Source organism: Coturnix japonica, chromosome 1 (genome assembly GCF_001577835.2).
Source record: "Coturnix japonica isolate 7356 chromosome 1, Coturnix japonica 2.1, whole genome shotgun sequence".
NCBI lineage: Eukaryota > Metazoa > Chordata > Aves > Galliformes > Phasianidae > Coturnix > Coturnix japonica.
In genome coordinates this window covers 31677261-31749349 of record NC_029516.1, presented here as the reverse complement: position 1 = coordinate 31749349, position 72089 = coordinate 31677261, and the positions used below count along the sequence as shown (strand labels likewise).

The window sequence follows — 72089 nt, the reverse complement described above, 5'->3', positions numbered from 1 at the left end:
TACCTTATAAAATTAATGTCTGGCAAATAATGCTAACGTTTTCTTCATTCTCTCTCATGTAACAAGAAGGATCACTGAATAATTTATCTATATCTCCCCTGCCTTTTCCTAAACTGCGTTTCAATGATGAACCAAAAGACACGATCCCTGACCTAGCATCACTGCAAACCTTTCTCTCACTGACCTTTGCTGCCCTGTGTTCTGAACTCCAGTTTATGTCCAACTTTGTTCGACCCTTCCCTATTTGCTTATTATTTAGGTATGACCTGTTTTGCCTCTATTTGCATTTACACAGGTGGTGATGCACACAATATAACAAACCTTGCTGGCTGTGAGTTCCATTTCTCTACCTTAATCCTTTGTACTGATGCCATGTAAACAATTACATGATTGCACATGGGCAACTGTTGAGTTAGAACAATATATTTCTTAACTACAACTGTAAGTGAAATTCTCAAAGTTGGCCACAGTTATTTTTTATTGTGATTGGTTGAAAAACACAGCTTACTTTTAAGGGAGAGACCAAAACTGTGAGGGTTTATAGCAAGGCTTTGATCAGATGTGGGTTTAAGCATGAATTACATTCATGTTTTTTGCTGGATCTGTTCTTCCTGCCGGGAACAGGTGTCCAGCATTCACTTCTGCCTTCACCTACAGTTTGTGTTTATTATTCAAATAGAGCTTTGCTGAATTTTTCGAAAGCACTTCACACCTCCCTCGGATGCACCTGCTGAGCCCTCCCCATTCTCTAAACTAGTGCTGGTAGCAGCATTCAGCCTGAAATGTGAGTAAATAACTACAGGGGAGTGATGCTGTCGGGCACTGGGAAGGACCCAGAAGCCAGGTGCTCTCTGGCAACTTCACAGCAGTGCCAAGCTGAGGCATGCGTCCAGAGCAGCCATCCAGCCAGGTGTCTCTATGTATTTCAGACTGTGGTGATGTTGCACATAAAACAATAGAGAACACTTGTGTTTAAAGGCCATTTTCCTGGCTGGGTGATACTCTGTGCTCAGAGCTCATACCCACTCTGCGGGGCAAAGCTGTGTGGAGATGGATACGGGCAGTGGATGGACGGCACAGAAAAATCATAGAGTCATTAAGGTTGGAAAACCACTAAGATCATCACAGGTCTGGGGAGAGAACGAATAAAGATTCATGGACTCAGACTCAGTAAAACTAAGATATAACATTGGTAGCATTAAAAGCTGATATGGCCTTCAGCACTGCTGGCTTCCAGAGTGCTTTTGCTGGGTGTATAAGCACCAGCACTGAGCATTCTGAGATATTAAACTGCTGATGAGCAAAATACCAGCACAAGATTTATTCCATTTTTTTGTTTCTGCCTCCAATGTAACCACACCATATGTTTATAAAGCTCCTTCCCACATAGGTTTATCTCTAGCAGCAGCTAAAAGCTCTTCATGGCTTCTACCAACTTTCATCTTCATCAATAGTCCAGCCCATTGAAAATGTGTATTATTCAGCCAGGTTATTCTTCATCTTTTATTTCTTCAAATCACAGGGCCACAGAGCAATTATCCTGGACTTATGGCATTTCTAACCTGGTAAATACTGGGAAAGCGAAGGCCATAGATCTGATTTCTATCATAAAACCATTTTTGATTCAGGAGAACTGCAGAGTAACAGCCTGGCAATGCCATTTCTCTTGTAAAGGCTCCACCTGTAATCTGAAGGCAACATTTGTTTGCTCGGCTGCAGCAGAGCTACAGGACAAAAACAGCTGCAGAGAAGACATGGTATATAGTCCTCACCTTGAAAATAGAGGGGTAGTGCAATGGTCCTGCATTAGAAGTGCTGTTGAGATAACAGCACACTCAGCACTGGCAACCATGCAGGGTATATGCCATTAGGACAGGCAGCTGCAGACCATGCCAGAAGGATGTACCAATGCCACAGCTTGCTCATCCCCTCTACTGGGGTCCATGTTGTATGGTGGCATGAGGGACACCATCCTGCACTGCACCCTCCCTGTGGCAGCAGTGCCAGCAGCTCTCCTGATGCCTGTCTCCAGCCATCAAGAGGAAGAGGAGGCAGTGCAGACAGCTCCTGTAAATTGACCTAAGTACAGACCGATCCTGTAACTGGACCCTGAGAAATAAATCCATTTTGAAAGTACTGATTTCCACCAGCAGTTGGGAAATGAACAGTTATTTAGCGGGCAGAATGGGCCACTCAAGGCAGCCAACACATCCAGCCCCATGGGCGTTTGTAACCAGGCTGTATTTTTCTTTTATATTGCAGTCAGTGAAGAAGGAAAATAAAAAGCAATTATATTTTTCTGCAGGTGATGTATGCAATTTTTTTCTCAGTGCAATGAGAAGAGTAATGTGCCACCTGTGGCCATTCACAGCTGTGGGGCACTAATTAACCCCGATGATTAACTGGTTCACTTTGACACCTAGGCTGCTTTTCTTCACCACAGTCAATCAGCATAACGCATGACATCTGTAATGTCTGCTTAGAAATGCACCCTTTTTTATATGCTTAAAAGAGAGGAGGATGCTTTCAGACGCATCACCAAAAACACCGTTTTCTGAGACTTTCCTCTGGAGCACCAGCAGCGTCAGACCTCTCTATTTCATTTGCTGCTGCATTAACTGGCTATTTCTTCTCAATTAGGGAGAAGAAATCAGCTGGCATAGTCTGTTCCTTGTGCAACAGACTGAAAAATATCACATTATTTATTTTGGATTAACTGAATGAGGCTGGAAAGATTCATTTCTTCTCAGCCCGCTTTGACAATGTAATTCTTCACATGGTGTTTAATTCTCCAAGCTGGAATTAAGCTAAGTAAATGTAGGAAATTTGACAATGTCTGCAAGGAAGGTCAGTGCCTGAGGGAGTGGCCCCATGCTGGCTCCATGCATGTCACCAGAGGCCACCCCTGCAGCCCAAGGCAGCTCACCTCTGCACAAAACTTTGCTGGTACCTGCTCATTTGGCTTTGTGCTTCTTATAGAATTGCTTCCTCCCCATCATTGCTCTGATTTATCACGCTTACACTGAAGGCTGGGACTTTGGAGGAAAGTGCTCACAGCCCCTCCTGGCCATACGCCAGCTGGTCATTCACACACCTTCTCAGGCTTGTAGCATCTCAGTTATTATAGAAAATACCGACCTGCCCTGGTTCTTGGACAGACCTTTGAATCCTCATCTGTTACACTCTTCTGGCTGGATACTAAACCTCTGATAATTATTTCTTGAGTGCAGGCTGGGCAACCAACCTTACAGTGGCTCCAAGAACATGTTACTGTAGTCTGCTTTTAAAAATACCAGGGGAAATGTGGGGTCAAAACCCCTACTATTCTTACTGTATCTGACATCTTTTGCTTTTCTGCTTTTCCATCAGGCTATTGACATGATCTGGGAAGAAAATAAGGCCAGTCTGACATGTTTTGTTCTTTAGAAATCCATACTGATTGTGGCTTTTGGTGTTTATAGATAGCTTGTTTCCCCAGAAATTAAATTTGGGCTGATAGACCTATGGCTTCCTCAGCTTTCCTTTCCTCTGTTAAAATGTATAAAGTAAATGTTTTGTTTTCCAGCGTCAACAATCTATTCTGTCCACCTCAACTTTTCAGTGGTACCTGTTAGTGGTGCTGAACCAGCTTAAACATCACCACATTGGTTTGGGCTAGCAATAGCATAAGGAATTCCTGCCTCTCCATCCTATGGTGTCTCCTGCCTCCCTCTCTCTCTCCACACTGTTTCTTTCCCACTTTTTTCTGCCCTCAAGTCACATTTAGGACCCTCCAATTTGTGCACATACAGTTATTGCTGAGACCAGCCTGTAAACTGAGTCAATGCAATTCTGCCAGTTAAAAAATAGCCCTCTGCCTTTTCACTTGTGAAGGGTTATTTAAACCCAAGGTATATCAACCATCTCATGAAGAAGAAATGAGCAGCTAAGAGATTCTGCCACTGAGCAGTTTCAACACTCCAGCTTCCTGCAGCCCCCAGGTGCTCAGGGGAGAACATCGCCAGTCACAGACCATCTGAAAACAGCTAATTTAGCTAAGATTATTCTTTAATGGTTATATTTGCATATTTCTTCTTTTCTCTGACCTTGGTTTTATCGGTTCTCAGAACACAATTAGTGAAGACTTGGATGTTTAATTGCTTGCTTAATTCAGGTTGGATATGGGAGAAATTTCTTCTCAGAAGAAGTGGTGAGGCATTGGCACAGGTTGCCTGGGGAGATGGTGAAGTCACCATCCCTGGAAATGTCCGAGAAACATGGAGATTATACTGATGGATGTAGTTTAGTGGGCATGGTGAGGATGGGCTGATGGATGGACCTGATTAACTCTTCCAAGCTTAATCATTCTGTGATTCTGTGATTCTCAGTACTCTCTGTTGCAAACTTCAGCTCCTTGCTGAGTATTAGAATCATACAATCACTGAGTCACTGAGTTGGAAGGGACATTTAAAGGTCATCTAGTCCAACTCCCCTTCAGTGCACAGGGACACCTACATCTAGACCAGGTTCCTCAGAGCCCCCACCCAGCCTTACCTTGAATGTCTGCCAGGACAGGTCTTCCACCACCTCTCTGAGTAAACTGCTCCTGTTCTTCACTACAGAACTGGAAATGGGGCCAAAACTACTAATGAACCTGCATCCAAGTTTGCAACTCTACCTGCAGTTATAGCTAAAAGCATTTTTGAATGGAGTTACCAGCAAAGAATCTACTAAAAGTAGTCTAGAAAGGAGCAGGTTGCCTGTTGGACAGAAACCTGGATTAGGTGCTAGGAGAAAAACTTCTGTAGAAGAGAAAGAAGCTGTCTATTCCCATGCCCAAGTGAGCTCTGGGGTGACTTGTTTCTCTAGGTGCAAACACACATTCCTAGTTCCCACTGCACACACCTGGGCTATGTGCAGGAAGGAGCTGCAACTAGTGTGGAGCTCACAGAGCCAAAGCTGAGCTATGGTGAATCAGCTCTTCCATACACAGGCTGATGCCCTGCTAAGCCAGTTGCCAGAGCACACTGGGATTACTGCGCAGACATCCTGTCTGCCACTGCCAGGAGCTGTTTTCAAGTGGCTGAGGGCACTAATCTGGGCTAACATGCTTCCAGATAAGCCAGATAGCAAACTGATCAGGCAAAGAGCTGGTGGATCTGTATCTGGTGTAACTGTCTCATTGGGAATTGATTGCAGGCTGCATTGGTTTTGTGCAAAGCGTAAATATTAGCTTGTTTGTTTCAATTGCATTTTGCTTCAAGATGATCTTCTGATCCTTAAGTCAGAAATCTATTTTAAAAAGGGAATGAATAATGCATATTTTGCATTTATGGAACACATTCCATTGGGAATCTGAAAGTATTTTGGGAACACTGAAGGGTAGAAGCCTTCCAGTAGATCTCAGATGGAGGTAAAACTGCATCACAGGCATCTTACACATGACAAAACAGACCAGTTGACCCAGGACCCACAGGAGAAACTGCACAAAGCAGAAAACAGCACACAACTCTTCCCAGGTTCTTGACATTTTCTGCCTTGATTCACATCAGCACTTTGCTCCTCTGACATATTTAGATTGCCATATACTGCTTTGTATATTTCCAGATGATAAAATCTAATTCTCACCCAAACAAAATACTTTTCAATCTTTATAAATGAGGAAGCAGGCAGCACTTCCTTCAGATGCCATGCAGCAGTTATCCTGTTTGGATTTGTAAGGGTGTAATCCCATTGGGGTGTGGAAGTAGCTCCAGAATCAGGCCTGATTATAAATACCCAGCTGACTGCCAGGGATGCATTTCAAGGCAGCTTATGCTGGGGACTTGTATGCTGATAGAAATAGTTGTAAGCAAGAGTCAAATAGTGGAACATATATATGACAGATCTGCATTTGTGAAGCTAAACTGTGCAGCTTTAAGCCCATTTTCTGGCCTGAAGAGTGCTACTTGCTGCTAGAGCAGCTCCTCATGTGCACTCAGAATGGGGAATGATGTTAATTCACAGAGCTCATCCATATTTGCAGACTGTCAGCTTTAAGCTTGGGATGTTGCTGTACCAGGAGCATGTTTTAATCATTATGAGATGTATAGCCATAAATTCTTCTGTATACCCACAAAAAGCACAAACCCACCCCAAAGATGGAGCTACTCTGTTAAAATCTGCACCAGAGCCTTCACGTTCCCTCTGGTGACTCAAGATCCATCTTTAAGCTCCGTGTTGCATTTCTACCCTTGTTTAACACAAGACAAAGAGCAGGAAATGTTGACTGGAACATTTTCTTGTGTTACCTCTGAAAACCTCACACATTATATAGCAACCTGCTTCTTACAGAGAGACACCTGAAAGGATTTTTGCACAGAAAACAAAGTCATTGAGGATATCAGCAGCTGAAAAATGAGGCAGATTCCTATTCAGCAAGCCAGCCTGGAGACACTGAAGCTGATGTGTGACTTCTCCCCTGAGCGGAGCTCTGCTTTCCTGAGCGTGCTCTGAGCACAAATCCTGCCAGGTCCTTCCCACAAGTTGGCATGCAGCTGATGGAGAACCCCCTGGCCAGCCACTGAGGAGTGCAGCCTGCAGAGGAGTAAATCTATTGTAGGATGCTCTGTCCTGGGAAGCAGCTCTCTGTGCACAGCTACAAAACCTATTGGTTGCATTTGGAAACCTGGCGTGAGAGAGCAGTACACTATGAGGGCAGCTCCAAAAGTAATGCATCCTATTATATTGGTGACATAGCAGTAGACACTGAACCTTCCCACCAGTATCCCATTACATTTTGTTGCTGTGTGACAGATGGCAGCAGAGGGGCAGCCTGATGGAATGGTGTCTGACATGGACGTTCAAATGGACCAAAGGTGTGAAACTGAATTCCTCCATGAGGAAAAAATGGCCCCCACTAATAAACTAACATTCATTGACTCTTGTTGAATGTTTATAGAAACCAGACAGTGGATGTGAGCACAGTAAAGTGGAAGGTGGTGCATTTCAGCAGTGGCAACAGCAACAGTGGCTCACATCCACTGGTGCAGATGTTTACAAGCACGGTGTGCAGGCTCTTGTTCATTGCTGGTGAAAATGCAGAGCTAATGGTGGTGACTATGCTGAGAAATACTGTTTTGTAGCTGCAAATGTTCTCTCCCAAATAGTGTTGTTGTGCTCTTTGTATCTGTTGTAGTTTCCATGGAAATAAACAGGAGGCATTACTTTCAGAGCAATCAGTGTACGCTGGAAAACATAACAAGTAGTGCATGAGGGAGGAGTGGAGACAGAAGTATGAATAAAACAGATTGCTATTTAGAAATACATGCTTACACACTTTACTTGAATTTACTTTTCAAGGGATTTTATTTGTTTTTGGGTTTTTTTGTTTTGTTTTGTTGTTTTTTTTCTATATCTCCCATATTACCACAGAATCAAATATATCAGAAAAAACTGCTGACTCTGAGGAGTTACGAGATGGGTGGGGGTGGTACCTCTTTAACCTCAGCTTCCAGTAAATCAGCACCCTGTCTACTCTCAAAATACTATATTCCTGATGATCATCACTCATGGAAATTGGCCCAGCCATCACAGTATGTAGTCATACTCACTCATTCGTAGCCATTTGTCTGGAGAGCCAGCGTCTGAATTGTTGGCAGCTATTTCAAAAAACTGCTTTGGTTCAGTCCTCCCTCTCAAAAAACAGTGTTATTTCTGTTTCATCACTCGTGGAGGTGAGAGGCAGGGGCAGTCTTCACATCTGACAGCAAGGCCTTGGGCTGAGTTATTCCAGGGCCAGGCGCATCGATCCAAAATATTCCATCGTGGAGGTGAGAGAAGTATTTTTAATCCATTAGGATGCTAGTTATGATTACTGCATGAAACAACTAATCTCTTCTGACAGAGCTTCAGTGTGCCACGCAGCCCAGGCGTTGGAGTCAGTAAAGCTGAATGCATTTCTGCATGGAAATAGGCCTTGTTTCTCTTCTGGTGAAACTCCTCACATTCTTATCTCAAACCCTTCTCAGAAACATAATCTCTCAATCATTCTCTCAAGTTCAGTGTTGTTCCCAGGTTCCTTAGCTGAAGCACATAGCAGCTGTGCCAGGAGTGTTCCCTCTCTTGCCTCCACATCAGGAGGATTGTAATGCATTGACGGTATCCAACATGGGCTTCCCCACAGAGCTAAGCAAGTTTCCAAGGGCTTCAATGGAAAGTGGCCCTGATCCAAACCTAAGGGCACTTTTTTGAAAATGCAAGTTGTGTAAAACTTGAACATCACTTTGATGAACCTGGTCAAGATGTGTTGTGCTTTGAGGTTAGATCTGTATCTCTCAGCAGCTCTGAACTTCAGCATCCTTCTGCTTTGCTTGAGCAGGCTTTTGGCAAAGAAGAGCAGAACCTGCAGCACAGGTTCCATGCACACAGCTGAAGAGCAGACCAGCTGTGACATGAGCTGTGTGGGTAAGGAAAGTAGAGGACAACCCTGCAGCTTGCTGCAAGATGTTTGGGCTCACCATCAAGGGTGATGAAGGCAACAGGGAATGGGAAGAACCTCCCCACAACATGCAATAAGCAGTAGCACCTCAGCATGCAGGTGCAGCACAGCATCTTGTTTTGGTTTTGCTTGCTTTACACCTCCTAACTTTGTTTGCCAGCTGCTGTCAGCTTTTGTACAGCTCCAAAACCTCACACTGTCACCTCTCTGAGCCTACTGACTGTAAAAGGGCTCAGGTCAAAACTATGTGAAAGTACTGAGCTTTCTCATGTCCCTCCAAACAACAAAAAGCCATAAACAAAACTTCTAACTCACAGTGAAACAGAGTTTCACCCAAGATTATTCAGTTTTCTATATGACCTTGAAACCAGGTGGCTTTTGTGGGGATGCATTCACAACTGTCTGTAGAACACCAATTACTTGTAGCTCTTCTGTAAAGCACAGCTCTATACTCTGCGTTTCTCCTCTGCCAAGTGAAGGATATGCGAAATGAAGAAATGCTATTAGGGCTTTAGTGTTTAAAACATCTTTTCAGAAATTCAGCAGGCGTTGTGTGTTTCCAGACAAGTAGGCTAATGCAGTCCAGCTGCAGTGAAGAGGCAGCCATCAGCTGCCGGCGGAGGGGATGGAGAGCTGGCATGGGCATGAAGGAAAGTCAGGGCCAAGGGTGAAGGGCTGAGTTCACCCAGAGAAGAGAAGAAGAAAACAAAAATCTTGGCTGCTGCCCCACAGCAGGAAAGTTAGAATGGTTCTTCATCTAGAGCAAAAGAAAAACTGCAGGGGCAGGGGGAAGCTGCTGCAGAGATGGAAGAGGATAAAGAGCAGTTTCACCACAGAAAGCACATCGCTGTGTGTATTTTTCTGAGCCCTGCAGCCTACCACAGGCCCTGCATTGCTTTTCCATGGCCTCTCACCTGGCTGCAGATGTTTGCCTTGGTGGCACCCCTGGGCCTGCTGGCCAGCTGTCAGGATTAAGGCGTTGACTTGGAAATCAGCCCTTTTCTGGCTCACAGGGTGCGGGATCAGCACCTCTTTCTTCACGCATACACACCAAGCATGATTTCACTTGGAAATCTGTGCCTTGCTAGCCAGCACTGCTCCAATGGGGCTGTGCCAAGCACTCCTCCGTGCAGCCTCAAGGGAAGGCAGAAGGCAGAAGGAAATCTCTGAGGATGGGCACAGAAATCCAGTTGCTTTTTATGGCTCTACTGCAGCACTGGCTGTCAGAGGCAGTTGGGCAGCATCGTGCTGGGCTGTGCAAAAAGCCAGGTGTTGGGCAAAGTACTGCAGCTCTGCAGGTGGGGTAAAGGCAAAGCCCGGCGTCTTTATCAGCCCTATGCCCACAGTAGCAGCCAGCACCTACTACTACAGGGCTGGGTCGGTTGCTCTGTCAGAGCTTTTGAGCACAGCCAAGCTTGTTGGATGCAAGGCTTGGGATGCTGATTTATGCCATTCTGACCAAGGCACAGCAGCTCCTCAGCTTCAGCAAATGTGCAGGACTTCTGCAGACAGATTTCCCTGACCACTATGGTCAGCTTTGATGCACTCCTTTCTCTGTCCCACTGCACAAGCACTGTCCACATGCATTTGCAGTAAAGGAGAGTCATTTGGGAGGTAACTTGTTCAGTCTTCATATGTTTCAGCTGTTCCAAAAATAGAAGCTTTCTTGACTAAGCTGCTGCCTGAGCATGACTGGCCACGCATGGGCCCTTTTAACTTCTTAGCACTGAGCCGATTATGTGCTGAACGATGTGCATTAGCCTCATAAGCCAGCACTGAAAATCACCAATTTCCACATCGAAACATTGAAGCTTTATGGTCTGTAATTGATGAGTGGGAGTTTGCGAAGGATGTCAAGTGTTATCTTTGTTTTACTGTGAGTCACTACCAATGTTGGCAAGCTTAATGAAAGCAGAGGAATGCATTAGGGGCCAAATATTGTACTTGTTGCAGCAAAAGATACTCATCATAGGGATAGAGATGTTGTACAGCCTGATGTCCTTGCAATCTGATCACTTCCCAGCTAAGTGCTGTATCTCAAAGCTTGGCATGTCTGTGTATGGTTCACTTGGTCACATAGACTTTGGGGCAATTTTTAGTGTTACAAGTAGTGCAATCATGCTGAGCTTTCCACTTACTTCTAGATGAAGACAGCCAAGACATATACACACGTTTTGAAGTATGTATATATTCATATGTACCTTCCTACCCCATCTCTACAGTGAGCAAACAGCAGTGTTTTTCTTACTGCAGCGTCCAAAGGACTGACTTCTCAAAGATATATTACACAGCTCAGTCTGAGCCCCACTTTACAGCACTGGCTTAGCCTGTGGTGTACCACATGGGAGGTCTCTGTATGGGCAGGCTGAAGGGACACATCTGCAGCATGCCCCTCTCTCACCCGAATCCAGTGTGATTCCTGCCATGCTTGGCTGAGCTGGCAAAACTCCTGCATCTGCAAGAACGGGCTCATCAGCTGCCCTAATGATTAGGGTGGCTAGATCCCCATAACTATGGGCATTATTTCCTACAAATCTCAATTGTTCTTTTTTTCCCTCCAGTCCTTTTTTTTCCCCCAGAGAGATGAAATTTTGTCAGACCTCTATTGACTCCCATGGGAGACTTAGATGATGGACTCCTCTACATTCCCCTGCAAATCTTACTAACAGTGAATATTCTTCTGCCATAAAATCTGTCTCAGTTCTGTCCCTGTGAACAACCAAAGCTCACATAACAGAACTAATCACCGATTCTGTGGGTGCCTTCTACCAAATGTCAAATGTCCTGAGCAGCTTATTGAGTTCTGTCTCTAATAAATGCTTTGCTCACCTACAGAGAGCCCAATAAGTAACAAAGAACTAAACATAAATCCTCTTCAGCCAAAGCATCAATATTTAAGTATATCAATTTTTAATGCTGTCGTTTTAATTTCATTATATGCATTGATTTATTTCAGTATGCAGGAACAAAATCAGAAACTAATTTAGCTAATGAGTTCAGTTAAGCTTTTCTTTTAAAAAGGCAATGGAAATTTGCGTAGGTCTGGTGCTCTGAAACAGTTCATTTTCAAAGGAGGAGGAAGTTGTGCTCCGAAGAAGAGGCATCTTGATCAAATCACAGCCACATGTCAGGGCATTTAGGGACATTCACCAGAGTCTAATTTTTGTTTTTACCATAAGCTACAAAGATTTGACATGACTGAATGAATTGATTAGAATCCTCACAGTCTCTTTGCAAACAGTGGTGTTGAGTTGCTAGTACAGCGATAATACTTAATCCCCAATTGTATCTATTTTAAAAGTCAATTTTAAACATATGTTCAGCACTGATATATTTCTCTGTAGGTGGCTTTCTTGTAGCACAGTTTGTAGTTTACAGCATTTCAGCTGATTCCCCTCTGGGATATCAGTTTTCAAGCTTTCTGTCTTGGCAAGGAAGTTAAAACTCCTCAGATGAACAGGTCAGCATTCAGAAATCGAGTCTGGATCATTCAGTATAACTCAAGTCCATGCAGAAGCAGGAGCTAAACAAGGAAAGACAAGAGGCAGTCACATCCTATCTTGTTATAAGCACTAGAAAAAATTACTTCTGTCCCAAAGAAGTGCAAAGAACCACGTCTGTTAGATATATAGCAGAAACCACTTTTTTGCCTGTCTGTGTCTATCTATGCCCCTTGCGCTAGTGAATCTCTGGAGACAGGTAGCACCTACCTGGAAAAGGAAGGCAGCTGTCAGCCAGCTGGTCTTTGACCCTCTCCCCATCTTCCCTATCCACCAAAACCCAGAAGTTTTGGCATTTGGAGTCTGGAGGAGTCCAGGAGCCTGTCAGTGGGATGCATGCGCTCACGAAAGGGTGCACAGAGGGAAAATACTAACACACATTGGGAGAGCACTCCCTGAGAACCACAGCCTGTGGATTCTGCCCATGAATGAGAGCCATTGATGCCCTGAAGAAGCATTCAGGCCTAAATATACTGGGCCTGTTTGTTCTGGGAATATACCGAGATGGTGATGAGTAGAGCATTAAGCAAGTTCTTGAGTCTCATATGAATCAAGACACAATCGTTACTCCATATCTACCACTGTGGGGTATTTCTAATGGATGTTTCAGCTTCTACCATATATCTTCATTTTTACAATTTGACAGTTTGTTGCTTCATTTAGAACAAGAGTTTCAGGCTGCTGCTGACTTTTTGATTAAGTTTTCATATGCATTATGCTTTCCACATGCAAGGAAACTGTGATTTTAACTCCCATATAAATAAGTGAAACTAAAAGTTAGGGGAATAAAACAGACTTCATCTGCACTTGATGACTTATGAATGATATGTTTTCTCAGCTGTGCTCTTCAAGAAAACCATCACAGAGGCTTTCCAAACCACTGTCTTTTTTCAGGAGAATGTATTGAAAAGAAGTAACCAGATCTCCCATGAAAATATGTTCATAATTTCCCCTGAAAAAGACCTGCCATGGATGTGGTCTCGAGCAAACCTGTCCCTGCCTACTATAGCTTCATTGCCAACATCACTCTGTCTTATGCACTTACACTTGAAGTCCTTGGATCTGGACTTCTCTATGCCATTTTCATGCACACAGTGCAGTACACAGCAAGTCAGTGAGCACCTATACTTCTGCTTTGGTTCAGCAGAGTATCTCTGCATGTCAAAATCTAGCATCAAGGTATAAATTTGCTGCCAAAATTAAGCAATATATTATGTTCATCTTGAAGTTCTTCTCCCTGCCTATTCCTTTCTACTTTCCTCAGCAGTAAAAACAGCTGTATTACCAGAGCTTCTCTAAGCCACTTTTATTGTTAGAGCCAACATTAACTTTCATATGTGATCATAGGGCTTCTTCCTGGTGGTGGACATGGTTAGTGGGCATGGTGGTGATGGGCTGATGGTTGGACTAGATGTCCTTAGTGCACTTTTCCAACCCTAACGTCTCTATGAGTCTGTGATGTGAATATAGTCAAGCAGTTTATCAGGATGCTGTGAAAAACCTACATTAGTGCTAAACACACTGTACTTTTGTAGGGATGGAGTCAGGGGAGCCAGATCCCAGCAAATATTCATAGAATATGTTTTATTAATACTTCTATGGAGGGATTCTGAGCCATGCACCCCAGCATGTCCTGTTGACCTTGGGCTGGGTGCACCGAGTTGCTCTGTTCTCACAGGTTCAGGAGGAGCACCAGTGTCCAAGGAGTTCGCAGGATGCTGTCATACCCCTTCAGCACACACCTTTCCTCTCTTCAGCTCGCTGTTTTCTGGTGGCTGTTTCTCCATTCACATCCATAGGCATCCACAAGTGCCCACCACACAGAAAAGGTTTTCACAATGCTTTATTGCTCAGCACTGTTCCACATCACACCCCTGTTCAATACTCTGAGGACCCCTAAAATGAGGTGATGTGCATTTTTACTTGAAGAAACACTTCTCATTATGAACTCATTTTCTATAAGCATAACATGTCCTGAGGTGGAATTTTTACATATTCATGATGATATCTTTGTTTTTACATCCTCTGGGGAGAGAGGCTTTGCCTGCAATGGAAAGAGGGAGAAAAAAGAGCAACTCCTTTGCCATAGGAAAAAAAATAAAATGAAAGAGATACGATTTTTCCAGTTTCTTTTCAAAAAAGACACAATGAAATTTATATGCAATAGAGAATGTGTTGATTTCAACTCTTTGAAAAGGTAGATCAACTTTTTGAAAGGGTAGATAACAGCAGGACAAGGGGAAATGGTTTTAAGTTGGAGGAGGGAAGATTTAGGTTGGATGTCAGGGCTTTGTTCTTTACTATGAGAGTGGTGAGGTGCTGGCACAGCCTGCCCAGGGAGGCTGTGGATGTCCCATCCCTGGAGGTGTTCAAGGCCAGGCTGGATGGGGCCCTGGCCAATCTGATGTAGTGCTTGGTCTAGGAGCTGGCAAGATGAACACTGAGGTCCCCTCCAATTGAAGACATTTTATGAGGGTTCTGTGATTCTATGAGAAGGGTGCCCACTTTCCACCTGGCAGTCACTTTGCACTGGGGAGAATGCACTTGAGGAGATGAGAAGGAAAAATGACCCATAGCTCATCACATACAGTAGCTGAAAGCTTAGGCCAAGTCAGGAAGCTTTACTGAAAAAAAATGGAGGTAATCTGATCCTTAGTTAATTGAAGCAATTAAGGCAATGCCAAGCTGAAAAGCAGGTTTGGTTTCTTTCATTATTCAGCCTCAACTTTTACTTTCAATGCATCCAGTTTCTGAATACAGTGGCAATCACAGGCTGAGGAAAAGTATTCTCTGTGTAAATGAAAGGTATTTGATTTTGGACCAACCTACTGGTTTATTACCCGTGAATGAACTCCGAACTTCCTTGAGCCATATCTGTAGCTTATCTGCCCCTGCCCACTCTCTTCCCAGTCTGCACCACCTGTGCAGGAGGCTCTGATCTCTGCCCTGAGTCCTGGCTGCTCTTGGAAGGGAACTTCTGCTTTAGGAAACTGCCACAGCACACATCTTTCCTGAAGGACAGGTGAGTCTGCAAAGTTGAAGAAATATACAAGCTTGGAGCCCAGAGCCAGTAACAGCAGTATAAACTCTCCACACACAACCAACCACTTAGGGCTAGAAGAAAGGAAACCCTTGCTGTCCCAGCATTGTGAGGGACCACCCCATCACCAGTTAGTCACCAAGCCTTCTGGCCAAGCTTTGCCCTCCTCTCTTTTTGATTCTCCTGTGGTGGCCCTTCTCAGAGCAGCTGCTGGGACGCAGACTGAAGAAGCAGCTGGTAAGGCCCATATTCCACTTCTGCTCCTACAGAAGGTTTGAGTGCTGCCACCCCAAAACCACAAGAACCGGAGTGCACCAGATTGTTGTACAGAGAAGAGACAAAGTGTAGGTTTAGTCTTACACATTCATCCCTGGAGACATTTGTGGCCAGGTGGGAAGGGGCCATGGGCACCCTGATCCAGTGGGTGACATCCCTGCCCATGGTGTGGGGTTGGAACTGGGTGGTCTTTAGCATCCCTTCCAATCCAACCCATTATGTGATTCTATGCAACATAATTCTTTGATGTAAAAGAAAGAGGAAGTTCCTTTGGGATACCAAAACATCAGCCATTCCGACTCTTACATTTCAAGATGGAACATGACTATTCCGTGTCACACGAGAGTGACTGCAAGAGGATCAAAAAGAAACAGACATAAATGGACTGTTTTTGTGGCAGTGACTTCACAATGGACTTTTTTTTCCCCATTCAAACTTGATCATGTGGAAAAGTGGTACTCATGGATGACAGTAATGAGGAATTTATTTGTATCATATTAATTTATGAGATCGTTAGTGACTTGAAAGTGTGACTCATGCTGATGGCCAGGAACCATTGCAAGAGCAGAATACCAGCATATTCAAAGATGTTCTAAAATACAGTCAATGAACAATCTCTGCTGGGCCTTCACATCTGCAATTTTGAACATTTCTTCCAAACAAATGAAGGAAAAGAATTTATGAAGGGGGTAGAGAGAGGGAGGGGAAGTAGAGACAGGGAGTGAGAGAGTTACAGTGAAAGGAAGAACACTACCCAGACTCTGCTAAGAGTAGAATGGAACTGTACATTAGATCTGGTGTTGAGTGGCAATAGTAAGATTCACAAGTCTGTCAAATTAGCAATAATTAATCCAGCCACAGACCCTGGTTTATCAAAACTCTTGTTTTCTTGTTTGATAGCTAAAGATTATGTAAAGAAAGCATGCATAAAGAAAATACAGAAAACAAACACAAAAAATCTACTGGAAATACTGAAATGTTTGGGGGGCTTTTTAATAACAGCAAGGGTTGGGCTGAAGTAGGTTATGCGTTTGCCTAAAGTTAAGCATATGTCTAAGTAATTTGCCAAGTGGAGTCCTAAATACTCTTGATTCAATATGATCTGAAGCTTAATAACTGCAGTCTACGAGGCACACATTCCTGCATTCTTCTTTCTCCTATTTCCCTTTTTGTACCTACAGTATTGGCCTCAGCAAGCCCTGTGGCTGAAGATCCACCAATTGACCGCAGTTAACAGGCCGATGCAGATCATTAGGTCTCTGCAAGTTTTTATTCATTCTCAGGAAGAAATGTGCACTTCTGTTGCTATTGTTAAGTAATCACCAGGCTCACGGATAGGTGAGCACTGCAAAGTGTTACAGTAGATAACATTACTAGGACCTATTATTTCCTTTTTAATAGCTTGGTCAGTATTTTATGACAATGAAAAGGTTCACTACTCAGCAATAATAAGCTATAACTAACTCTTGCATGTAGTGGAGACTGTAAATATTGTGTGGCATCCATACGTTTCTAGACGACAAGCAGATTTAGAGATTTGAGCAGGGTGAAATACTGTTTCTATCTGTGATAGCAATAGCTTAAAGCCCTGCAAGATATATTCCAGATGTTCTGTGCTAATAGGATTATTTTATAAAACTATGGACAGAATTTAGGAGCAACACCCTTGTTAAGCGCTTTGCAATCCCCATGTAGCTTTTATTTATTTATTTATTTCCATCTGAATTAATGGTTCTTTGGACTCGTGTTAGCTTCACCCAGTTGCCATAAATCACAAGAGAACCATCATTTGCTGCCAAGTGGTCACTTCCTCATTTAGATTTCCAGGTTTCGTTATATATTCATTGTGATTCAAAGGAAGTGCACTAAATTCTTTAGGTAGAGTCTCACTAGACTGAATGATGGTTATTTATAAGTTACTGTAACAAAAGTGATCAGTGCAGTTTGCAAATACTCTCAATTTTTACACATGCATGAAGACATACACACATAGAGTGTGTATTTTATGAATCTGTTATTTCTGTTGGTGTGCATACACAGAAACAACTATGATTCACGCGTCACTATCAATGCTGAAGAATTATGCTGAAGAATGTAAAGGCTGACATTTCTTATTTATATTTAATTTTGAAGATGATGGCTGGATGAGCATGAATTTTTCTTTTAGTTTGTATTTATCCCCAAAGCATATTAAAAAGACAGTTTGCCTTCATTTCTACTTTGAATGTGTCTGGTGCTCTCAAGTGAAACCACTGACTCATGCTCCTTCAAAAGCCTCTGGGGATCTTTAATTTAGGAAACTCAATTCAAGAGCAAATACTTGGCTTTGCTGTCTTGGAGTAAGTTAAAATCAAAATCTTTGGCCATAGGACTGTCTTCTCATAACACATTCCAAGGGCTGTCTTTCTTTTTATTGGTCGGCTTGTAACATTTCGTAGCCAAGTATTTTTCCTTACATCTATTTTGTGGAATTAGAACAAAGCAGCTATATCTTACATGTCAAACACACCTTTGCTGCTGCAAAGCACTTCTGCAGGAAAGTCAGACAGACTATGTCTTCCAAGTCGTACTCGATCTCTTTGATTTCCATCACTCTTCTCCCAGATCTGTGCCAGCACTGGAAAACTGAAATATGCCTTTCACATAATCGACAAGAGCTGAAAATATGCATTATTAACTTTAACACAATGAAACTAATTTATTCTTTTCCCATAAAAAATAAATACTAGTTGCAATTGCACAGTGGTTCAAGTGTCGCAGTGGCTATTACAGTGTCCAGTGGTTTTCAGCTTGTTCTATTCTCCAAGAAAAAAATAAATTATAAGAACAAAGAAGTTCAATTATTTTGCCTATCCTTTTCACAGAAGTCTCGTAGTCTCAAATTATTAAAACTAGGACAAGAAGCTTTCCCCTGTAAAACTTACAGTGCCACCTACTTCCTGGCGGCAGCAGCAACTTTACCTCCCCTACTTAGGCCAGCAATACAAAGGTGGTGATTAAGGATTTCCCTCCTAAGAGTAAAATGACCTGAATATCTCATCTCATGTGCGACCTCGTGAAATTGTGTTAAAAACAAACAAATAAATAAATAAATAATGTTATATATATTTGTTTTGTTTTGTTTTGTTTTGTTTTTTTCTTTTTCCCTATGAGATTTCTTTAAATGCATTTCTTGAACCTCAGCAGCTATGCACATGTGGATTGATGCTTTAGGGAGAGCTGGTAGAAAACAGTATTTCAGCTCATTATTTTAACTCAATTAATAGAAACCAGGCTTGAATCATCCCTCCTGCCTTTTGTCGTGGAGACAAGTATATTAAACAGAGACAGATCATTATATATTCTCTATGCATACATCAGAATGCTTAAAAATAGATTCAGCATAGAAACATCACTTTATAACCTTATTTCTTCCAGGCTATGTTTGTTTACTGGATAACAAACCTCTCTGTTGAGTAGCTTGCTGAAATAAAATACAAACGTTCCATAAGCCCTAAAAGAAGACCAATATAAATGAACTGCTGTTGGTTCTGTCAGTGTATAACACAGCAGGATGCAGCACATGACTCTAAACCTTACACCTTAAACACCCTTGGGACAGTGTATACAGAGAGAGTGTAAATAGAATAATCAGCACGATTATGACAAAGATGTTAATTACAATTTTTCATGCTTTTTTATTTTTTATTTTTTTAACTCAAATAACAAGCATGGTTTTCCTCCCTTTCTTTCCTCAGTCATAATTTACCCAAAGTTATCCATTAAAACACTGCATGAGTGGGGGATTATGTTTCCTAACTTCAGACACTGATAATCAAGATGTTGACAGTTGACCTAGTCATCCCAGCTCCCTTCATGCTCAATGGAAAGAAATAAGGCATGCTCTAGGGGGCAATTCATTAGCTTTATTTTAAGCATTTGCTTTGGGGTAGGTGAATTGAACACTTGCATGGGTGAAAGTTTTTTCTCCAAAGGGAACCTTGATGACTAATTTAGATAAGGATACTTACTCTGATTTTGGTAATTTCTTTCTCTAGGCCTCTGCAGCTGTGGAAAGCCACAGTTCAGGGTTGGGGTCCCTTTGGACTGACACAGGATGTGCATTCCTGTGTTTTGGATGGCTCCTGGGGATGGGCTCATCACAGAGACACAGCTCAAAAAACATGATGGTTGGTCATTTTCTGCTGGCTGATGATTTAGACTGGGAGTATTGGCTGGAAAAAAAAATAGAGGTAAGGAGGCTGAGGGGAACAGTGGAGAAGAACTGTTGCTAGCGTTTTCCTTATTTCTTCCCTTAGAAATTCAGACCTGTTGTGTTTGTCTCCATAGGCACAAATGCCTCGAGTTTTGGGGAAAAGATTATAGGATAAACAACAGAACAACTGGAACCATCCATGAAACAGCTGCAGAGACAATGAGGGAAAAGGACTGCTGGGGACACACTGAGGAAAACATGGCACTGCACAGCTAAATCTAAGAGAATATTTCTGTGAGGCTGAAGCCATGATAACTCACCCCAGTCGCATAATTACATCCTTCCCTTTGCTTACTCTTATTACACAGATTTGATTATTCTGTCAGCAAATACCCTACATCCTTGAAATGGATGACGTGTTTGGAAGTATGGAAAATGCCAGTAGGTTAAACATAATTCACATAAAGCTAATAAAAAGAACAAAAATAATTTACATATTAAGCATACAATTCTCATCTGCCAGAAGACAGCACGGAAATTGATCACTCACCAATATAGACTGAGGAAATAGGCTGAAGAAGGAACTGAGCTCAAAAAGAGGACATAGCATGACTTTATCAAAAGCAGCCTGAATTTAAAAGGTATGAAACTGGTAGGAAGAAATCCATTAGCCACAATGCATCAGCACTTGTCCAGTACATGAGGATTCCATAGCTGCTCTGAAGAAATTTGTACTGATCAGGGCAAATTGCTGCTTATACGCTGCTATCCATGAGAAATCCCAAATAACCTCAACAAGACAGGCACACGCTATGGTCAATTTAAAAATGCCTAGATAAATTATACCGTGAGAAGTTGAAGGGCAGTTGAGAAAGATTAGCTTTTCTTGTTCCTGAATTTAATGGTTATTGTATCCTTAACTAGAAATGCTCTCAAAAGAATTGTCAAGTGTTGTGTGCATGAACTCAGACATGTGGTTCTGCAAGCTTCACACTGTGTTTGCCTATGTATGTGTACATTCACTGGAAAAAGGATGAACTGAAATGAATGACTTTGCTTCTGGAATTAAGATTCCCAGGGAGGGTAATTACAGCATACTATTGCTAGCAAGCAGGTATAGCACGTGGGAGTATACATAGAAATGGTGCTCAAGTACCAATATTTCTTCAGATTATCTAGTCCTCATTGCACAGAGATTCTGCTAATAGCAGAATAGGAATTATACCATCATTTTAGAAAGAAAAAAGGAATCTTTTACTCACAAAAGGCAAAACAAGTGAAGTTGGCCATGGATATCACACCCTCCACCACTGCCAACAATCTCCAACCATTCATATGTTGAAGTCTTACCTATTTCAACAGTTCCTGCCCTTGAAAACTCATTACGGTAGCATCAAAGCAATTGCTTTTGCTAGTTTATGATGCTTGTCTGAGCTTTTAGCTGAAGTTTTCCATATGGGTTCAGTGTGTCAGACTACATGGTCACTTATTTTGTAAGCTTTGCTGAGAACGGCTTGTCTGCTTCTGAGAGAGGGGTGGATAAAATGGGGATATTTGCTTATTGCAGAGGAGAAAAAAGATTATGGCGACCTCTTCAAAGCAGTCCCATGCCCTGTAAGAGACGGAAATTTACCAAGGTGACATTTCCTCCCTAATTTTAAGAATATCTATGTAATTTTAAGGGTTTTTTTTTTTTTTTTTTCTTTCTATACTGTTAACACTACCTTTTTTGACAGAACTATGGTTCCAGCCTATCTATCTCTGAAATGGAAGCATCTAAACAAAAGAAACTAACAGTCAGCCAAGGGGCAACACTTCTACCTTCATTTTCCTTCACTTAAGCACAAACCGCAGGGTAGGGACAGCCAATACACAGAGAAGAAGAGAATATGCTGAAAAGTGACAAACCCCACAGCAAATCCTATATCCTTAGTATTAATTAAATAGACCCTTGAATATAAACAATTTACAAAGGTAAAAAGTAGAGCTTTTACTTTACACTGAGTAACGTAATTAGAGCCCAAGCCCACTGAGCTGGCCTTTTCAGTGAATGCCAGTCATTCATGTTCATGACCTATGATGCATGCGATATGCATTTTAATTTCAAGCAAACTTTTGAAGCACATCTAGCATCACCCCAGGCCCTGTCACAGAAACACACAGACATCTGAGAATAGTTTTAAAAGACAACACTGATGACTCCTTTCCTGTTACTGCTTCCTCTGATCAGACAACAAGGGAGGGAGGAAGGCAGTCTGGAAGGTTGCTTTTCAATTGCTTCATGCAGGAGTAGGCTGGGACCAAACACGTAATGAAAATGGATTTTAGAAGATGTGCAGACATTGTCATGTTATGGCTAGGGGTTAGAAAATAGGATGTATTTCTTTTGTTGCCTGAAGAATGTGCAAGTAAATGTACTGGCAGAGGTCAAAGGAGACAACTTCAGATCCACATACTTTGTAATGGCATATAGTTTACAGGAAGGGACTAACTTAAAGACCTCCAAGTTTATTAAGGACTCTTCATGTTGAAAGGTGCCACACTTAGATTTCCTCCTTTCTCCCTCCATGGCTTGTAATCTAGACCTATGATTCAAGATAGGCCAGGTTGCTTCAGCAGCTGCCATAATGAGAATAGCTGTTGCTTCAGGCACTAATGACGTAGATTACTGTGGGTCAGGATGTGCTTTATTTAGTCAAATTAGGTTCACCTTATGCTGTATAAAAACCCATTGACACAATGTAAGTCAGGTTAATGATTAAGCTAAATGTGTGCAAGAAGATAATAGCGGAAAAGTACCAAATCCATGAAACTCAGATGTTGTATCTAGGACTGGTAGTTAGTGGATGCTTAGAAAAGAGTTTACATTATGCTTGGCCAGGGTGGCATTTTCCCACAGTGTCCTCCAGCCTAAGCAGTCAGATACTTGTTGAACCAATATGAAAAGTGCCAAAGCAAAGCCTGCGGCTTTGTGCTGCACTTCAGGGATTGGGGTTCCCATAGTATTTTATACTACTCCCAAACTAAGTCACTGAAGTAGATTATAGTATCACTCAGAGTAATTAGAAAGTCATTTTCATATACTTCCCAAATCTGTGGGCTTCAGTTTCTCAGAGGGTTTGAGAGTGGGGAGAGGAAAGTATGGTTGAACCCAGGAAATGTGTTATCTCCCACAGTTTAGGGAAAGAGTTTGTGCAAGTGTTGACATACATAGCCTAGAAATGGATGAGGACTGTCTTTGGGAGCCCTGGAGCCTTGGCTTGAGTAGACCATGAAGCTTCTTAACATCAAAGGGGCAGATGGACCATCTCTCTTGGAGATGGTTTGATTTTCACCCATTTCCATGTCTAAGCACTGCAAACCTGACCCTCTTTTAGTGTGGCTGTCAAGGAAAAAAAAACCACAGTGCCTTTTGCCGGGTCTCAGCTTTCCCAGGGAAAGGAAAGGCCATTTTAATGGTAGCAGGCTCGGTAGTGTCCATGTCACTGAGTGTCTGTGTAGGAACTGAATTCAGAGCTTATAGCTAATCTTGTATTGTTTTATGCACTGTCTGAGACAAAATGAGTATTCTGGATGCAGCATGTGGCATGTCAATCAGTGCAGCCCTTGGCTGGGATCAGCCAAGGCAGATTCTGTTTCTGGAAGGGGGGGAAAGGCATGCTCTGTCTCTCCAAAGGTTTCCCTACAGCTGTCATTCAAGGCAGAGGGAAGGAGCCAGGCTGCACCAGGCAATGCACATTTCTTAAATAGTTTCTGTACTGTCAACAGCTGGTGGCTTCATTTCACAGCCAACAGGCTGCTGGAGATGGTCTATTTTGGGGCCGTGTTTGCTCCTCAGTTTGATTCTCATGGACTTGCAGTCAAGGGCTCAGCTCTACCCTCAAGCTGTAGAGTCAGGAGAAACCTGTTTCCAAACTCTCTGTGAAATGCAGTATGTACTCAAACAGAATATGCTCCCTTATGTGCACGTCACCTCCACAGAAAACCACTGCCTTGTACTTCCCTTCCCAAGAGCCAGCCATCTCGGAGCACTGCCCAGTTGTGGTTTTGGGCCCTTGTTCAGAGCTGGTTCATTCTTGCAAAGTTCAACTGAGCTGAAGTCTTCTAAATTTCACCCTACTGACTAAAACAGCAACTGAACATTTGACTGAACTTTCCCCTTCCTTTCCACTCAGGTCTGAAGGCAAAGGTTATTCTCTTCCTATATTTGCATGTGGACTTTAGCTGACAGTAATGACCCTGAGCAGACTCAGAGAAGAAGTGTGAATGAAGTAGCACAGGAGCACACCCTGCATTATAAAACAATGAGGTTTCCTATTATGGTTACTGTGCCTGTGAGAAAAGCTTAAAGCCCTTCCCTAGCCTATCTCAGTCATACACCTAGATCAATTTTTCAAGAACAATAAACTTTCCAGTTTGGCACACCTGGAAGCATACATCATACAGAAGACATATGTCTTACTACCGAGCCACATGCTGCCATATAACAAGGAAGTAGGGCTGGTGCTCAGTCCTACAAAGCCAGCAACGATTCAGGCATGTATGAAGAAGACAAAGCATCTTTCTGATGTAATTTGGAGATTTTGCTATTTGAAGCATAGCCTCACTCTAGCTCTGCATGTCCCCAGACTCTTGCATTCCTAGTAAGCCCTTGCACGTGCAGAACTGCAGTCAAGCCCACAGTTTTCATGGAACTGCAGAGCAGAAAACTATAGTTTGATTTGGCTGAATGGAGGCCTTAAAAATCTCTGTGGGAAATATGAGACGCAACAGACATGGCTGTTCCACCATAAACTGGGATGATTCATTTCCACACAGGGCTGTTTAGAGCAGAATAGATTTGATTTGATTTGACAAGGCTCTTTCCAGTGCAAGTTGGTTTGTCTTGCTAAACTTAACAGAATGAGACTTACAAAGCATTTCCCTTGAAGTGCAGTTTTCTGAGAACATCTGGGTCTTTATTTGGATAATGCTTCCTTGCTGAACAAGAAACTTTGCTCTGCAAACAGAAACATAGTAAACACAGGAGCCAAGGAGATAGCAGCTGGGGAGCAGTCAGAGCTCAGCCCTGTGTGTTGGAGCCGTGGAGGAGCCAGGTTTTGGCTCCAGCCATCAGCTGGGAATTTCATGCATGCCAGCAGCATCCATCACACGGGGGCTGCAGGAAACACAGACCATAGCCACAATGGGGCTCTGTCTGCAGACCTTAGAGCTATCTGTGAGGATCAGCTCCTTCCTTTCTTGTTCCTGCAGGTCTTAGCCACTGGCAGATGCTGGGCTTTGTCCACATGTACTGGCATGCATGACATGATATGACCAAGTGTTTTACAAAAGGCAGTTTAGGTTCTGTGGGAACCTTTTCGCCAACAACAACACTTCCCATTTTTTACTCTCTATTTGGTCAACACAGTGTCACCTAGAGTTTGCATGGGGTGGGAGGTTAAGGGGCATCATGTTTCACATCTGCTTTATGTTCCTGAGCTGAGCAACTTTCTCTCTGACCCAAACATCTCAAAATGGATATGGTTATGACAGCACTGGTGCAGTGACCCAGCTCCTACCCCCAGAGATGACAAGAAGTCAAGAGATACACATGTTGAGGCGATGACAAAGGGGCAGTTATCTGCTTACTCTGCTCTATCTATCTCCCTTTTGCTCAGAGAGCACTGAATCTGCTTGTTTGTTACTTCACAGTATTCATTGGCTATCAGCACCAAGGCACATAAAACACCAATTTGGGTCCTCCGGGGAAGAGCACAACAGATGGGACTTTCAGAAATGCAGGTGAACTTTGCTGTTAAGGTTTCTAATGCACTCCTACATGATAAGACTGAGAATATAGCATTTGACCGTACCACAGAGGCAACGAGACACTTTTGTTCTTGTGATTGCAGGCAGCCCCCTGCTAGCAGCCTGGCCAGGCCTCACAAGCAAGCAGCCACATCCTCACACCAGATCCCTCCAGTTTGTGGAGATGGAAATGGGACTGCCATTTTTTGATAGCAAATTTCCTTACAAAACAATATCAAGAAAATTTTGGTGTATCGTCTGAAAAACTTGCCTGAGTCTCACCTGGTACTTCAAGGCAGTGTATACAAGCACCTTTCCCTGTTTATAGGCATAGATATTCCTGCTGGGACGGGTCCCATCAGTGGGTAATGGCACTGATTGTGTCCATGTCCTCTCGGCATGGTGACAGTTTGGATGGGCAGACAGCCACCTCCTCATGTGTTGCTAAGGGAACACGAGGAGACGAGCTATAATTACACTGATAAGCTGTGCGAGACAGACTGAGAGAGAGTAGAATAGGCATCTGTGACAGTTCCACTTAAAAAAAAATAAATAAATTATCCTATTTATTGCTTTAAAAATCACCAACAAGAAGACATCCAAAACATTTCATGCACCAGCAGATGTCTGAAACGTAAGTGGGGTCTTTTGTGTGGAACTATCAGTGGCTTCTTAAGGACAATGGAATGAGAGAAGTGGTAAATCATGCAATCTATCCCAGTCACCAGCAACTCCTTAGAAATAAATGCACAGAATTGGAGCATTTAAAGGAAAAGATGGGGAGGGAAGTGTCAGTTGGTAGAATACAACATTATTAGGGCTATATGGCATTTGGTCTGTAGAGTGGCTTGAGAAAGGAAAGTCTCCTCCTCCAACACAAGCTTTTGGTGCTTTGCCAGGGGGATCCCACTGTGTTGTCATGTCTTTGCAAGGGGGAAGCCTCTCAGGACAGCAGAGAACCCTGAAAGTGCTGTTGTGCTGCACTCCCACCTGTGAGCTCCCACTGGCTGGTGCAGGCCACCCAGCCCCATGGCTTCATCAGCATTGGATAAACAATTAATTAGTTACTAATCATTATTCAGCAGTCTTCACAGCAGCGTGCTTGTCCTTTGATCTAAAACATACCCTTTCAGGATGAATCCAGTCTGTTTCTGTAACACCTACACTTCTGCACCATACAATGCAAGTTACAGGGAGGCTCTTGATCTGGGAGAAACTGAGTGACTCGCTGGTAAGTGCCTGGATTAGTAGCATTGTAGCAAAGAATGAGCTAATAGGGAGGGGAAAAGGAAAGTGAGAAAGGTTAGAAGGCAATTAAAAATACTTAACAATAAGCAAATTCAATGGGAGCTTCTTACTCCAAAGGGACTGCACCTCACAGAAGAGGTGGTACAATCCTCACCTTGAGAGGAACAAAAGATAAATCTTCCCCAGACGCTAATATTTGAGTATTTGGTCAGATCAAATGAGAGCTCCAGAGATACAGGCCTGCTGAATTTACCATCATGGTAGATGACCTTCCAATGCTATGTTCTCAGTGCATGCATATGTCTGTCATTGCAACAGAAAACAATGAAAAAAAAAAAAGGCAAATTGAGCCCTGCTGTACCTCTGCCAGACCAAGCAGCAGCACAGCAAGGAGTGTGGCCCAGCATGGCTACACCCTGCTGGGAGCCAGTGTGCTTCTCTTGCTGTCAAGCACATGTATTCATGTGCACACATTACTTAATTACGGACCCTAATGAAACATGTCAGTACAATGCAGTTCTTCCAAATTCCTTTTAACTTACCCATGCTAAGTGCTCAGGGTGAAGCTATTCCGAACAGTTCACATAATTCTGTATGTGCCGTTCCCAAGAAACGCTGTGTTTTAAACAGTATGAACTGGACCTGAGCTAATGAAGTTAAATGGGGCTGGCAAATGATTGTGAACTAGACGTGATTTAGTAAACGTGTCCTGAAAGAACAATATTTATGAAGGCAGAAATCTGGCTTTGTGCACTTTGGGGAAGCTTTCTGCAAACAGATGACTCTGGCTCCCAGGATTTCAGCTATCACTCATGCCTCTCACACAAGGTCCTTCCTCCCTGAATCATCTGTCTATACCTGAAACCCAAAACTTTCCCTCCTCAACATAGAGGGAATTAATGACTGCTGGTGAAATCCAAAGCAGCTTCACAGGAAATAACAAATTTCTTTAGCCTCATTTGTCACTTTTGAGACTGAGCGGTTCACATCCACTCGAACCCACATGACATCACTTTTTCTTTCTGGTCAGCTCTGCTTCTCTCTCCCTTGTTCCCACTGACACATTTCTTACAGCTGGTTAGTTTGTGGAAGCCCTTAGTTCTGTCAAGGAGTTCAGATCCCACCTGAGTATATGTTGGTTTGACATTTCCATACTCGTTTGATTTCCACCTGGGGCTCAAAGCAAGACAAGCAGCTGATGGCTGAAGCACATTAAATTTCAACCTAGAGTTTGACCAGGTCCCTGACTGAGACATTTCTTTCTAGCACTTAGAGAAAACCTTTACATTCATTGGTTTTTTTTTCCATGTGAGATCCGTGTAAGTGGAAATAATTTAGGCAGAGGCTGCCTCACTGAAATGATGCCCCAGAACAGCTGCAAGGGCATCATTAAACAAAAAAAAATTAAAAAAAATCTATGTAGGAAAGCACATACAGGTGTGTTTAGTATTTTGTCTAGACATATAGGCTTCTTACGCCCACCAAAGTAAAGAGCAGATGGGTTCATTGGCTTCACGCTTTTTATGACTGATTGTTTGAAGCATCATTTATCAGCAAAACAAGGGATGATAAATCTAGAGTGCCCTCTTAGCTGGTAATGGTAGGTGTGGGAAGTGGATTGTTCTGTCTTGCTCCCCAGATCAGTTCTGGATATAGTGGGATTAAAAAAAACAAACACATTTTCAAGCGTGATGCTTTTAACTACAATTGAAGGCCACTGGAAATAATGCAGTCTTTCTCTTGATTTCTTTCTAAGATAGGTGGACAAAAATAATATCTCAAAGACCTACATTTTCTCAGCAAGTATTTCTATTATCCCTCCTATCAATTACAAAAATTCAGTGTGCTAAACAAAGACTATTTTTAGGCACCCTGGACCACTCTGAGCAAAGCAAAGCTAACACTGATTGACAAAGGCCTCCGAGGAGAGCAGATCAGTAATGTGCTGTTCTTCCAGAGCTGAGAAACCTCTCAAATCCCTGCCTGAACTGGAAACAAGTGTTGCCCATGATGGCCCTTTTAACAGCTCTTCCAGTGGCAGTGATCAAATAAGGGGAGAAATTTCAGATTTTATTTCCTTGGTAGAGAAATGGAAGTTGAGATTGCATTTGTTCGTTCACTTATCTGCAGGGGGAATAGCAATGCAAGTGACATGGAAACCCAGACAGACACAGACAGAGATCAAAGAGAGTAGCAGCTGGATACCTGACACAAGCCAACACTTCTGAGCAGGGCAGTTTCTGATCTTCTGAGTCAGTACGCCAAGGGAAATGAGAGCTGAACAGTGACAAAGGAAGGAACTTCTCTAACCTCCCTGAAACATCCCTCCCTCATCTCTCATTCATATCTCACTGATCAAGGCCTCTGAACCATAAATCACTGTGCACCAGACAAAAGGTTTTCCTGCTCAGGAAATGCTGATGTCTCTGTTGAGCCTTGTAGATCAAAACACTGTTCTTGAAAGACAGCTTGGCATACCTGGCTGCTACAAAGTGTTCATCATTGAATGACTTTGTGTTTCCAGGTGCAGAGCAAGAAAAACAACAGGGTAAGCTAAAGGGCACTAGTTGCGCTAGAGCAAGTACATACTAAGATGTGTGCATACATATATCTTCAAAATACATGTTTATATATCATTATATGTGTCCTAGCTATGTCTAGTGAGAAGCTGACCAGCACTGGAAGAAAAACAAGAATTATTTGCCTTGAGCTGCATCAAGTTCTCTTGCCTGTGCTGTGCACATTACACATGGAACTGGAGAATGAAGCCATGGACAAGACCACTATAACATGCTGCTAATAGGCGTAACAACTGGCTTGGGCATTCCAGACACAGAAAAGAAACACAGTAATGAACAGACCCTCCTTTTTCCCAGTTCAGGGAAAAAATAAAATAAACATCGCCTCGTCTGCAGGTCATTAGTGCTAAATTTCTGCCTGCCTCCCCTTGATGTGCTGAGGCAATCAATCTTCACCAGGGGATTTCAGCCAAATTTCTCTCCTCAGATATCCTTGCAGTGATTCTGCCCCATGTGCTCTCCCTAGAGATTGTACCACTGAGTTGACTGGTGGATGAGGGGAACGAGGGGAATCCTAGATCCCAGTTTAGCTCCTGAGTCAGAACTATGTATTGCAGGAGTCACTTGACCTTTGGAGAGAGATCACAACCGAGGTGGAAAATGGGGAATGAAAAACACAGGACACTGGTGTTCAGAGCACAGAAAACCTGCTCTTCTGGATCAAGAACAGATGTATATTTCTGTTAAAATAAGCTGTGCTGACCAGATGAATTTAGCTGCTACTACACACTTTATTATTAATCATTTAGGATGCTTTTTCTTGTTTAATAGTCACTCAGTGTAAGGGGGATTGTTGGTTTATAGACAGGAAAATACCTGTGTTAATTGCAAGAGAAAGGCCAGCAGCTCCTAACAGTGCATGTTCACTTTTGTATTTGGGCTTTTAAAGCACAAGGTGAGTCCTTCTCTCATCTTCAAATAACACTTCATGGAAATAAAACAAAACAAAAAACAGCAGAGCTGTTGTTTTTCGTATTATAATGGCTGCCATAATTGCATTTAAATGAAATGCACTCTTGCTGATTAGTTTGCCTTCGATTTAAACAAGAGGGTAAATAAACACATAACAAGAGCTTCATTTTCCTGTGCTGTAATTGCAGATCATCTGAATTATTATGGTGAAGGTGTATGTCAGCTAAATTACTTTTAGTTTTATCGCAAAAAATAGGAAAATGCAATTAATTTCCATACAGGACCCATTGAAAGTGGCATGCAGTCAGAGCTCCCATAAAAGCTAAGTAGATTCAGACAGGTCTCTATGCTCCAGCACCCCTCAAATGAAGCTGCTATTCCCATGTGCCCACTGCTAAATATAGCAGCCTGCAGCAGGCTGGCAGAAAGAGCTTCTGCTGCTGCTCCTCGCTCAGTGCACTCCTAATATGGCCGAGCACCACAGCTGGGTGTGCGCTCAGAGAGGAGCTGGGTGGGTGAGGGGGGTTCATCCCCACATCCCTGACAACATCATGGGAAACGTAGCAGCCGCAGTGAAGCTGTGCTGTAACCTCTTGGTGCCTTGGCTGTGGACCAGCTGTCAATGAAGCCAGCAGGCTTCTCACGAAAGCACACAAGTGTGCGATACCAAGTGACACCAATGTCCAGTTGACACTTGTGTCAAATGTTCCCACTTGTTCCCTGTCTCTCACAGCCGCAAACGGCACAGAAACATCTGGTTTGGGACAAGAAGGGATAAAGAGCTGGCAGTGTTTGCTGTGGATGCGTTATAGGCTCATAAATGGAAATGTAAAGCAACATGGAGGTCACGACAGTCACCCTCCCATCCCAGTTTTATGAGCAGGACAAACCCTGAGCACAGTGCTGGCTCATGTATCTCTGCAGGGTGCTGAGCTGTGGGGGTCATGGAGGCAGAGCCTGGGAGATTATTCCAGAGAGCAACAGTTGATTTCATCTGTAACTATCTGCCAATGTTTTTATTACTAATTTTAAAATCTTTCCTTCATGACTGTATTAGTTTAGCAGGAGTCCCCAATGTGACAAATCCTGGAACACCATCAACAGAGATGCAGGGAGGAAATCGGACTCTGTGTGAGTTTGCATGCAAAAAGCTTTAAATTTGGCACAGTCCTTCTGCTGGCCCTCTCCCATTCACTGTGCATTTTTGCTCCAAGGCCTACTCTCCAAAGTGCCAAGCACCTCCAGCTCCTTATACATCTCTGCTACCTCTGACATTGACCTGCAGACACAAGGAGCTCTGAAGTGTGTGTGCTGGACTTTAAGCCCCAGCGCAGTGGTTACTCAAACAATAAAGTAGCCCTTTGGGCATGCAGAAGCACTCATTTACACACTTCCAGATCTTTGGAGCTTCACAGGGAAATATATTTTATAAGGCTGTAATGCACAAAGGCCAATCTAAGCAGAATTCATTATGGGAAAAAACATGGAGAGAGAAAATTTGACAAAGTTGCAAAGTGTAACGTTATTAGCACAAAAGTGGGGAGGAAAAGGAGAAAGAACTTGTTTGGCAAAACATATACTGTTTAGAAATGAGTCATTTATAGCATATTGTAACCACTCATTCCTTTCTATTGATGTAGGGGAAGAACCAACAATGCACAGAAAACCAAAGTCATTTATTCAGATTGCAGTAGAGGAGGTGGAACATCCCGGATTCTAAAATCCTTGGACCAATGACATCTCCAGTAGGATCTAATATACAGGAAGGAATTAACATCTCAAAAACAGTTCTGTCTGTGTTGTGTTGTGGGTGGATAAACTCCTGCACCAATGTGAGGTAAAGGTGGATGGGAACTTCCCACAGGAACATCTCACAGCATGTTAGAGCTCTGTTGAATCTGATGGCAGAGCTCTCATCTTTTTTTGATGTGTTTCATTTCCACTATTAGTGATGCATGAAGCAAGCTAAAAATGCTGATAATCACAGGTTTCCTGTTGCTCAGGTTCCCTCAGTCAGTACTGTCAGTGACAAATGCACGTTATTTATAGTCAGAATAAGCCTGTAGTTACTGTGCATGTTTCCATCACTGCAAACTGAATAAATACATTGCCCTGCATTGCCTTGTAAAGGCCCACTGCAGCAAACTCCTCTTCATACACTGGTCCAATCAACCACCTAGTACACTAGTACCCGGCATCTTGCTCAAGGGCATTGCTTTGGAAGACACTGTCTGGAAAATTCATCATGTGGGAACTGAGCTGATGGATTCTGGAAATTCTTGAAAACAGCCAACCTCATTGGCAAAGGCAGGTGCTGTAGGGCCATGGCTGTGCAGTCATGGCCTGTGGATGCACCTTGAGTTGCTCCTCTCTCCTGTCTCCTCACACCCTCCTGCCAGCTGATTCTTATCCAGCACTCTGTCCTGGCCAGGTTGAGAGGAGGAGAGGAAATTACACTATCTGGATCTGCTGAAAGAAAGGCTTAGAGCAGAATGTCACTGGCATACTGATGGCACAGCAGCCGAGCCACAGCTGCCACGCACATACTCAGCAGGATCTGTGACAGAGAGAGGCCGTTGGGATGCACCTCTCAGTTTATTGACAGAGGAAGAACTGAGTTAACGACCAAGTCTTGTCAGATCCTGTCAGTGAAGGCAGGGGGAACTCTGTGGTCAGTTTTATCCCAAGTTGTTGGCTGAGAACAAGGCTGTTTGCCATTTTGACTTAATCCATCACTTGTGGCAAGAAGCCATGCTCAGAGAGCACCTCTGTGTCCTAAGCGCGACTGCAGGAGGACAGAAGCGGCAGCTCAATTCTGAGCAGTGCTGCTGTGGCTCTGTAGCCTCTCCTGAGAAGGAATGATGACACTGAGGCAGTAATTAGAGGATGATCAAGACATACTGAGCAGAGCCCTAAATAGTGCTTGTTTAAATGTGCCTCTGCAAACATTTACAGTTCCCACCCACAGCAGACCAAGGCATTTACAGTTATCTCTCTCCTTTTACAAGGAAGACATACTTGACCCACAGCCCCCCCATTCCCTCTACATCTTCAGCACTGTAGCAGATCCTGGTACCAGTGTGGCTCCAGAAATGCTCATCTTGGCATGAGCTGAATACCTTGCCCAGCACAGAACCTGTTGGATGAAGGCTCAGTGGGGCAGCACCCCACAGGGCTGCTGCAAGAAACACGATCACTGAATGCTCATTCATGAAGCAGCTGAGCATTTTGACCTTGATTCTATTCCACCCTTACCTCTGAAGCATAAAAGACACCCTGTGTGAAGGAGCCCTTGGCAAAGGCTTGAATACACAGACTCCCACATTCTTGCATTTGGATGGATGTACAGTCTGGCTTTTTCCATGCCAGAGACAGGCTGTCCTTCAAAATTAAGGCGATTCATCTCAATTAAATCTATACTAAGATATTCCTAATTAGATATTACATAGATATAATCACCAACTATTCCTTCTACCCCATTCAGATGAGCTGTGACTTTCTAATTTCAAGCCACAGTGTGTTCATGGTCAGTGAACACCATTCATACTGTTAGCCCCATTTTTTTCCTTCTCAGATTTGTTCTATGTATATATTTTAAACAATAATTTCTCCTAAATTTCTACTGTTCTATTATGGCATAGCCTTCAGGTTTTGATGGCTGATGGTTGTGAGAGGAGAAGTGCTTTAGCAAGTTCTCTACACGACCTTAACAGAGGTTTTACTTCCTTTCCCTGAAAGATCTGGAGCAAATCAACTTGCTGTTAGTTAATACTTCTACCTCGTATTTATACCACCAATTTTCAGCAAATCCTACTCTCTAACATTTGTCTTCTAGTGACTTCAGCTGCTCCATTGTGTTTTCTGTCTTCCCTGCAATAGCTGGTTTTACATTCTGCACAAGTAGGTCAGGTTCCTCTATTTTGTTGCCTAGGTGCCTTGTGTTTATGCGTGCAAATATTTCCATTGTTACTCTGCGATCACAGCTGAACTTGGGCAACAAGAAGTCAGCTGACATGGAAAACTCTTAATTTATTTTGCAAGTAAGATATATGACTGATGAAGGTAGATAATCCTAGAAAAAAAAGGTGCCAGTTTGTCTTGTTACCATCTTAGGGATAAGTTGTTTCATATACTCACAGCCTGCAACGGGCAGTCTCACTTCTGGGATTCATAAATGAATAGAAATCCAGTGTATTTGCTGATGAGGCTAAGCTGGGAGACAGGGGACTGGCAGACACTTAACCTTATAGCTGATCACTCTCATTTCAGTCTTTAGGGTCATGAACAGCATAAATCAAGGAGTCTTAAAGTATATGGTAAGAAAAACAGACCTGAGCATGTGAGCATGAGTTTGGTGCTATATCACTGTTCTGTTACAACTGTTTAACAACCTTGCGGAAGTCAGTCTGCCAATTTCCAATTAGCCCAACAGAAAAAGGAGCCTAAAGAGATTAGTTTGGTCTCTCTTTGTTCTTTTCCCATCTCAAAGAATAGTTACAAGATGAAGCAGTTCTCTCCCTCAGATGCTACCACTGGTAAAACTCATCAGGCTGTTGTGTTTTTTTCTGTTTTTGCTCATTTTAGTGCAGTAAACAAGTTCTTGTTACAGGGAAGTGAAGCATGGCATTAAGCAGTGCACATTTGCCTTCCGTGTGTGCAAATGTGATTCATTTTTGTTGTGGAAAAACCACCCACAGTGACCAGGAACTCACCAACCTGACTTACTTGGGCTTTCACCCTCTGTGCTCTAGTCTGTAACCTACGATATGCATTATTCAGGCATGACAGGTCTTGATTTCCCCATACTCACCGGCACCATCAGTTCAGCGCATGGTGGTGACAGAGCCAGTCACCTTGCTACTTTGCATGTTACCTCAGACCCTTGAGCAAACAATGCCATCCTCTTGGAAGCTTTAATGTGCTGCTCTTTAGAGCCAAATATGAAGGCAGAGCTTAAGGCGAGGTGCAGTCAAGGCACCAGGGCAGTGGGGCTGGTGTCAGCCAAGGCACAAGAGTGATGCAAGTGGCCCTCCTGTTTCCACTGGAAAACTGAGTGCTTCTGCTCATAGCCATGCAAAGCCTTATGTAAATGGTTCTCTAAGGTGGATACTACATGAATAAGGTCTAAGAGAAAGTGAGGACAGGCTTGGCATCTGCTCAGGACACTAAAACAGGGCGGCACTCCCTGTTTGGCACCCACTAACGCCCTGAGAAGCAAGATACGTGGCTCCTGTTGGAACTGTTAGAAAAGCAGGGAAACCCTCCTGCCATCAGGAGTGCTGGGAAGAACCTGGAAATGTGACCCTGTAGGCTGATTCCAGGGAACAACACCGGCCTTGAGAAAACCTCCTGCAATCTGCAGAGTATTGCTGTTTGGCAGTGGCAACATCATTGTTCCACGGCTGGCTGAAAGGATTGTCTCAACAGAAAATCTTGCAAGGGCAAGTGTTTGTTTTGTACTCATTGCAAACATTTTTAAGCCCCATTCAGAAGCCTGTGCATGGCTGTTGATAGAAGAGCAGCCTACCTTTTCCTTGTGCTTACATACTTACAAGTAATGCATCTTTCCAGCTAACCTTTTTCTTCATCACAGATAACTTTTGCTTCCAAAGAAGAGCAAACAAACATTTATTAGGGTGAGCTTGAAAGTGTCTTTAATAAAAGAGAATTTGAGCTAAGCTTTAGGCATTTGTATAAATACCAATGATGTAACTGAATGAAAAAGAAAGCAATGCGAGATTTTGGCCTATTTTATTCTGCTCTCTAGGGAAGTTCTGTAAATATAGTGCTCTTTTGTACCAAGCCACCGACATTACGTTTATTAGATGTAATAACTGCTTCTTCTTAACATGTGCAAAGATCTCAACAAAAGTGAGGCTTAAGGACCAGACTACACTTCTTACTCTGTTTCGAGAGACAGTTCAGTGTAACTACACTGCAGCAAAGGTAAGTTATTACTTTATGCAGAAGGTTAATCTTTGTTTGGTTCAGTATTAAAAGTACATTTTTATATGCTTTTGAAAGTCTAGCACAAGCCTACTAATTTTGTTTTTCCACAGACTACACAAGCTGTCCATTTCACACACACACACACACACACACACAATGGGTAAAAGCAACTTAAATTGGCACTATATCCACTAGCTACAAGAATAAAAATTGAGTAATTTGTTGAAGATTGGCTCAGGAAGTGACAGGCAGATTAGAAAAACTGTATTGCAGGCAGGAGGCAATTTCTAGATGGAAGTTGAATAAACCGTAAATTAGGAACTAGCTAAGTGTGAATCTGAGTCTGGGATCAAAAGGGAACAGAAAAAGGAGACTACTGGTGTAGCACGTTCATATTATTTTAGTCAGGCCAAGAGGATCTGAAGGCAAAAGTGCAGCAACTGATTGAGGAGGAGGTTAAGTATGAGCTCATTGCTGAAACAGATACAGACAGTGGAGAGTAACAGTGCATAGGGTCCCCACCAACTGTCACCCACAGATCTCACACCTCTCCGAGGCCCTTTGAGAACAGCAACACACAGATCCCTGTGCAAGGAAGGTACAGTCTGGTTCATCCATGGACAAAATACTCGTGCATATTTGTTGGATAGCATTCCAGCTGCTGGTAAACATTCCCGAGATTAGCAAGCACAGAAATGCCCTGCTATGAAGTCACAACCTCATTGTTTGCATTACATAAATAACTGAGTGTGGTGTCAGACCAGTCCTTAAGATCTTGTGTTCTTGATTTCCCTGGAATAACATCGTTTCCTTTTTCCTTACCCTACTGCAGAGTTGTCATTTCATTGAAGGATTTGGGGGGCACAAAATCTCAGGTACAGCAGCTTGCAATAAAGACATAACCCATCCCAAGCCACCCATTTAATCACAGGTTGAAGGTTCCCTTCTGAAAGCAACAGGAAGCAGAAAGTCTGTTTGGTAAGTAGTGAAAAGCAGAACAAGGGTAGGAAGGTCTAAGGGGAAGAAGCTGAATATCTTTACAGGACAATTTGAACCCCAGGAATTTTCAAGTGTGATTTTCCTCTCTGCGAGAATGAGCACTAACATGTAGAGTCTCGTGCGAAGAGTCCTTGAAATTATTTGGATACTTTTGCATTGGCGTAAAGGGAAAACCTTGAGGAAAATATTCTGAACACCTGCAGGAAGCTTAAGGTCATATAGTCACTTGGAGACTGTGTTCCTCCCACCTGGCTTTCTCCATACACAAAGCTAAACTGCCAGCAAAGCTAAACTTTTTACCTGCACCATTGGATAAGACAACTGAAATGGAGCCCTTCTCTCACGTGGGCTGGAAACCTGCTTGCTGTGTTCACAGCTATCATTTACCAGGGCCTTCCAGCAGCCTCCAGCTACAGAAGGGTAGATGGACTCAGACAGCAAAGAGCCACAGGGCAGCATCGCAGAGCCTGGACAGCATATACTGGGGCACCTGCAGTGCACTGAGATTGGTTTCACTCCCCTGTTCTATTGATTTATTTGTTTCTGCTTCTGAAGGAAAAACCAGTAACTCCCATGCCTTGCTAATGAATACTTTGTATTGGAATACAATATTCTCTTTTTGTGCTGTCTCACATTGTGCTGCTGTTCACTGGGTGGAAACAGAGTAAGGGGCTCTCTGTACCACAAACAAATCAGCTTTTAAAGCAGCTTTAAAAAGAGATCACAATTTAAACACTATTAAGTGATAACTGCTCTGTTCTTCTTTAAAGCCTTTGCTAATACAACCAAAGGAGATCTGAACGCAGCTCTGGGAATCTGTTTAGCAGAAATCTTTTGAAGGCTATGGAAAAAGAATAGCCCCAAATGTCAAGTGTTTGTGTTTTGTTTTTTTTTATCCAGTTGTCTCTACTTATGATGAAAACACTTGGAAATAAGATCTGCAGTTCTCCCACTCTTCTTTTCTAGTCAGCTTTGTCCCAAACAACACAACTACTTCTTGCTGCTCATATCCTGGTAATTTTGGCTAATGGACACAGGCTATAAAGGAGCCACCTCCAGAAAGCAAAATCATATCTGCAGTGATCTCCACGTGGATTTCTAGGCTTATATACTCACTGTAGTGTTTCTTTCATTCAGCCTTTCGCCAGCTGCAGTTTCTAGCTGGATGCACTGTTTGCTTTCCAATGCACACAGCTGTAAAAGGCTGAGCACAGCTGGGCTGATGGCTTGCACTCTCTAGTAAACCAAATCTCTCCTTCTGTGGCAGCCCCAAGCCAACCAGGCTTGCAGAACATTACATTCAAAGCAGCAAAAAAGCAGCAGGAAATTTTTGGTTATGCTTCCCTTACCACTGACCCTCAGCATCCAAAATCATCCCTGCTCTTTCTTTTTTGCACTGCTATTTCTGATCGGTTGCGGGCTAGCAGAGCTGAGCAGCACTCTTCACTTACTGCATATGTCCTTGCTGTCTATCTGTCCCTGCAGCTGCTGCTGGGGAAGATGCTCTGGAGACAGTCTGTGCTGGGTGCTGAAGGCAGCATCCCCACTTCTCTAGGCCTGTGAGAGCTGGGTCACACCTCTTCACACTTCCCTGCACACAAGGTGGATTAGGAACCTCCCTCCTGCTCCCACAGTCACTTCACAGGAGATGAAAGTACAGCCACTACACAAAACATGTGTGTCACTACGCAGTGAAGGCTTTCAGAAAACAGGGAAAACCCTTCTGAGGCTGACTTATTCTCTGCAAATTGCTATTTGCAGCCCGCTCTACATGTGGTCCTGCAATCCTGCCATGAAGCGCTGTGAAAGAGGCAGCGCTAAGCAACGGGAAGACAACACACAGTGAAGCAGCCCCAAGGTTGGAACCAACTTCCAGGCTGAACTCAGCCTTTCCAACTTTCGAGGAGCTCTGAATTTACTCACACACAGATTAGTAACCAGGAGTTATTCTTAAAATGGCTTAAAGTTAGCAGAGCTCAAGGTCTTCGGTGCCAAAACAGAGCTTCCCATCCACAGCTGTGCACGCGAAAGATGATAAATCAAGCTAGCTATTGTTTCTCCAAATCTTTGCTGGGACTAAGAGTGTGTTTTTGAAAAATAAAAGTCTGGAATTTAACAATGAAACAAAACCGGCCCCATTTCAATATTTGTATTCATAAACCAGAAACAAAAATGCACTTCCATTTGAGCACTGTTGTCTCCCTACTCCCATAAAAATTAATGAATATACATCAACTAGCTGAGCGATCTGTTTTTCAAGGCTTGGATTTCTGGCTTAATACTGATGTGCTTGGCACAAATTTAGAAGTTATTTGGATGTTCAAACTAGCCATTTTTCCATTATTTATTTATTTTTTAAAGTGATGTCCCAAACAATTATTAATGCTCCAAGGAGAGGCTGAACTGCTTTAAAAATCTCCCCAAAGAACACAAAAACAATGAGACTGTTACATTGCAGAGAAGAGCTTGCAATGGCCTTGCCCAGGCTTGTTTCCTCACGACCCCTTAGCTTGGCTGGACTGCTGCTCACTTTCTTACTGCTTCATGCAGCAGCTTGCCTTGCATGCTGTGTTCTAAAAGCTGCTGCAGCAGCAACTCTGAGTCTCCTACCAGAGGCTATGTTTTTATACTGTATTTTGTACCACTTATTGAGAAATAAAGAGTTTGCAGTTTGCTTTGTATGCATACAAAAATTTTGTATGTAAAAAAATAAACATTGAAGCAGATGGTTCATTCCTTATTGACAGGTTCCTGGGCTCCCTGCTGGGAGGGTGGAGGTGGAAAGTACAAGGAAGGAAACATCAGCTCTGCTCCTTCAACTTCAAGGCCCTAGAGACTCAGCAAATTAGTCCTACAAGTCAGAGGGCTGTCCCAGGGGGCAGAAGCAGAGCAAGAAAACAGTTCTGAAGAGGCTTCTTAGTAAGGAAAAACTAAGGGAACCAAGAGCTGTGGAAGAGGAATGTTGATGGGGCCAGCGTTTGCTGCCCCATAACAGCAAGCTCCTGCAGAAGGGCTGAGAAGCAGATGGAGGCCTCTTCCATCTGTAGGACCCCTGATCTTGTAGGACCCCTTCCCAAAACAGTCTGGTCATGGAGCCATATTCCCCACCCCATCTCTAGGATAAATGCACATCTCACACGAACTTCAGATACATCCCTTAGGTCAGTTGTCTCATACAGCACAGACACAACCAGTCCTTTGCCCATGTTCCTGGCAAGAAGAGTTGCTCCATAAATGAGTGCTTAAAAAAGAAGCAGCAGATTCTCTCCTTCTTCTGTGCATAACTAAAGTAAGTAGCCTAATCAGAGACTGATTATGAGATCAATTTCCGCTCTGTAATTTAATATATAGAGCAGGTAATGGGGCGTGCTGCACACCATGTGCTGTTGCATACAAGCTGATTGTTACATGTCCCAGTCTCAGCACTGCGTTTCTCATTGCTGGGCAAGTTCTCTTCAGCCTACGGGAGATGGAACAATGTCCTTATTCTACCTGCAACAAAATGCATGTTCTGAGCATATAATCTACAATTCACAGGTCTGGAAGACCAGAAACCTGGGAGGACCAGGCAATTTCACATTACTGACTGTGAAAATGTCAGCAGGAACAGTTTGTTCCAATGGCATCCAATGGGTGGTTGAACACAATGATTTAATCATCCAAGTGATAACCCTCATTATATCGTGTAAACTGTGGCACAGCTTACACTATTGCAGGAGCAGGAAGGCTATCAGAAAGGGAAGATAACCAAAGCTGTATTTTATTTGAGCAACATTCTGAGCAAAGAAAAGAATGCAAGGAGCTATATTAATGGGAAATATTTGAGGTTGCTGATTAGAAATGCACAGTGAAATAATATGACCTCAGCACAACCCCGGCCTGGCACACTGTACTCCCTTCCTTCAACATCATGACCACCATAAGCATAAAATCAATAATATATATATAAGAAATATCATTGCTAGGACCATTTTTTCCATACTTCCTTCCTAACTCCTGCCAATGACCTCACTGGTTTCACCTTCCATCACATCCGACACAGCTTTCTGTCCTCTCTCCCTAACTCCCTGTCACATTATCTCATGTATAGGATTGTTATGGCCACACCATAACCAGGAGCATCCCAGTCACCCAAGCCTCCATACCTCCCCCAAGCTCTCATTTGCTTTTTTTCTCCTTATCCCCTCTCACTGGATGAAACTGCATCCAGTGCTCACTGAGGCAGCTTTACCCCACCCGCCTCAGAACGTGCTGTCACCACAAACTGTCCAGAAGAAACAATCTGAGGAAGGATGGTCATGCAGCGAGCAGGCTCTTCCACTCCCAAGAGAGGAAGAAGGTGTTCGTGCTGCCCCTCTTCCTGCTTCCTCCTGTTCCACACATTGCACATACTTCAAAACTGAAGTGGTTTCCTACACATCGCACAATGAGACCTCTACCATGACCACTCTGCTGAGTGAAACTGTTCCTGGTAGAATCTTTCTAGTAAAGAGGCTTAGGCTAAGAAAAAATACCCCTCGCCTTTGACATTATCTTCCTACCTTGATATAATTCCTGTTAAGAATTTCTGTTTCCTTTAACTAGTGCCTGTGAAAGACTTCAGAACTTGGAGTCACAACCAATGCCATGACACATCACTGGCACATGTGTGTATGTTCACCTGTATGCACATATTTAGACTCTCAATGTTTAATCTCACAGATTCTCTTACTAAAAAGTAAGACATGGCTTTAATAAAGATCTCTCAGGAGAATTCTCCAAGATTACGCATCAATTTTAATACTAATTTAAAAGAACTGTGACCTTTCAGAGGTTCACTCAAGGGCTTATTGCATTTTTTCTATCTAAAATGAAATTGCTTTAATTTTAAGGGTTTATTGTTGTTATAAAGATGAGGAATGGGAGGGTACAGTCAATTGCAGTACAGCAGAATGCAATAAATATAGTTTAGTGCAGAAACTGAGTAAGGTGACCGACCTACAGACTTTGAAGAATGAAAAGAGGCTTTTCCAGAATGAAAGAAAATCAACTTGCAGAATTTTCCCAGTCTCCAAAAAAGCTGCAAGGGAAAGGAAGAACAAAAGCTTTGACATTGAGCTATTCTGTGCGAGCAGGGCCCCAGAAGCCATACATGGTTCCAGCAAGCTCCACATACATTCTGCTATCAGCCTGCCCCAGGTGTGCTTGCGGCTGCATTACTCAATTAACATATGCACCAAAGTGGCTCATTAGATTTACAAAAATGGTTTGTCAGTTATTTTTCTACATTCAATTTTCTTTCCTCTTTCTTTAAAAATCCAGGACTCCGAGGGGGGCTGGAGCAGTCCGGCAGGAAGCCAACAAGGCCTGCATCTCTTCACAACATTTCAGTTGTCCTGTGATATTGCTGAGTGGCTCTGGGTGACCAGCTTACTTATTCCATCGAGGCTGCCAGTGGACACGGGGAAAAGACACTCATATACCCTGGGAAGCCTCCATCACCTAGGAGAAGGCCAGCCTCAGGCTGTGCCTTGACCTCACCTCTGGCTCTGTATGTCAGCACTGCGGCTGCAACCTGCTTGGGGCAAAGGGAAGGCTTTCACTGCAGAATGCCAGGGCTCAGGAGCTGCAAGCATGTCTGTTTAATGAATGCTTCATACGCTGAGCAGCTTGACTCTCTAATGTCAACACTCATTCAGTGCAGAGGATAATAACTTGCAGAGAAGACAGCCACTCCTGCCAAATCCAGCAAAGTTCCACCTCCCCTTCCATACAACGAGTACAGTCCTATATTTTAAAAATCTCATCTGTCGATCAGAGTATTTACGAAGCTCTGTATTCATCCCCAGGGCTTTTGAGCACTCACTTATCAAAGCATTTGCCTGTAAAGTGGGAATTTAATTCTGATCTTTAAAGAAAAGGAGAAAAGCTTAAATGGCAGGCTGGATTGTAAACAGGACAGAGGCCTTTACTTTTTGGACTGCCATCTAAAATGAGCGGCTTGCAGAGGGCTTGGTGAAAACAACCAGATCTGTGGCAGGCAGCTGCCTGCATTGCAGCAGGCACCTTGCAGGAACTGTGAAGGGCTGCAGTTGTCCTCTTGCTAGTTCATTCTTAGGGAGGGACGTCTCTGAGCATCACTGAAGCTGCATGGCTAGCTCTACTACAGGGTGCTGGAGGGCTGAGCTAGAAAGTGGAAGGCACCACTCAGAAATGCAGGGCTGGAGCTTTGGCATTTATTTCCCTGAGCTCAGCCTTGGGGTCAAACAGCACAGAAAGAGCCTTGTGAAGGGACGTTACAGGAAGCAAGTTATCATCAAAATTGTTAATGCTTGTTTCCATTTTGAAGCATGAAGTTCAATTTCCTTCTCGCACCTCTGATATAATTTTGCAGCATTCAGCACTCTGTGGTGACTGCTGATATATAAATAACTAATTAGATAAGGCTCTGTTTATCTGAAAAAGCCACAGCCTTCTGAAGGCAGAGCTCGGGCAGTGCAAAATGCTGCTAGCTTTTAAGGAAAGCCAGGCTGAGTCCTGTACTGCTTTGTTGACTGAAGGCATACTTTTCCAAAAAATAAAAAAATAAAAAAAATCAATGCTCGAGTTGGATTCCTGAGTCTGTGGTTAAGCTTCAGAAGTGCAGCTGGATTGTCAGCCTACCAACAGCCTTGAAGTCAGTGCACATTCCAAGTGTGCTGGAAGTCAGAGCAGTTATGCAGGAGCCAAGGACTGGCAGCATGGCCAAGCTGTCCAGAATGCTCGTCAGTGTTTCAGAAGCATGCAGGAGGCCTTAGCTGAAAATCTTAGCCAAGCCTTGGGCAACCACCATGTTTTCATTCCCTCCCTTGTACAAGAAGCGTTTCAGTGAAAAGAGTGCTGTGTCTTTCCCCAGTCCTTGCTTTCCTGAGGACATCCATCTACACTGCTGATCAGCCCGTAGGGTTCATTCTCCACTAATATTTCAGATGAATACATGGACTTGACCCTGGGACTCCAGAAACAGAGGGTGTAATGGGAAAGGGAGAAGCTGGAAATGCATCAGTTGAAGTACAGATAAAGAGAAATCAGGCATCTATCAAGCAAGATTAGCCATATATTTATGTCACAGAAAGCAGATTTTTCACCCCCAAAAAACAATCTTGAGAAGATCCACCTCCAATTATATGCCCTCCCTGCTGTCAGAAAAATTTACACTCAGTAAGGGGAAAAATTCTCCCCTCCCCACTTGAGGAATGTATTTCTTATGGAGACAATAAACACTTTTCTTTGGATTGAAAATGGTTGCTTATTTTTTATACTGGAGGTTGACAAGCCAGCAGCTGAGTCTCCCTCCAGTCTTTAAAGACAGGTCTATGGCAAGAGGAGTGCTCCCAAATGAAGGGAAAAAACAGTTGGACTGCAGAATCTGTGCTGGCATATGGGGGAGTCTATAAAGATCCCTCATGTTCACATAATTAAGGTAAAACTGTTGTGGTGAAGTTTGGTCCAAGAAGGCAGGTCCAATAACCTGCAAGATGAAGTGCGTGCTGTGGTTAAAACAGGCCAGAATTTGGTGGTGTGTTATTGCTGGCACTCCTCCAAAGAGGAAATGAGAATACTTGTGCTCTGCAGAAGGTGGACTAGTGGGTAGTTGGGTTTCACACCAGGTCTGCAACTGTTCTGTTCCTTCGACTGCACAGAGGTGTGTGTGATGGGGTAGGGAACGTATTGCCTGTGCCATGCTGACTTAGGGCTCGTGTTGAGCCTGATGGATGAGACAGATGGGCTGGGAGAAGGGTCTGTGTCATGGAACACCGGTTTGGCAGCAGTTTCTGGAGCTTGGTAATGCAAAGAACCAGTCTCTGGTGCTCACAGAAGGTGCTGAGATGACTGTGCTGGCAAAGGCCTCCTCTCTCCTTAGCGAAAAGTGAAACTCAGGACAGGCACAGCAAAGCACTGGTGGCTACTGGCCAGCATCCTTTGAACCTGTCTGGAAAGAGCACTACTGATCCAGAAGGGGATGGTTTGTCTGGTCCTTGCAGCTCTTATCATCTTTGTTCAGCCTGCTAGAAAGTTGGACAAGCTATTCAAATGACCTTGGCAGCTCTGGGGTACAGGTGCCATCACTGGACTGAGACCAACCATTAACTTCAAACAGTCCAAGAAGCCTTTATAGTTATAAAACCTCTAATTTCACTGGTACAGACACAGCAAATGGAGCCTGATATGACATTGCATGAAGATCTTTCATCCAGCAAATTTATCCAGGCAGTGCTCATGAGCTGCCACAAAAGAAATTCCAATTAGGGGGGAAAAAAAGGACAGTGAACAGCCATCATGAAGAAACAGTGGAGCAAGTGACCAGAGAGGCTGGTGAGTCTCCTCCCTTGGAGGTATTGAGAGTGCAACTAAACACAGCCCTAAGCAATGTGATGGAAGTTTTCCCAGCTCCAGGCAAGGATTGGATCAGGTGATCTCCAGAGATCCCATCCAACCTAAAGGATTCTGTTATTGTGTAATTCTTCTAGGATTTCTTAAAGTATCATGATAAAATTGCCTGTGCTTGAAGTTGACTGCTTGGGGATAGCGGGGCATCCCTTGACTCCTTTTAATACGTTCAGCCTTAGCAAACACTTATCCATCCCAAAAGCAGTTATGCAGTGAGAAAGTCTGTGGTAAAACAATCGTAATAAAACAAATAAAAATGATGCCACTTGAGAGAATCAAGTATTTTGTTAAAATATGCTGTTATAGAGTTTGAACACTGATGGGATGCTATCTTCAGTGCTGTATTTGCTGTGTGAAATGCCTCACATTACAAAAGAGGGTAGAAAGGATTGGTTCATAAAAGGAGGGAGTTACTTCAGATGTTGTATTTGGAATGCTGAGAGGGGATTCTACACGATGTTTAACAGCCCACCCACCAATACAAGGTGTGCACCTCTTACTCCCACTCCAAAGTGATTGTCAAGAAATTTGACCAAGCACAAATTCTGCCAAAATGTGGTTATTCGACACCTCTGGAGAATCAACATCTTGAAGTATTTAGTTTGGAGAAGGACTTAGGGAATATGAAACAGGCTCTGATATTTGCCATTTTCCACAATAAAGGTGGGAGGAGTGAAGGAATTACTCAAAATGAGAGGGAAACAATACAGTTTGTTACGTCTGTGTACATCCTGACATGAAGTGACTAATCTACTGACTGTCTGTTGCATACAGTTAGTGATTAGAGACTAGAATTTATTTTTGAAGGTGCCCTTTCAATCAAAACAAATGGTGCGATCGATTCAAGCCTCTGTGTGCAAATATGACAATTTATAGACACTTACATGCAGATTTGACTAAGTGATTTTTTATCCCTACTGTCCATTGCTCTCTATTCTTCACAGTCAGTGCCTATCACAACCAAAGTTAAGGATCAGCAAAGCAAACATTACAATAACATACATGAAATTATATATAGGACTCACAGAGTTATGGTTACTAAATGCCTTGATTACAAAATACAGCGTGAATTGTTCCTTGATGATGAAATCCAGTGTAGCAGGGCTGTGCCACAAAGCTAACCAGGATCTTAATCTAAGCAGTTAAAGCAAACCACAGAATAGTTTTATTGCATTTGCCACCCTCAAATGATTAAATTCAGCTGCCAAAATCATTGCAGTACTTAATGGACGAGAACGTCTTTTTTTCCTCTGCAATTAAAGACTCTTAGAAACAAAAGTTGCTCTGTGCCACTGTGTCATACATTGTTCCAGTTCCACCCATTATCCACCACTAACATCTTTGAACTGCATCACCTTAAATTATCCCAATCCATTAAGCAGATTCGAAGTTCACCCATTTAAAATTGGTTTGATAAGTGAAAACATTTAACACAATGAACTTCATAATTTTGTATCATTCCTAATAGCTTACCTTCACTTAGCAACTTCTGAAAATAAGATAACCCAATGCATAGGACCAGAGGCCTGGGGTTTGTAGCTGGCAAGAGCCCACATAGTAGGGTAATGCTTACACTACTCTAAATGCAATTCAAATCCTCAACGCTAGACTTCCACCGCTTTGCAGAATTATTTACAAAGCTTTCAAAATACATATCAAACTAGTCCTGGGGTAAAGCTGTAACAAAGTGATGCTACTTGGTGTTGGTGAGCACTCAGGTTACCCAAGCCAGAGTGCTACAATTCTGTGTGTCACACCAAGAATCTCACTGAGGTTCAGATAAAATGTGGCACCAAGCTGCAGTATGGATTTACTGTCTCCTCTTTCAGAAGCAGCTGGAGTCACCGAGAGAATCTGCAGTACAGTTAGAACCACTCAATATCTAATAGAGCACTTTATTAGATCTTTTCTTGTGGGAATCTTCTGTTAAACATTGGAAATATAATCTATTGCCTTAGATAAATACGCAATAGGAATTGGGAGTTATTAACGCAGCATAAAAAGACTATTCCTGCAAGAGGAAATTAATTAGGAAAGGCAATCCTAAAGATTCAGTTATTTATGTGATTTTAATTTAGTTCAAATTCTAAACTAAACTTTAATTATATTTGCACTTAATTCACCCAGAGGATGAAAGGGCCCATTTGAACAAAGGACACTCTGGCTTCATTAAATGATTACGAAAGGAACTAGAAATTGATGGTATTTTACACTATTGTTCCAAATCTCAGGGGATCTGCATCAGATATGCTATGTAACATTTAAAGAAATCAATTCTGGAATCCCAGTAAAGGGATCCATAATTACTCTTTAATATCTCAAAGCTCTGCCTTCCTCAGATGGAACTTGTCACTCCCAGGATCAATAATGTGTTGTATCGATAACACATTCTTGCTCAACCCAGCAGATATCCCTGTCTTGGAATGAAGTCTGTGCTACAGGTTAATCCTCAGTTTCAGAGAAAGTCATGGGAACAGTAACCTAACTTGACAAATACACACACATGAGCAACATTCATAAAAATTACTGCAATACTGAACCATTTGTACCTGTACCCCAGCAGGACTCTGTAGTCCTTTCCAACCTCATCACTTGTTCTCTGAAGGGAGAGCAAGGCAGACAGCAGTAGACAGCAATATCACAGGAGATGGGCAAAAGCTGGTGCTGCAGTGTCTTGTGGCACAAGAGCTGAAAGTTTCCATTCTTTTTCCTTGTGCACATCTGCAAAATTGTCAGTCAATGCAGGGTTTGTTGCACAAGAGGATGTGAGAGGAGCTCACTGCTGTGTCCCCGGCATACACCACCACGAATGTAACACCAATTATTATATGCATTTAACCTCATATTCTATGAGCATTTTGAAGCACCCAGGGGAAAAGGGGCTGGTTGGTTTCTCTGACCTGTAGGAGCAGCTGGGAGAAGCACCAGCATCCAGACACTGCCAGCCCTATCCTGTGTCACAGGGCACTTATGATACCAATGCTTCTCATCTGGCTCTGGAAATTGCAGTGTTACTGAAAGGAGGCTTTCTTTTTTAGTCTTGAGAACATAAAAACACCCTACAGAGTCCCCTGTGGTTTTTCAGCCCCCTTTAATGCTACCTGCCTGGATTCAGTAATGAGACAACATTAATCCTGCGATCACCACAACTCACCAGGGTATTCTTCCATTTATTTTTGGAAACTGGTGCATTACCACATACACAACTTCTTTTTTTTTTTTTCTCTTTCTTTTTTTCTTAAATCACAGTAAAACCTCTGCACTTAAGAGCAAATATTGCATTTTAACTTGTTATTAGATCAGAAGATGAGAAAAGCTTCCTTGTGAAGAAGTGCAAGCAGGCAAGGGGAAAATGCAGTAAGAAAGAAGTAAGCTCCCTGCCTTTTGCAAGGTTAACACACACAGAAAAACAAGCAAACAAAAAGAAAACCATGAAACAATTTAAATATGGTATTTTTCACCCTGTTCCTATCACCCTATTATGTTCAAAGGAGAATTCCTCTGGATATCTCTTCTACATACAATGAAGAAGCACAAAAGTGAATCACAGAATCACAGAATCACAGAATTACCCGGGTTGGAAGGGACCTCAAGGATCATGTAGCTCCAACCCCGCTGCCCAGCAGGGCCACCAAACATTCACCAAACATTCACCAAACAGTGAACAGACGGTGTACGGTGAGGTACCAGCCAGCTCCTGTCACAGCACAACAAACATACATGTGTTCCTGTGACAAGGGATCGCCCTTTCTGCTTTAAAACACTCGATGTGCTTTCAGTGTCTCTTTTTGGCCTCACAGCTGTTACCTGTAACTGGTTACATGGGTGTGTGCCATTCGAGTGGGAAGCACACTTTCCATTTAGGGCAATATCAAAGACTCTGAGGAAAAGCAAAACAAAACATAACAAAACTTCCTAGAGTTAGGGAGCACAAAGCTCACAGCCATGGCAAAGGTTTTAGCTGGGAGAGCTGGCCGTGCTGCATGAAGGAGCTATTCTGGGGGCTGGGAAGTGTGCATGCCCGAACCCGTGGGCAGCAGTATCTCCACAAGGCAGCCAGCCACTGGCTGTCTAAATTTGGATCTCCTAAATTAGAGGCAGTTCTTGAAAATAAGAGCCTGGGTGGAAAGTTTTGTGCAGTGCATAAGCAACGTGCCATTTTCATGGGCTTATAACAACTTACTCCTAAGCCAATTTCTTCTCAAATATGCCAAAAATACCCCTTCCCAGGCAGAATATTGCTATTTGAATAGCCAGAGTTCACAGACTAAGGTGAACAAAACCCAAACACAAATATCTTCAGGATTACAGTCCAATATGTGGAAAAATAGTCATCTCGAGTTGGGCGAGCTCATCATTGCTTCACCAAGTGGCATCTTTGCAAGGAGTCTCGGAACACCAACCTTACATTTGCTCAGTTTAAGCTTCATTGTTCTCTTGTGGAGCTCAGTGTCTTTCCTCATTCTCACACAGCGGCCTCCAAGGACATTCTGTAGGCTGCTGACCTCGCTGTGTAAAAGAGTTCTTCTGTGTTTAGGGTCCTGAACGTTACCTCTTTCAGAATTAAAAGCTTCACAGAAGCACTTCGAATATGACTCCTAATCCACCCTGGCAACAACAAATGCTTATGTATATTAACCTGAAAAGGAACTAAAATCTTCACAGGGCTGGACACACGACACAGGCAGGTAGAAACAACTACATCCCTGGGGTGCATGGGGAAGAACTGCAGCAGCAGCAGCAGGGAGAGACACACATTGTGTGTTACATTCAGCCCCAGTGGGAGTGCAACATGAAGGCTGGCTACAGCTCGAGGTGGAACAGGTGCAGAGATAGGGAGGATGGGACTGGAGAGTCAGTTTTATAGATGAGACAAATATAGCTTAATGGGGTTAGCCTAACAAAATACAGGCTGAGAGAGATACAATTACACTTTATAAATACGTTCCCAAATACCGTCAGGGCTGAAGAATCATTGAAGCTAGAAGACAATGTTGGCACAAGAACAAATAACGTGAAAAAAAAAGTCATCAACTATTTTAAGCTAAAAGCACATTTCTGACCATCAGAGAAATGGTGTTTTGTAAAAGCTTTCCAGCAGGAGCAGTAGGAGCTAGTAAGCTAAGTACTTTTATAGCAGAAAAGTAGTAAATTTATGTAAGGGAATTTAAGTCATGCAGTAATAGTGGGCGTCCTGTAGGCTTTATGATCCTGGAAAGGTTCTGGCTGTCACAGTTGGAAGGAAGGAAAAACAACAGATAGATAAACATAAACTCTGAAGGCTTAAATGTCTTCAGGCGATATAGTAATTTTTTTTAATCCCCGGGGTTTACGTCATCTAAATTGTTTTTTCAAGGTGCTTATGGCTCAGGCAGGCGGTAGCTCCCTGATACCCAAGCCTAGTGCAACAACAGGTTGCTGACATCAGTGACAGAACCTCCCTGGGCCCGCTGTGCTCCCTGACCTGCCCTCTCCCAAGGAGTCAGCTCAAAGGACACCCCAGCTGCCTGTTTTGCTGTGGTTTTGGCAGAGGGGGTTAGAATCCTCATGCAACTCCTCGAAGCCCAGCAGCACCCAGCTCTCTCCTACCCTTGCCTAAGCGAACCCATCTGAGAGGCTGCTGGTTGGGAGCAGGCCGAGTGGCCTCTGTCATGTGGGAAAGGTTTCTGCTTCACATCCCCCCAAAAACCCCATGTGCCCTCACCTTGGTTTCACACACACACTGTGCATAGGCTCTGAAAAGCCTGCCAGCATCTCCGCTTCCACACAGAGGGTCATAAATCACTGAATGGGCCCTCAGAGGGCAGCCTGGTAACACCTAGAGAGCCGCTGGCCATAATTTGTCTGAGTCAGTAGCAGAGGAAGAAGGAAATTTGGGGCTGAAAGTTATCTGCTGTGCAAACACACCAGCATTGCCTTTCTGGCAGTCCTGCCTGCATTGATTTGCTGCAGGCAATTGTTAATCAGCATATGAGGAGTACTGGCAGGAGTTACCTCCTAATTATAAATCATTTAGTCAATCAAAATACAGCTCCTCAGCTATGCAAAGATCTCATTTCATCTCCAGAGCCTTACATGGAAAGAAAAATGGAAATGTTTTACAGGGAGGAGGGAAAATGCTTTAGTCAAAAGTGACAAAAATGGAAGTTTCAGAATCCCATTTGTGGCATAACTTAGAGCAACTTAGGTACTTGTCAAAGTTAATTAAGACAAGCCATCTGCAAACACTCATGAGGGGAAACATCACCCTCTTTCCAGCAGCACAGCACGTGACAGCCTCCTCACACCCCCAACAAGCTCTGAGCTGTTTTGATGCTTCCAGCCCCCCACCCCATTTGAACCATTTCCTCCTCCTGTGTGACAGCATCACCTGAGCTTCACCAAAGCATCCCTGCCCCTGATGCCACCATCAGGGACAACAGCACCTGAGTGGAGTAGGGCCACTGTCACATTGATCGCAGTGCACAGTTCATAACAGCTCCCATCAGCAGGCTGGCAGGTCTTGCTGTTACTCCTTATGACTGCAATCTTCAAAGCCCTTTTCTAGGAACTCACTGCCTTTGGCAAGCAGTCTGCAGGCAGAGCCACCAGCTGCCTCCTGCCTCACTACAGCCAGGCTGTCCTGGGCAAAGCTGGTTTGCAAAGACCTTTGAAAAGGTCTTCCATATCTTTATTCTGCTTTGGAATTACCACAGTTGGACATGATGAGTACTGGGATCTTTAGAAATCCATTTTGATTTTTGGTGTGGGCTTTACAAACTCTGCTGCTACACTGAAATTGAAGTAAATCTTACTATTACTTCTTACAAAACACATCGCTGCTATACTTGAAAGCTGAGTTTGGTCCAAGGACTCAAGAATACAATTGTCAATTATTTTAATTTTCTGATAAGTGCTTCTCTCCCACGTTATGTTTAATCAAGGTTTAATACTTTACTGCACTCTTGCAGTGCATTGCAGTTAGGCAGGCACACCTACATGTACTCTGTGGGTGCTGTGCACAGGACACACCAGGTTTGACAGCCACTGAATGAGAACCTCTGGTTTTCCCAGAGCTGATGTCAGCTAAGAAGTAAAACTTCAACATTTGCAGCTACTCCAGACTGTATCTTTAAGTATGTTAAGTTATACATGGTCACGTGCTACACGGAGATAACCAAAGCAAGCAAAGCAATAAAAATACCATCTGCAAAAAGGGAAAAACGATTCTAGCCCTGTTAGCAGGAACGCTGTGTCTGCCACCCCCTACAGCAGTGTATGGAGCTGCCAGTCCAAAAACTTCCCAGCAAGATCTCTCCCTAAGTCCAGCTATGTCCCAAACCTCCACAAAGATGTCATGACCTTGCTTTAAAAGTCACTTTCTTTTCTCTGTGTCAATTGGTGGACACAAGCTGTTTAATTTTGAGTAACTTAGCATTTCTTTTGTTCTTTGTGCAAAGGTTAAGGAACCTGGTTAGAGGCTGGTTTGGACACTGGAGCCCAGTAGTTGGAGATGAATGTGCATCTCTTGTCTTTTCTGTTTGGTACTAACCTAGATTTTCTGTTTCGCATTGGGGAAAAGCTGAAGAAACACTATTTTAACAGTTACAGTACTCTATCATAGATTCCAAAGTGCTTGACAGCAGGCAGAAATCCAAGGCTCACCACAGTCAGAGCACTGGAAAGTGCTTCTTAAACACAAACAAATGAACAAGCACATAAACAAACAGACACAAAACCAAATAGGGAAAATGACACAGAGAAACCCCAGTTCCAAGAGTCACAGAGGATTTCTGTGATGGAGCAGAAACTCATGCTATAAATGCCACTTTTATTCTCCTACAGTATATTTCAGGGCTGGGAGACTTTCAGAGCTGTCTACACAGGACAAAAACAAGGAATCTTCTTCCTTCTAAAACCTTAGGATAAAAAGTATAAGTCTATGCTTGCAGTGTATTCCCATTATAAATTATGCTTCTGAAATAAAATCCTAGAGAAAAGACCCTTTAGACCTAAAAAGGACTTAAAAACCCACACTCAACTTCCAGACAACTGAAAGCAAATGAGGTAATTCCTTTCCATCTTCAGAAGGAAAAATAGATACAACAGAGCTGGCAAGAGGGACAAGCAGCGAGAGGGGAGTGTGGGACATGCAGATTGGAATGGAAAAAACCCATTTGAAAGGAGAGAAATATAATGAAAATTTAAAACTGCCCTTTTTCCTCAGAGGAACAAAGAAGTTTTAATCCACAAGGATTTAATTTTGAGCTCACTGCACTTTTAGGGCTGTAAACACTGTTTATCAGTATTTAATCTCGATACTTTTCATGCTATCAAATCTCCCAGCTGCGTTAAGCAACAGACACTGGAGTGCTGCTAAAACCCCTTGATTTTGACCTATTTCTCACTTGAATCAGAAGACTTTTCAATAAAACTGCTCTGGGTATTCAGTGGCATTACCAGGTAGAGAACGTGGATGTTCCTCAGAAGACTGTTCTGCACCAAGTGATATTACCCTGTATTTATATGTGAAACAAATATCAGCTTTTTGCTGAGTACATTCTCAGTATTGAGAGACAAGCTCTGAAAGATCAACCTGACACTTCAGTGGGCTGGGATAAGGCCTTCCTATGTTAACAAAATGCCAGCACTCCCAACCATTATCTTTATGACCAGAGAAAATAACAGTAATCCAAAGTACAGCGGAGAGAAGTAAAGTAAGACATAAAATTTTATTCTGAAATGATCTCTGGCCACAACAATAAAATGTAACAAATATTCACTAGAACAGTCTTAACTCCTGTCATCAGCTGTACAATACATACAGTATCATAAAACTGGCCACTAGGATTAAAACCCACTACAACATCTTTAATGTTAAGTGGCAACAGCAGCATCTCACAGAAAATTATACATACATATATACACAGTCCACATTCAATCGTTATTCACGTTTTCAGTACACACAGTTGCAGCATATTACAGTCACGTGTCTAAGTCGTTGCCCAATAAAAACCCAAGCTACTGCTTAGACGTAATTGTAGCAGTTCAACCGAGTAATTACAATTTGTAGCACAGATGTACAAGCCCCTAGAAACAATAATTCACAATTTTTTGTTGTTGTTTGTTTCATTTCAATGCTACCATAGCATAAAAACGGGCAATATTCTAATCTTTAATGGCTGGACAAAAAATAATAAAGAGTTCTTTCTGTACTTATCACAAATATTATTGATGGAAAAAAACAATACTAAAAAATGGAGAGCATTCAATAATGCACGCCCTTTTTTAAAGATTCTAATATTGCCCAATGCTACTTATATGTCTAAAGTGTTTCCAACATTCCCATGAAGTCATTTATAACTCCAAACCACCCACCAAGTTAAAAGTGGCTTAAGTGCCTTGCACCCAAATTGTAAAAATCCCTGGCCGCCTTTATAAGAGCCAGGCACATATAAAAGGAATGCACTTTGGTTCATACCAAATGCCCTGGGATTAAATCACACTATAAAACTAAAGAGTTTGAGGTAAATTTTTACAAATACAGTTGATTTCTGTCTAATGTCACCATAACAAAAATGAATTAAAAAATAATAATAATAATTAATAATCAATTTGATGTTAAAGTATAACCAATGAGGAAGGGCCATCTTTAACCCCTTAATGAGACGTACTACCAGACCAGAGTGTCCTTTCCACCCTAGCAGTGTGATTGCCTTATTGTTTCTATTAAGGCCTCAGTAATCTACAGGATGTTTTAAGACAGGTATAGCATTTAAAAATAGATTTCAACCCTACTATCCAGTGTTCAAAGGGTTAAAGAGGCCAAGATGCATGCCCTACAACATGGCATTTGTAACAAAAGGCACATTGTTAACACCAAGGGCACAATCCATCTTCTACTGTTGATCTACACATCTTGCATCACTCTGTTGTTCCAATACACTTCATCGGTAATGAACACTCCAGTGGTGCAAGAAACTGAGCCAAGTGAGACTGCAACCAAAGACAAGACAACACTGTGCTATTACTAAATCTGAAAATAGCTCAGACATCTCCAGACAATGGTAACATGTGAGACTAAGCACTGTTTCCAAGCCAACTTCTATCAGCCTAATTATCAGAGCCCTTATAATAAAATCACACCAAAGCAAGAGGCAACATTCCTTCCCCCCTCCCCCCCTCCCGCACCCCCTCCCTTTTATACAGGTATAAATAAGCTACAATAAAAAGCAGCTACATAACTTAAAAACCTTGATGTAGCTCCTTCTTTATTATAGAGGAAATTCCACTATATTTGGGTTAAAAAAATAGCTCTGCACACTATATTTTGGCCTTAAAGTTTCCGGTAGCATTTATGAAGAAGGTTGGTCATAAATGCATTATTGGCATTAAGAACTGGTTACGTGGAAAAGAAAATTTAGTGGTTTTAGCCCGTTAATGACCCACAAACATTATGAATGCTTTCACCTTCAATCGTAATGAAAGGCAGGAACACGTATCAAGATTTTCTTTAAAATATATTAAGGGGAAGGTGATTCTTTTTCCATCCCTAACATTAGTAACCCTACTTCTTAACTTCTGCAGAAAGAGCTAAGGTAGAAAGGACTGGTAAAGCCAAGTAGTTGGTGGAGGAAGAAAAGAATCCCAGCTACTGTAGAAAAATACACAGTATTGTGTTCCCAGTCATGGGAGTCAGTTATGAAAATTCATATATCATCTCTTTTCCAGACTTAGGATTTACGGATCATAACTTATCAGATATTCATATTCCAAAAGCCACTTTTCTTTGTTGTATTATTATATTTCATTTTTAACATGATTTCATACATGTTTATATATTGCACTTACACACATTGTATAAAGTTGTGAACATTGAACACTAAATAATTTACTTTGACTAGAGGCAGGAAACACTCTTTTTTATTTAAAAAAAAAAGTACTAAAAATGGTTGATTGATGCTCTACTGTTTACAGTTATCAATCAACAGATACTCAGAAACTATTTTTGGAGCTTCTTTAGGTGTCGAGTTTTTGGCAAGAAGTTGAGCGATATGTTTCCTGAGAATTCTGTCATTTCACGTTTCGATCCTTCCCCCAGTCTTACATTAAATTAGAAACAAACTCAAACAAACAAACAAACAAAATCAGGTTGTAAGTGGTAAATCTTAACGAACATGTAGGAAACTTAACCGGAAACTTTCTTGGCCTCTCAGGGGACCATGCTTTAAGTGTTTTTAATCATTTGTACAGGTAACAAGATCTGTGCATATGTTTGCTTATAGTAAAGTTATTGAGGTGCTATGCAATCCATTCTAGTCTCTCTTGTTGTAACATCCACAAACCCTTCCAGATTATCTTCTACTTTCTTTAAAACTCCCTTTTCATATGTTGTTTTAGACACCCGGTGTAGACCACAGCCATTGCATGTGATGAGTTATCAATCTTAGATTCCCAACCCTTCCAGTTGAAAACATGCTACAACATGTGACTATTTCTCAGGTAGGCCTAGACACTATTCCTCAGTAAAGACCATCTTTCTTCCAGGAATACAGTTCAAAGTAAAGAATGAAAAGCCAAACATCAGCACACACACACACACACACACACACACACGCATGTGAACAAATCTACACGTTTTTCTAACTGTTCCTTCAAAGTCATTTTCAGCTACAAATATCAAAGATCAATTCGAATTCCAACCATTTAACTTTCCTTTGATACTTTGCCCGTATTAGTCAATATCTAAGATGGTGTCCGTCAATTAAAGATCTTTTCAGAGAGGATCTCTCTGTCTATAGCTATGCTAATGACAAGTACTTCTCTACAGAAAACCATACAATAACATAGTGTTTGTCCCTACATACAGATTTGAACTGAAGTGAAAGTGTACCAAAGAGGTCACGATTGCTCAGATAGACGTTGTCAGAGGAAATACAAACAACCTGTGAAACTCATGTAGCGTTAACAGTCTGGAAGTTACAGTATAAAACTGAAAAAATAAGCACTTCTGTCTATGTGATTTGGGAAGCCAAGCTGTGTATTAAAGAGAGAAAACGGAAGAGGAAAGAAATTGAGAGAAACCCAGTGTGAATGCTCTGTGTTATATACCTGAAAGGAAGTCCAGAATGTTTTGCTTCACCTGACTTCAGGTTTAAGAAACAACTTTCAGATTTAGAGGAACGGTTGTACTTCCATCGCCATTCTGACTGCCTGTTCTTCCAACTCGAGCACATGGTATGTAAGTTATAAGTCACTGTAGCCCTACTAGTTCTTCTTTTGTTTTCCTCATTTGGATTTTATTTTTTTTTTCATTATATTTAAATGCTCATTTTAATTAAAACCATTATTATGAGTTAGATAAAACATTCTGCAGGAGGTGACTGCGTCATTACTGAGTGATCGCACAGCTTTTTTTCTGGGCTACCATACAGAAAATGCTACGGCTCCACTTCAGATAACTAGTTTACAGGTGCTTAACTGCATTCTCCCTGCAGTCCAGTCAGGCCTAAGTGTTACTGTTTGCAGGACCAAGACCCATACGCGTAAAGTTAGAGCCTTAGAAATTTACCCCAGTTGAAACTTACTATGAACCATGGAAGAGAAAGGTAATACCTTTGACACCACGCTGCAATGCATGACAGTCACGTTGTAACCAGTGGCCAGCCACTGATGTTTATTACTGTGTCACACTAGTTACAGTAAGGCTATTTGTACTGTAGAAGACAAACATTTTAAAAAATAAGTATAAAAACTTAAAGCATTGTCCCCATGTTTTTATAAAAACAAAATCAACATTTCTTACATTTAAAATGAGTGCCGAAAGATACAAATGAATAAAGTTATTGAGCAAATAAAAATGTATATCCGAGCTACTTTTTTTTTTTTCATACAAATAAGGCTCAGCCACATTGTATCTCTCGTATTAACAGCATTGGGGTTTTCAAACTCAGCTAACGAGTTTTGGCAACACTGTTCTTTGCTGAATATTCCCATTGGCATCTGTCATCTGTGCCAAATTAGTCCTCAGTTTTGAAGCTGAGCTTGAAGTCGGAGGTAACTTGGAAATCGACGTTATAGCACCAGTGCTCTCTGTAATTCTCTTTGCTGAGGCCTTCTCCCCAGTCGGAGGCTTCGGCAACCGTCGCCTTAGCCAGGGATGTCGCAAAGCCTGGCTGGGTGTCATTCGGATAGCAGGATCCCATTCCAAACACTGTTTTAAAAAGTCCAGGAACAGGGGATCGTCGCACCCCTTTAATGCGTTACCCCATTCTCTGCTCTCTGGCGGGCCACGTAATTTTCCCCTCCGAGAGCGTCCACCGTTCAGTATTATAGAACCATCAGACAAGGTTGTGATGGTGCAGTAGCGAGGATATCCCTTAGAGCTCACAAAGTTTTTGGCTCGCTTGGATGAATCTAGAAGTTTCGGGGAAGGCATGCCCAACAGCTCGATCATGCAAGCCAGCTGGTCTCCTTCATCTTCTCCAGGTAAAAGTGGATAGCCAGTGAGAAGCTCCGCTAGAATACACCCCAAGCTCCACATATCAATGGGCATCCCGTAACGAGCACCAAGGATGACTTCAGGCGCACGATAAAAACGTGACTGAATGTAAGTGTAGACACGCTGATGCTCATAACAACTCGAGCCAAAATCAATCACTTTGATACCACTTCGGCCCTGCTGCTTTAACAGAATGTTCTCAGGTTTAAGGTCACAGTGAATAATTCTGTTTTTGTGCAAAGCATCCAAGCACTGTAGAATGGAGTGGGCAAACTTGCGGACCAAAGGCAGGCTGAAGCCCTGAAACTTGTTCTTCTTTATTAATTCATACAGGTTCATGCTCAGCAATTCAAATGTCATGCAGATATGGCTACGGAATGTGAAGTTTTCCAACATGTGAATAACATTCATGTTGTTATCCTTATCTTGTTTCCGGAGATGCTCCAGAATCCTAATTTCTTCCGCAGCTTGGCGGTGGAAACGCTTTTCATTTCTCACCATTTTTAGTGCCACGTGTTGATGCATCTTGTGATCGTAGGCTTTCACCACCTGCCCGAAGCTTCCTTTCCCTATAACTTTCAGGACTTCGTATCTGTATGCAATATGATCGTGGGGTACTTGTATGTACGACCCCTGGTCATCATCATACCCGCAATTGTTTGGACCACCAATCACACCTTGCCGCTTCTTTGCATTTGGACCCAGAAAGTATATTTCGGTGTAGCCAAAAATCTCATTATGTTCAAAAGCTGATAGTTTTTGCATGTATTGCTTCATTGCCTGCTCTGGTGTCATGACAGAGGTTTTCACCTTTCCTGTTCCATCTGTTGATTTTAAAGAGCTCGAGCTCCCTTGTCGTCTGTGAGCACTCTCTGACTGTCTGTCCTGAACCACTGGCAATCCAGATTTGCCTAGTGTTGTAAGTCCATTCGGCTGCGTTGTCAGAACCGTCCTCTTGTTGCTATTATCTTCAAACAGTTGTTGAACCTGGATTTGTCCATGGCTACCAACATGGAGGTGCTCATTCATTGTGTGCTTACTGCCTCCAACCTAAAATTGAAAATAAATACACACCTAGTTAACAATAGAGGCATGAATCTTGTTTCAAACTTATTACACAACACATCATCCTGCCTAAGCTATCTAAAAACTAAGCGTATTATTAGAAGTCAGTTGTCTACACAACTTAAAAATACAGCTTTTATACTACGATGCTGCTAGGTGCCATTACATTTTCCAGACCCTGGTTTCTCAAATGTTTCTTTCCTGACTCTCTGAAACGCTGGCAACAAGAGAGTCCATGGTGTGTTACTCTGGTAAGCTAACAATTCCCCCAAGGAACCTTCAAAGCAACAGTCCTGTTACATCAACCAATAAGCTCAGGGGATAATCAGACCTTCACAGCATCACTTTTATTTATCCTGGAGATGGATATATAATATCTTCTAGAGTTTACTTAGCTAAGGCTCTCCTTGTCACCTGTTCTCAGAAATCAAGATTTTAACTTGCTGAATATCAGAAAGGACAGGTAAAATTTTAAGCTACGAGGAATATGCTGTGATGTGCACGAAAAGGAAAAGAACCTGGACATTTCCGAAATTCAAGTGATGCCATTCACTGCTAGCAGCTGAGACAGTCACTATTTGGCAAAGCATTCAAATCAGTGAAGCGTAAGTATATCCTCCAGCACTTTGCCAAGCCACTCTTGTAATGACTTTTAACCAACATGAGATCTCAGACCAGATACAGGCTTGAATGGAAAGTAAATCTTTGCCTTGAAGATCATGCACACAACTTTATTTTAAAGGGATGGAAACGGTATTAGTTGACAGCCATTCTTGACAGTTTTCACAAGGGAGAAAAAGCATTCAGCATTTTCAAGCAAAGGAACACTGTTAGTACTGGGGTGTGAAAACAGCTACTGCACGAAACCTGTTACTTTGAAGGCGAAACAAGAAATTTACAAGCATATATTTGCCACTAAAATAGCTGTCCTTAAAATTCTTCATTTGCTCTCAAGTAGAGGATAATTTGTCTGTCTTTTCTGCCCGGTCTTAAACAAACGTGGGAAGAATTCCCCTGCTGTCTCTCCAGCTGATTCACCAGCCTTAATATTTATGCCAAATTACTAACCCAAAGTTCACAAATACACTCAGACAGATGATCAAGCCAGGGTTGAGAGCACATTTAATCTGAACCTTATTTTTTCTATGCAGCTAAGGAAAACACATTCCCTGTTCACTTGAGGTTGTTGAAATTAAATCAGAAAATGACAGTTGTAGGCTGTGATGAGGCAATGAAATCCATGCTGCAAAAAAGCCAGGACATACAGTGCACACTCTAGCATGCTTTTTGCTTCTGTTACGATATCACCCTGACATGGCAAAAATGTGCTTTTGTAAACCTAGCAAGGAAAAGCCAGCTGGACACCAGCTTCACCTTTGAATAATATTTTGAAATCTGCAGCTTTGAAGCTCACGCAGTGTAACAACAAGAGCTCTCAGGGACTGTTTCTGCTGAGCTCACTGTTCTTCTGTTTCCATTTTGACTCATGTTGAATAACTGGTCCATTTTATTTCATCACTGCAGTCAAACTGCGTATGTTTATTTGCAGAGCAATTTCTGCTCAGACTCCCAAATTTGATTGATCTCACAGAAAGAGTTACCACACAATGACAATTCAGAGCGAAGGCACCTGTAACATTCAAGCACAGTGAAAGTATATGAGGATGTTGACATTAATTGCCTTCCTGGTTTGATGTCCCAAAGCACACAGAATTAAATCATCAAGGGGACTTAACGAGTCTGTCATGCCTACAGGGAATTCCTTCAGGTCAAGTTTGAAGCACACTCCTGCAGCAGCCTTCTGAAGGTTGTCCTGACCCTATGAGTGCAGCACTGATTGAACAGAATTCAGCCCCAAGAACTGCTACAAAATGCCCCTCAAAAGAACCACATGTAGTTAGTAAGATGTGTACAGAGGCTCAGCACATGCAGGACTGCAGAACTGTGCTAAGTGAGAAATGTACAATGAAGCAGGAGAGTAACGCTACAGACTACATGGACCAAAGCCAGGAAAATCGAGGTACAAACATTTCTTCTACAGCACTGGTTGACCAGCAAAGCAGACAAACTGTGAGCAGACAATACTAACGTGCAGGAAGAAACAGCAGAAGACAGAAAACTGCTTTTAAGAATTTCTTAACTAAGTGCTCATTGACACTTCACACACTGAATTAATTCCGTGTTCACTTGAGCCGCCTGTTTTCACAGCAAACCATCTTCAACCCTTCCTAAGCACTGCACATTTCAATAGATGGACTGCAGGATTCTTCAAACTTCAATTATTTGCTTTGTAGGAGGATTATGAAATAAAACCAAATGTGGGCACTCTTAACTGCTGCAGAAGCCTGCAGAGGTTCTTCTCCAGAAGGTATGTTTGCAAACACATTTCTCAAGCGTAAACTGTGTGCCTCTGCTTCCCTACCTTCAGGCAGCCTCAGTTTCTCTTTCCACTCCTGCCTTATTTATTTATTTAGCTAGTTAGTTTTTTCCCCAAGCAGCAGAATGAAATCACCAGCATTACCCAGCTTCACCTCCAAGTGACCGGTTTGGCCAGTTTCAGTCAGCTGCTGCTTGGGAATGCAAATGCAGATGCAGACAGTAGCGCTGGTTTTCTTTGTAGATGAAAAAAGCACTAAATTAGTGCAGGCTCTATTCCAAAACTTGCGGGGGAGATCAGAGCTCACTTTTCTTTCAAAACCTAGACAGGAGTTTTAGAGGTTTCAGATGCATCACAGCAACAAAGTCAACATGAAAAAGTGGACCACCGTATCTCAGGGTGCTGCGGCTGAGGAATCACCACCTTATCTTCTGTTTCCTATCTGGATGAGCAGAGGGTTGGATTCTCTCCAGACCTTTGCTCTGTGAATCTACTTCTGCCTACCGGCTGTCCAAGATTGCTGTCAAGTTCGTACTTGCACTAATTACAGCTCCACAGGCTTTACCGGCAATACTATAAGTTCTCTGAACCACAGCTAATGGCCTTGGGAAGGCTACACAGGGCTACTGTCTTCCTAGTCCCGCACTGAACTGCCCACGGTACACAGCTCTACCAGCCATTCACCTGAAACCAGAAGCCTGAGAGGTTTATGATGCATCTCCCTTCTGCTGATGTACATGGGCCTGTAAATTCTAGAACCAGCAACCTGCACTTACGCAGAGCACTTACTACCATATTTTATTGCCTGTGCTCAGATCTGTCTATGCCTTCTAAGATTTATACATTTTCATAGCACTCATCTTCAAAAACCTATTGATGCGTATACACTTCCAAATAGAATGTACTGAAATACCAGCTAAGCTTCAATTCAAATAACTAATCCTGAATCATCCGGCAACATCAACTGCAAAACACAGACGTTACGATGCTTTTTTTTTCACTCTCTACGATGTTTCATAAATGGTTTTGAAGGTACATGATTTTGCTTTAACTTTAGTTAGCTCGGTTTATGGAAGTAGATGGTTTGCCAGAAACATTCTCCTAAGTTTAAAATAGACACCAGCAAAAAACATAAATGGAAGTATTTATTTTTTCTTTTTCCTTTTTTTCTCCCCAGAAATGGGCTTAAGGACAGAAGTAACCTACGTTACCATGTCAAGATTACAAAGTCTTTACAATACAGTGGCAGCATAAAACTGACTCTGTCCTTCTAACAAAGAAGGTAAACTGACAACTCCCCTGAGGTACCGCTCAGCCAGTGCAATGGTCTGTCTCAAAGCCTTCTACAAGAACTCCTATAGGATCCAACACCATGACAGCAGTGGTCTTTACAGTATTTGCGGATATGCCAGTTTCAGCCCCACTGTATCTAACATGCTAGAGGTACACAGTATCAGGTGTAGCACTTTGTTGCATATTCTGTTGACTAGAGGACAAAGCAAATGCAAACAAAAGGCCCTTTTCCTTGATAAATGAATTCAACAGCATTCCTCTGTTCAGAACTAAAAATAGCTTCTAATTAGCACAATAACGATAATGAAGGATTATCATAATGGCTTTATTATGAGTTTGGGTTTTATACACCAAGGAAGACTAAGCCCTTGTCCTAGAGAGCTTGTGCTCAACAAGAGCTATAGAAAAAACAAACCCAATAGACATTTTGCTGCTGATACACACAGACAACATAAGCTTATTTTTCAAACATTAACCTTGGCTTTATATTGCAAATATCTTCAGAGACAGAACTATGCTTGAAGAGTGATACTGATTGACAAATTCTTTTCCTCCTGTGTGGGCTATGTTGGGCACGTGGAGTGAGCCCAAATACATCTGGGACACTCCCATGTTTCACGCACACTGAGATCAAGAAGGACAGTCAGCACTCGTGTGTAGAAGAAATGGGCCCAGATGTACTGCATCACCCTAGGAAAGTTTGCTGCATACTCCCCCTCCATAAAACTTTTATGAAGAAGAAGAAACACACAAGGAAACCTAGACATAGCAAAGTCCAGGTCAGGACTATATACTTAGTTCCGCTCAGTCATGACAGCACTTCTGTGGCAGCTTCTTACATAAGAACAGCACAGTGGGCAGGTATTTTCTTTCTTATGTGCTTTAAAGCAGCTGCATTCAATAAAAACTTGGGGCAAGTCTTCAGGTAACAGGGTATGGGAATCCCTGTTCCATTGTCAAGTAATTCTATTATTATTGTTATTTACTTTCAAGACTAAGACTAAATGATGCAAAAGTATACAGGTGGACACCCATCCTTGGTGCCAAAAGTAAACAGCCCTGGCTGTAGGAATATCTTGGAAAAGCCTTAAAGAAAAAGGGCACTGAATCAGGCACTGTAAATGGGCTGTTGTTACCGCCCTAGACAGGAGAAAAAGATTAAGACGGCTTTATTGCAAGGGAAGCAGGAAGAGTGCAGAACGCGGGGATACGTGCCAAAGAAGAAAGAACAGAGATGGAGGTAGGCAGGAGACAAAAGTCTTAGAGAGAGAGACTCACAGACGGGTGGGGATTTACACAAGCAGAGCAGCAGGCAAGCAAGATAAATCTCTACTGCAGTATGTCAAGTGGCTGCAAGAACACCGTAATGAAACAAGAAAGAGCGAACAGGAAAAGGTTCCAGTCATCAAAACAGAAACTTAAGGCTTCAAAAGAGAAAGCAATGACTTGGAAAGGAAAACGAGAAGAGGCTGGAAAAGAGTTCACATTTTCCATCGCAGGCATCCAAAAAGATAAAGTCAAAAATGGAAACAAACAAGAAAAAACCTAAGATGAAGCCACCGATTTTTGAAAACAAACACAGCCTTACCCTGGTACAATACACAACAGTCTGCTTAGCAACAAAGGTTGCTGTGATTGCAAAGACTGCAGCCAAAACGTCTGCCCTGTTACGTGAAGCCTGTGTAAGGCAGCATCTCCCTGCTTCTGCCTCCATGTTCTCCCATGCTCCTGCACTGTGCCAAATAACTCAGCTGCACTAAAAAGCAGGATTCAATAGTTTTCCTAGAGGCTGGATTATACAGCTGCTGCAAGAAATATGACAAGTAGTGCATTTCTCCAGCTGGACTAGAAGAAGAACTTTTTGGCTTAATATTTCCACCATGGTGTCCCTTCACAATCAGTGTATACACAATGCACATGTGTATACGCTGCCTATGTAAGCTACGCCTTCTGAAAGTCTGCAACACCAAAGAGAAATATTCATTTCATTTTTTAGCTGCTGGAGAAGTCACACAGGCACAACAGGGTTGATTAAGCAAATGAATACAGAGGAAGAAAATGGTTTAAGAAAACTGAAACGTTTATTTTTAAATACATTTCATTTGAGGAAGTAGTGGATGAAACCAATAGTTTCAGTCAGTGTCAGCTGAGGTCAGCAGGCCTGAAGTTTATAGAACGCTCCCATACCACACATAACCATTGTTTTAGGTTAAAATCCAGCATCCTGATGTCACATCTGATCCTTACCACAAAAAGTTCTGTTAGGCAACCACAAAATAATGCCCTAAAAAATTCAGAGCCTGTCGGAGGTATTTCTGTAATAGCACTCAAGGTAAAATAAAGACCGAGGAGTAGTATCTGTGTCACAAAGGCACAGCAGAGTCTGCAGCAGTCAGAACCCAGAGAGACTTGAAACACAGCAGTATAATGCTTGATCATCCTTCAATGCTTCCATAGGCTTTCTGTCTATATGTACGTATCTATCTATCGGCATATATATGCTATAGATAACATGTGTACATGCATGACGATACATCTACAAATATACTGGAAGCAGAAATGCAATACTCAAATACTCCTTGCAAGCTTTCATAAAGACTTCATCTTTATACACATATATATATAGTGTATGTAGATAGATATATCGTACACACACAAGCGTATCTATAAAAATACCACAGTTCCATGCTACCAAAATTAGTCAGCAATCCCAGACAGACGACTGGACCACTGGGCTTTCACAGATTCTAAATTAAGTCTGGGCTCTGTTACACATCAGCCCCTGCTATTAGTGGGGCCCATCTCTGGATGTGTATTTTCACAACCCATGCCCAGGCCATCGGTACAATGATTATTTTCTGGCTTAAAAGAAATACGTAGACCACTTTCTCACTTCTCAAATCAACCAGCACTTAACTGGAATGCAAACGTGCAAAAACCTACCTTTGGCAGTACCCAACGATTCAGATATACATCCTGGCTACATAGAGACACAGCGATGTTGACCTCAAGTATGCAGCTCCACCTCACATTTGCAGAATATTCATCATTCCTCTTGAAAACACCCTACATAAACTTGCACTTATTTATTTATTTATTACATTTAAGCCAATTCTTTCTATAACTGGATTTGAATAAGACGCTTTTACCCCTGAAGCTATACAGAAAGTCACCGAAACGCTAATGTCTAAATGCATAGTTTCACCTTCCACTAGCCCATAATCACATTACTGTTTAAAGCTCTGCCATATGTTTATGAAGATAGTACGTGAGCATCCGTGGAGAACTCATTAATTCTAAGCCAAGTATGCCATCAATGCCTTTCAGGGTCAGTACGAGTTTTTTCATCATTTAAAAGGAAATGTATGCAAGAAATATGTCAGATATTTTGCGTTAACACGACGGCACACAGCCCCATCTCCCTCTACCCCGTCATGCCTTCAGGACAGAGATACCCTCTCTCATCCATATATAGTGGCATACTTGGGAAGTTCCATTCCTGGTAGATTAACTGGGAGAGGGAGATAATGTGAGATATCACAGAACCGGAAAATAACATCCTTTTCATAGCATCGGTGCTTATTTCTTTAGGTAAACCACCGCAGCAATAAAGTCAGATCCATCCAATCGTCGCCCTGGAGTACAACGACAGCTGTTTCCAAGGGAAGACGGCTATCGGCCTGAGCTAATCAGAGACATAGGAGAGCAGCCTTCATTCCTCGCCATGGCTCACGCGACCCTTTAATCACAGCGACTAACCTCACTGCCAAAATGTCATCCCCAAAAAGGCGTTTACCCGTTTACCAGAACAGCTCCTCGCTGTCTGTGCACAAGATCTAATTTGTTACCGACAACGACACGTAAAGCGGAGCGAAGGGGGGCTGCAGGAAGGGGGAGCCGCTCTGCAGCTCGGTTCCAGCCTGCCAGCCCTGGAACCCACACTCTCCTCCGCTCCGAGTTTGCAGAACCGGCCCCGAGCGCCCCGCGGGGCGGGACAGGCGGCGGCGCTCCGTGGACCCCCCCACCACCATCACCACCACCACCACCATCACCACCACCACCACCCTCCCGACCCCCTCCCATGCCCGTGCTCACCGTGTGGGAGGCGTTGCTGGCCCTGAGCGGCGGCAATGCGAGGGGCGACGGTGGGCCGGTCCCAGCTCCTGCCCGGGAGACCCCGGCTCCTGCACCCGGGGAAGACTGCAGCGGACGGCCGCTGTCCCCTGCCCTGCCTGCGGAGAGCAGAGGGGTGAGCGCGGAGGGCAGCGGCGGCCCCGAGCCGCCCCGTCCCGCTTCGGGCAGAAGCCATCGGAAGCCGATGGCCGCCGCGGCCCCGCGCTCGCACCGACGGCCGGAACCCCCCCCTTCCCCCCGGTTCTCCCCCCTGGTCCGCAGCATTGTTCCGACCCCGCGGCGCCCGGCCCGCTCCTTACCGGCCGGGTAGGCAGCGCCGGCGGCGGCGCTCGCTGAGGGTTTCTTGGTTAACATGGCCGCTGGAGAGGAGGGAGAGGAAAATGCATGTCAGGGCGGCTCTCCTCCGCTTCTCCTCGGCCTCTCTGGGCGGCGGCTGCCTCTCCTCGCCGATCAGCTACACCCAGCGCCCGACGCGTCCTCCGCCGCATCCCCCCGGCCCCGGGCCGGCCGGACACAGCCTCCTTCGGCCCGCCGTCTCCTCCCGCCGCAGCCGCAGCAGCAGCAGCCGCGCCGCCGCCGCAGCCCCCGGCCCAAGCTCATCACCTCCCCCGCCCCCGCCCCGGTCGCCCCGGTCCCCTCGCTCGGAGGAGGGAGGGGGGCAGCAGAAGGCGGCCGGACAGGGCCCTCCTCCTCGGGCGGCGGAACGAGAACAAACAGCGCACCGAAGGGCAGTGCCCGCCCCGCCGGCCGCCTCCCCTCGCTCCGCTCCTCCCCGCGTCCCCGTGCGCTCCCCGCGCCCGCCCGCACTTCGCCTCGCTCCGCTCCCCGCTGCCGCCCGGCAACCGCCCAACGGCCTCCAGCGGGGGTGAAGGGGGAAGGGATGAGCCGTTGGTCACCCCCAGGTCACAGCCATGTTGGGGCCTGCCCTCAGGGGGTCACCGCCACCGCGGGAGGACGACGGTGGCACCGCTGGCTGTGGGAGGGTCGGTGCGAGGGGATGGAAACTTCAACATGGCGGTGCCTTGGGAGAGCTTCGAGAGTCGGGCCGGAGCGGCCCGTGCCTCCATGCAGAGGGAGGGAGCGCGGTGGGGGCAGTTATGGGCCCTGCTCTGCCGTGTGCCTCGCCGAGTACAATGCTTTGAATTCCTGGTTTGTCAGCTTGAACGTCACGAGAGCCAAAAATAGATAGCTGAACATTTGCTCAGCCCGGGACGGCGTCGAAATGAACTCTCCTGCCTACGCTCAACCCGCTTGGAAATGTGTACGGATCGCGTGTATTTTCCCTTCTGAAGCAGCCAGTGGGGTTGCAAGCAGAGCTCCCTTCATCCCCTGCCACAGGCAGACCTCCCTTCATTCCCTGCCGCAGAGAAAGGCAGACAAATAAATCTTCCCTTTCCTGAGAAAAAAAGAACTCCATCCCTGCAGCTGGAGAGGAAGACTTGGCCTTTTCCAGTGCCACAGATAAATGTGTAAACAAAGACATTTCCTGTGCTGGTACAAAGAAATAAACACTTTCCTCAGTCCCTCCTGTTGCAGAGAGAAAACAATCCTACCTTTTCCAGCCTGCACCCACCCAACCTTTTCCCTTCCCTGCAGCTTTGTGCCCCTCTATAACCCCCAGATGTACCCAGACACCGCACATTTCCCATCCCTTCACTACCAGGGCTATAAATGCTGTTTTCTGGTGTCTCTTGGTGTTTTCCCATTGTTTCCACAAACACATCCACATTGAAACTAAAGAACTTGCACCATCAGTGTTCATTGGGAGATACCTTCCACATTCAGGGAATGGCAGAGGAAAAGGTAACTCTTCTGGCTATCCTGAGGAGGAGAAGGGGAATAGGTCACGTTCCAGCTTGATAAGAAAAACTAAAGTTGATGTCAGTCTCTTCAGAGGGCTTGCAGGATTTCTTACTTTGCCGTCTTAAAGGATGCGTGTTCTCTAACTATGAAATCACAGACAGCTTTGTGTTCTGGGATTAGTTACACCTAAGCATCAAGATAAGAGGAAGCCTGCATCCTGTTTCAAACCCCTTCCAGCCAGATTCACCACTCACAATTTGCCTTACATAGTTTGTTCAAACAACCATCGACAACTATCAAAAACAGGTGAAAAACTGGCTTAGTCTGTCGTGTAATAAACAACCTCTTGAGTCAATGGCATCACATTGCATTAGTACCTGTCCAGCTATTCTCTTTCTAAAGCTATGTGCATGGTAAGCTTTCAGCATCAAGTCTTTAAGCTTTGGGCCTGCCTAGATGCCTCCCTCTCTCTCTCTCTTCTCCCATTTGCAATCTATCCTGCATCTGATACCAAGGATTGCACATCCTGATGGAGTCTGGAGGGAAACTCAGGAGGAGGGCAAAGCCCTTTTGATTCCCCTAAATGTAATACAAGAAGCTTCCATGAAAAAGCCTCTTTCATGCAGGATTTAGGTTTATAAAGAGGAAGAACATGCTCATTTAACTGTAAAATACCTAGGCTACAAATACCAATACCTTTAACAGCCTTCTGCAAAATCATAGGCACGGATCTGAAAAATAAAGAAAGAAAAGAAAGGAGAGCCTAAATACTCAAAGGCAAAGATGAATTTTTTTCATTCCAAGTGTTACTCTCAGGAATCTGAAGTATGTCTTGCTGAGTGGCCACAAAACTCCTGTTTGATACTGGCCAACTGAATGCATCGGCACTTTCCAGACCATTGCTATGTGTAGATGAGTTCAACAGACGTTAGTTCCCAGGGCAGAAACATTTATTAGACACCTGGCAGGAGAAAGTATATAGTGCTGAGAAGTCGGAGGGCAAAGTGAGTCAGGGTTTTCTTGATCCATTTTCCTGCCACCTCAGCTTTTATCACCCAGAAGTGTGAGCTGATACCTAATGACAGAACATTAGTCTTCCCTTTCTTGGAAATAAATGTCCTGAGTATTGATGAGTGTCAGACTATGTGCAAGTGGCTTGTTAAGTAGTGTTGTCAAAGCACTTGTTTTTAAGAGAAATCATTTGAAGTTGTTTTTTTCCAGACAGGCACCTAAGCAGCCCTGCAGCCCTAAGCCGGACTCAGGTTGTTCACCACAGTGGCCACCTAAAGAAGAGGGGGAAGGAGCTGGACTGCAGGTGGGATCACAAAGCTGCTCACTGCAGGGGAAAAGCAAGGAAGCGTTTGTCCTGATGAAGCTTAGGATGGGCTGTTACAGGTATCATCTTGCTGTGATGAGCTGTACAAAGAGTTCTAGAACAAAACTTAGCAACGCTCGGTAAAAATAAAATGCTTAAATCACAGCCATTGAATGAGAGAATTAAAATTCAGTTAAAAAAAAAAAAAGAAAGAAAAGAACCAGAATAGTCTAGAACAAAACATCATATCTGTAAAATCTTATCCAACAGTATTCCTGCCCACAAAGTACATTAAAATGCATTATTGAAGATAATACGCTAGTACAGTCAGAAGTACAGAGCATGCTGTGTTTCATGCGCTCTGCCTTGATTAAGGCTCTGCCTTGTGACCAAGAGATGCTAATTCCAAGCAAACTGTAAAGGGTCAGCAAGGTCTGTTTTGCCAGAGTGCCTCGGGACACAGCTCATCTCTAATTGTCCTATTAGTGCACTGTATCATAGAATCATAGAATCATAGAATCAAAAAGGTCGGAAAAGACCGCTAAGAGCATCTAGTCCAGCTGTCAGCCTGTCACCACCATGCCCTCTAAACCATGGCCTTCAGTGCCACATCTACCTCCGGGTACAATGGCTCCATCACTTCTTTGGGCAGCCTGTTCCAATGCCTTTCCACACTTACCACTCTATTTTTTCCTAATATGCAACCTGAACCTTCCTAAGCATCACAGTGTATCTTCTCCCCTCCCTCCCCTTCCCCAGCCATGTCAATCTCTTTACCTCTCTAAGGTGGATGCTGGTTAGAGTTTAATTATATGGGGTTTTGGTATGTAGTAGGGTGGGAGAGTTTGGTCTGTCAGTCATCTGGCATCTTCGCTGCTGTGGTATTAGCAAATACTTGTGTGGTCAGCCACCAGGGAATTCCTGGCAGCCATGTGTATCCAAAGCTCAGATGACGACTTTGGGGGCTCCCACAGTGACAGATCCAGCAGGTGCTCAGCACCTTGGTATGCTCTGACTGTTCTCACCTGGCACAACGAACTATTTGGGTTGTAGATAAATGACAAGCACTCTGAGCAAATGCAAGGCTGCTCAAAAATATGATGGGCATGGAGGAAGTGGGAAAAAAATATCTTGGTGTACAACATAGAAAGTCTTGCCTCTTTTTTTTCCCCCCACTTCCCTCATACTCTCATTCTAAGCAGAATTTACATAAGAAGGAGAATCTGCACTCTCAGCTTCTTTTAAAATGCTTGAGAATCCAAGCCAT

The 72089-nt window shown here is 43.2% G+C and overlaps 1 protein-coding gene and 1 long non-coding RNA gene across 4 annotated transcripts; one reads left to right on the top strand and one right to left on the bottom strand.

Annotated features, from left to right (window-relative positions):
- Nucleotides 1-54047: 54047 nt before the first annotated feature.
- On the bottom strand, nt 54048-68176 carry DYRK2 (dual specificity tyrosine phosphorylation regulated kinase 2). 3 transcript variants are annotated; one of them, XM_015856347.2, is made up of 3 exons: nt 68004-68176; nt 67666-67802; nt 54048-59885 (listed from the first exon to the last, which is right to left on the bottom strand). In XM_015856347.2, the coding sequence occupies exons 1-3, from the start codon at nt 68056-68058 to the stop codon at nt 58284-58286; spliced, it is 1794 nt and encodes a 597-aa protein (XP_015711833.1). In that variant the 5' UTR covers nt 68059-68176; the 3' UTR covers nt 54048-58283. The 3 variants fall into 3 exon arrangements, with proteins under 3 accessions (XP_015711833.1, XP_015711843.1, XP_015711850.1); XM_015856357.2 differs by lacking the exon at nt 67666-67802 and having other exon boundaries at nt 68004-68116; XM_015856364.2 differs by lacking the exons at nt 67666-67802; nt 68004-68176 and adding an exon at nt 62782-63139.
- LOC107310578 lies at nt 63139-67567 on the top strand. The gene is made up of 3 exons (XR_001553643.2): nt 63139-63309; nt 63455-63559; nt 67162-67567. It is a non-coding gene; the product is annotated as an uncharacterized LOC107310578 (long non-coding RNA).
- Nucleotides 68177-72089: the final 3913 nt, after the last annotated feature.

Coding starts and splice junctions, on each gene's coding strand:
- DYRK2 (XM_015856347.2), bottom strand. CDS start 68,058: ATGTTAACCAAGAAACCCTCAGCGAGCGCCGCCGCCGGCGCTGCCTAC. Junction 67,803..68,003: donor CGGCGCTGCCTACCCGGCCG/GTAAGGAGCGGG, acceptor TGCTCTCCGCAG/GCAGGGCAGGGGACAGCGGC. Junction 59,886..67,665: donor CCAGCAACGCCTCCCACACG/GTGAGCACGGGC, acceptor TTTCAATTTTAG/GTTGGAGGCAGTAAGCACAC.